General features: G+C 38.1%; 2 protein-coding genes and 1 long non-coding RNA gene across 5 annotated transcripts in view; 2 read left to right on the plus strand and 1 right to left on the minus strand.

The window, feature by feature from the left end:
* The first annotated feature begins 27,147 nt into the window (after positions 1 to 27,147).
* Positions 27,148 to 38,386, plus strand: LOC104096098 (uncharacterized). Of its 3 annotated transcripts, none has more exons than XR_011408336.1 (5): positions 27,148 to 27,468; positions 27,697 to 27,805; positions 27,888 to 31,695; positions 36,533 to 36,712; positions 38,142 to 38,386. It is a non-coding gene; the product is annotated as an uncharacterized lncRNA (long non-coding RNA). The 3 variants fall into 3 exon arrangements; XR_011408337.1 differs by lacking the exon at positions 38,142 to 38,386 and having other exon boundaries at positions 27,888 to 27,987; positions 31,333 to 31,695; positions 36,533 to 36,921; XR_011408335.1 differs by lacking the exon at positions 38,142 to 38,386 and having other exon boundaries at positions 36,533 to 36,921.
* Positions 38,387 to 39,468: 1,082 nt separating this feature from the next.
* On the minus strand, positions 39,469 to 42,177 carry LOC104115238 (putative late blight resistance protein homolog R1B-16). The gene has a single exon (XM_009625820.4). The coding sequence runs from the start codon at positions 42,175 to 42,177 to the stop codon at positions 39,469 to 39,471; it is 2,709 nt and encodes a 902-aa protein (XP_009624115.1).
* Positions 42,178 to 69,974: 27,797 nt separating this feature from the next.
* Positions 69,975 to 72,089, plus strand: part of LOC104103769 (sugar transport protein 14-like) — a 4,387-nt gene continuing 2,272 nt past the window's right edge. Inside the window, exons 1-3 of the mRNA XM_009611698.4 lie at positions 69,975 to 70,252; positions 70,548 to 70,870; positions 71,638 to 71,875. Of these exons, the coding sequence (XP_009609993.1) occupies positions 70,114 to 70,252; positions 70,548 to 70,870; positions 71,638 to 71,875 (700 nt within the window). The 5' untranslated portion in view covers positions 69,975 to 70,113. The remainder of the gene's footprint in view (positions 70,253 to 70,547; positions 70,871 to 71,637; positions 71,876 to 72,089) is intronic.

The raw sequence follows: 72,089 nt of genomic DNA on the forward strand, positions 1-72,089 counted from the left end.
CAACGAAACTCGTTTTCTTTAATTCGTGTACCCTTTATCCTTCATGGAACTTACTTATTGTTTGTTATAAATAGCATAAATACGTTAACCTCAAAATAATCTCATCCTCGCGTCTACGTCGATTAAATGAAGACGAAACTTTTATGTACGAAACGCTAGATGTGACATTTATGACCTCCACCCATTCCTCTTTCTGTTGACACTCCTCTTGGACCTTCTCTTTCATTTTTCCTTCTCTCACTGGTCCTTTAGGCAAGTCCTTATTTTGTTGCATTCTACATTCTATATCTGAATGACCTTGCATTTTGCAAAAGAAGCAAAAATTCAGTACTTATTCGAATTCCACCACTTTGAGTGAAAGTGTGTATCTCGCCCGAACTATCAATCAACACAGCCTCTACTTCGTTGAGCCTTGTACATGTCATATCAATTTCAATTCTTGCCTTAGCTGCTGTAGGTCTTATGCGAGCAACTGCAGCCTTGTCCAGTGCAATCAACGTGCCAATATGATCTAGTATCCTCTCTAGTGCTGGCCAATCATGGTAGTGCCATAGGAGGTCTGGTAACGTCACCTATACCTGCATCAATGTAGATTCTAAATCAGTCTTGAAGTCAAGAGTCCAATGACCTACTCACATCAGCATGCAGCAAATTGGCATTAATCCCCTTCATAAAGTCTCTTAAAGTCTTCCTCATCAGTGAAATCAATAAATACGTGTCTCTAGTCCTTGACACCAATTTCAAAAGATCTTTTTAGCGACACAAGCCACTTGAACTCATCTATGAGTTTATCAATTTGGGGGCGAGTTTGTGGAAATCTTCCAACTACCGTGAGATAGCATTTTTCTACAAGCAATCCGCTTTCTTCCTTGATAAACACCACCCTAGCCTTACCATCCACAAATTCATAAGGCATGGGTTCCAGTCGAATCAATTTTTTTGTTCCACCAACTGTGTGTCCTCAGATTGTCATGGCATAACTGGTTGTTGTTGGAATATGTTATGTAGGATTAATAAGAATAGCGAGGCAGCCCCCGGTATTGTCACCAACAGTCAATGGAGGGAAGGGGTGCGGCGGATTGGGATTTTGGGGGAACAAAGAGAGAGGAGGCATGATGGTTTGGGAAAAAGTTTAATCGATGGTTTATTGCACTTCTTAGTTCAATTTTGAAATTATTCCTTAAAATCTTATTTAACTCCCTATGTTAAAATTCAGATATTAATCAATCAAATTAAATTACTGATAATTTAATTTATTGATTACTTCCTTTAGACTTAGGTTTAACTTATTTCATGTGTCGGATACAAAATCCACCGATCGGGTTTACACATAAACACTTATAAGCTTTCATAAAGGATCATTAATCTCAAAACCGAGACATGGATTTTATCAACTAATTATTATTTTGTTAATATTGTCCAATTTACCAGGCTTATTGACTCACAAAAGAATCTTACCTTTTAATAAATCAAAACAATAAATGATACACGCAACTAATAATAATTATATCAAGATTAAGATTATTAGCACATAGAATGGACTAGAGAATTATTTAATTAAGTCATTATAAAATACTTATCTCTACTTGATCCGTTCAATACATACAAAATGTACTAGCACAAGAAGTCAGAATTAAATCATTTCCATAATCAAGATAAATGATATTTAATCTTGTGCTACAACCACTCCGATGGCTTGTCCAATTCTCGTTAGATTGGGAGCATAAACTTATGACTTATAAGAACCGATGATTTAATCGTATTTGTATAAGCTAAACTCTATACACTAAATCATCTACTACATAAGCAAAGGACACACAGACAAATACATTATTTATTTAAAATAAAATTTATTAAATTGAATAAAAAATAAATAATAATTAAATAAATAATACTTTAACAAAACACATGGTTTATAGTATATCCTAACACCTTCTCCATATGCTTTTCCGCAGAACCTCAAGAAACTGGCTTTTAACGGGAATTGTTTGCGGTGGAAGAATTTGAGCATTGTTGGTAAATTGCCCAAACTCGAGGCCCTTAAACTGGGAATTAGTGTCTGCATAGGCGTGGAGTGGAAGGTAGTTAAGGGAAGTTTTCCTAGTTTGAGGTTTTTGCTACTGGAATGTTTGAAGGTTCGGTACTGAAGAGCCAGTTGTGATCACTTTCCGTGCCTTGAAGTCTTGAACGGCTATTTCTTGAACATTGCTGGTATTTGGATTCAATCCCTCAAGATTTTTCAGAAATAACTGTATACGGGTAAAAACCGAGATCATGATACACTCCGGCCTCCAATAGGGTAAAACGAGCTCGAGATATGATTGTGAAGGATCGGAATCGATGCAAGGGTCTCATCAAGTCAAGGTTCGGGGGGCGATTGTCTACCCTCAAGAATATCGGGATCATGATTTGAGATCGATCCAATTACTGAGAGACTTCGGAGAACATTACCGGGCAATCAAGCATGACCAACAGAAGACTGTAATATTCGCTACAGGTCGGATATCATGGCGTGGATCTCAGCACGTATCAATGTAGAACCAACAATCAGTTAAACAGAAGATTGTTTACCTTTTATAGAGTTGTACTTAGAGTAGGACTCCTCCACTGTATAAAGGGGGTCTGATAATTTATTAAATACATTGTAACATGCATTCCAAGGCAAGATACTATTATTTTCACTGTTATTCTAAGCTTTTTCTTTTATTCATCAATATTGCCCACCGTGATCCCGGATCAAGGGTGAATATTTCAATAAAGTTGGAATCCTCCTCCTCGCATGGTTTGAATTTGCTATATTCCTATTTGTTCATTCTAACCCAATTTATCGTTTTGTATCAAATTAATCTGTGTATTCTTAAAATCACTTATAAATTTAATTGTTATTCGATTTTGAGAGTAAGTTTGGCACCCACCGTGGGGCTAAGGATAATAGTGGCAATTTGATATAAATTTCCATAATACACCCTACTTCACACTTGTTCTTTGAAGTGTCTTTGATTTTAGGTCAACGTTTAAAATGTCGAACTCCCAATCTGTCCCTCTAAATACGGATGTTGAGTTTGGACACCATGGCGAGAACAACAACACAATGCCCGGTAACGAGGTGCCCTTGCCGATCCCAACAGAATTCCGGCCGCTAGATCGATGCCAACTCATATATGGCCATCAACACAAACTTGCCTACCGATCCCGAGAACAATGTTCGTGGGGGAATCCGATTGGTAACCCAAAAATACTCGTGACGGTGAAGGAGATGGGATCAACTTACGAGTGATCTTCAAAATGCTCCAGGCTCAGCAAATAGAGATAGCCCAATAGTAGAACCAAAGTCGTGCTCCCAGTAGGGTTGAGCCCGAATCATCCCGGGAAAATACTCGCATAAATGAACCAGCCGCAGATAGACCAAATGAAGCTGGACCCGGGACCAACCCCGAGATAATAAAAATGCTCAAGGAATTGAAAAAACGGGTAAAAACGGGAGAAAAGAAAATCGAAGCCAACGACAAGAAGGTGGAGACCTACAACTCCAGGGTCGACCAAATCCCCGGAGCACCACCGATATTGAAGGGCCTAGACTCCAAAAAGTTTGTTCAGAAACATTTTCCTCCAAGCACAGCCCCGAAGCCAATCCCAAAAAAGCTCTGCATGCCTGAAATTCCTAAGTACAACGGAACAACTGACCCAAATGAACATGTGACCTCATACACGTGTGCCATCAAGGGGAACAACTTAGAAGATGATGAGATTGAATCTGTCCTGCTGAAAAAGTTTGGAGAGTCCTTGTCAAAAGGAGCTATGGTTGGTATCACAACTTACCCCCAATTCCATTGACCCATTTGCTATGCTTGCATACTTTTGTAAAAGCACACACCGGAGCCATCAAGGTCGAGACCAGAAAGTTGAATCTTTTCAAGGTAAAGCAAAGATATAACGAGATACTCAGGGAGTTCGTGTCAAGGTTTCAAATAGAACGGATGGACTTGCCACCAGTAGTAGACGATTGGGTCATTCAGGCCTTCACCTAAGGACTCAATACTCGAAGCTCGTTGGCTTTGCAGCAGTTGAAGCAAAATCTGGTAGATTATCTGACTGTAACTTGGGCCGAAGTGCATAACCGATATCAGTCAAAAATTAGGGCCGAAGATAATTAGCTTGGGGCCCCTTCTGGATCTGTTTATCCCGTCCGAGCTAGTGACAGATCCAAAAAAGACATTGATCGAGAACCAAGGTTAAGTAGGGATCGGTATCAACCGTACAACGGTGATCGTAGGGGTAACGGGTCTAGACGAAACCCTGTGAGAAATGAAAGAAGAAGCAACCGGAGTCAAAATAACCAGGGACTCATGAGCAAAAACGGTTTCAACAGGCCCATCGGGCCTAAGGAAGCGTTGAGGTTATCGAAGTACAACTTCAACGTCGATGCTGCTACTATCGTATCCGTCATCGAACACATCAAAGACACCAAGTGGCCTCGACCTCTACAGTCCAATCCATCCCAAAGGGATCCCAACTTAATATGTAAATATCATGGCACACACAGCAACAGAATTGAGGATTGCCGACAGTTGAGAGAGAAAATGGCCTGATTATTCAACAACGGACATCTCCGAGAGTTCCTGAGCGATCGAGCCAAAAATCATTTCAGGAATAGAGATTCTAGAAAGTAGATCAAGCAGGAGGAACCTCTGCACATCATTAACATTATTATCGGTGGGTTCGACTTTCCCCAGGGGCCGATGTTAAAACGTACCAAAGTATCCATCACGAGGTAAAAACGAACTTGAGATTACATACCAAAAGGAACCTTGTCCTTCAATGACGAGGATGCTAAAGGCATCATGAAACTCCATAATGATGCACTGTTAATATTTGTACTCATAAATAAATCTCGACTAAAGCGTGTGTTAATTGATCCAGGTAGCTCAGCCAATATCATTAGATCGAGGGTCGTGGAACAACTAGGTCTACAAGACAAAATCGTGCATATAGTCAGGGTTCTTAACGGATTCAACATGACATGTGAGACCACTAAAGGAGAGATACCAGTGAACACCGCCGGAACAATTCAGGAAATAAAGTTCTGCGTGATCGAATGAGACATAAGGTACAATGCTCTGTTCGGGAAACCATGGATTCACAACATGAGGACAATACCCTCAACGTTGCACCAGGTGCTGTAATTCTCAACGCCAGGAGGAATTAATATAGTTTACGGAGAACAACCAGCCATAAAGGAGATGTTCGCAGTCGACGAGGTTATCCCGCTATCCACACTTTCGATATCGAAGGGTCCGAGTCCGGTGGCCAAAGACGAAACAAAATAGCAATTACCTATACCAGCTTCGATGGAACCGGAGAAGCAGGGGATGGATGAGGATGACGACTACAGAGTTTCCATGTATTTCATAGACCCCGATGATTCTGACGCCACCAAATCAATAGTCGAATAACTGGAGCAAGTCATATTGATTGAACACCTGCCCGATTGTAAGGTACACCTAGGCACGGGGCTAAGTCCCGAGCTTAGGAAAAAACTCATTCAATTCCTTATATATAACATAAATTATTTCTCTTGGTCCCATGTTAATATGACAGGGATTCTGCCAGAGATAACTACTCACAAGCTAAGAATGGATCCGAAGTTCCATCCGGTCAAGCAGAAAAGGAGACCTCAGTCTGAAGTCAAGCATGCATTCATCAAGGACGAGGTATCTAAACTCCTAAAAATAGGGTCCATCCGTGAGATTAAGTACCCGAATTGGTTAGCAAACATAGTAGTAGTCCCTAAAAAGGGAATAAATTAAGAATGTGTGTAGACTATAAAGAGTTAAACAAGGCATGCTGATAAGTAGAGATTTTGACCGCTTATTTGCTCTCTTTTACTTACGTTTTAGCTCAAAAATGCTTAAAGGTATTCCCAAGGACTAATGAAATGTTCTTTCTTTCAGGAATATTGGGAAACGAGCCAAAGAACTAAAAATCAACTCAAAAAGGAGTAAAATTAGACAAGAACCAAAATTAGGCAAAAAGGGCTACAGTGCGGATCGCACAATACTGTGTGCAGCCGCAAACTCTGAAGATGCACTAGTAGAATTTCTCCACAGAGTGCGAACCGCACAATTATTGTGCGGCCGCAGAAGACTAGATTCAGAGACTTATAGTTTGGGAACTTGAAGATGTGCGGCCGCAGGATACCAAAATGCGGCCGCACTCATAAATGTGCGGTCCGCAGAATGAAGCCCAGATCCAGTCCAAGAGCAAGAGTGCAGCCACACTCAGAAATGTGCGGTCCGCACAATTAGAGGAAGTGCGGCCGCATCTCACTTTTATGCGACCGCAGAAAAGCCAACCTGACCAGTCAATCTCAAAGTGAGGACCGCACATATAATTGTGCGGCCGCACAACCTTCGTAGGGGCAATTTTGTCAGATATTTTCAACTGGGTATAAATAGATCTTTTTGTCATTTTTAGGTTAAGTTGAGTGCACCTGAACACTTAGAGCCATTTTTATTTACTGTATTGGGTAACTTTGTACTAGCTTAGCATTTAAACACTAGACTTTCTTTCCTTAATCAATTATTATGCATTTTATATTAGTTTCTTCTTTAATTTCTTCACTTTCCATGAGTAGCTAAACCCTTAGGTAGGGTTGTGACCCAACCCTAGTATGGGTACATAATGGTTGATTGATTTAGGGCTTATTTGTGATTGGGTATATGAATTTTAGCCTAGTTCTTGCTTGAATTTTAGAATTGATGGTTGCAAACATTGATTCATGCCTAATTGACTTAGTCTATACTTGAGAAAGTGAGACTAACTCTAGGAAAACTTGGCTAACAAGAAATTGGGGTAAACTCAAGAAATACATAGCCCCAATTAAAAGGTCGAATCTAGAGATAGTAAGACCCGACTTGAGCATTTATCACATGTTTAGTGAGATACCCATTTGGACTTGAGAAAGCCGAATTGGGCAAAATCACTCAAACTACCGAGAGGTATAGAGTGAGTAATTACGTATGATTGCTATATTGTATTCCGATCAACCAAACATGCCCTAAAGCTATAAATCCGTTAGGTAACCAACTAGGCAGAAGTCGCAACCCTAGATCTTTTATAACTTGAAAAACAACCAAAACCAAAATCATTGTCTCTTAGCTTTAGAATTACAAGCATTAGCCTAAAAGTAGAAGTAGAAACAACAATTGAAAATGTGGAAATATAATTTTAGGCATGTCATACATTCACACTAGGTATATACCTAATCCCACATCAAGCTCCCTATGGAATTAACCCCGACTCGCATTGGGTTTTTATTATTGCATTGACCGCCTCGCAACCTAAATTAGTGTTGTGAGTTTGGGCGATATCAATTTTTGGCGCCGTTGTCGGGGAGCTAAAAATGGATTTAGCTATATATTTGGTTTTGTGTGTGACTTGTCTTCTTTTTCTTCTAGGTTACTAACCTTTTTTGTGAATCGATTGTAGGTTCAAAAAAGATGGATCTCAACAATGATCCTCTCGAAAACATGCCTTTGGGGGATGTGGACGTGGAAGATGACCCAGTTGAAGAGGTTCCTCTTGAACCTCAAGCAAATAGACGAGGCAGACCGCCTCAAGATAACATTCTCGTTCCTCCCCCAAATCCACCAAGAGTGGATCCACACCGGGTGTTGCCGAATGAAAGGTACACAAGTGCTATAGTTTCGCACCGTATTAGGGTGGGCAAATTTCAAATCACAAATGTTATGCTTACATTGCTTGAGCAACGGGGATTCTTCACCGGGGCTCCGAATCAAAATGTGTACAAGCACTTGAAAGGATTTGTGGACACTTGCTGGGAGAGTAAACAGACCAACGTTTCTGAGGATGTTTTAAGGTTGAAACTATTTCCCTTTTCTCTACGGGGGAAAGCCTTGGACTGGTTAGAAAGATTTCCAAACCATTCTATCCATACATGGGATGAATTGGCGGAAAAATTCATTGCCAAGTTATTTTCTCCCGGGCATATGACTACTCTTAGAGACGAGATTCTAGCATTCAAACAAGAATCCAATGAGCCTTTGCACGAGATATGGGAGAGGTACCGCACTATGGTGAAAGACTGCCCGAATAATGACATGACCAAGTCTATGATTCAACAAACCTTCTACAGAGGGATCAATACTACCAATCAATGCGTGGTCAACCAACTTGCCGGTGAAAATTTCATGACAACACCATATGCCGAAACTTGTGCAATCTTAGATGAAATGGCATATACTTCATCGGCATGGCAAAGTAGAGCAAATGTTCCTTAAGGTGATCCAAATATGATTCACCTACACAAAGAATTGCACGATCATGGGCAAGCAATTGTTGAGTTGACCACTACAATGAATCAATTGTCCAAAGCTCAACTTCAACAGGTTCAAGGTCCTAAGAAAGTAAATGGAATGGAATGTGTCAATATGATGGTGAACAAGCAAAGGCAAAAGGGTCAATAAGTGCAAAATCATGTATAACAATTTGTGCAAGATGATAGTGGGTTCGACCAAGACAAATCATATAATGAGCAAGAGGAAGAAATGCAATATGTGAATAACTACCGAGGGCAAAGTACAACTCTCAACGCCCGAATCAACAACAATGGAGATCTCAAGGAAATCAAGGAAATTGGAACAATCAAAACCACCAAGGCAATTGGAGTGGTGGTACCAATAATCAAGGTAATTGGAACAATAACAATAATCAAGGCAATTGGAACAGACAAGGAAACCAAGGCAATTGGGGTGGCAACAATCAACAACCAAGGGGGTTGGAATGGTAACCAAGGGAATCAGGGGTCGGGCTCTCAAAGGCCCCCGATGTATCAACAACTAAACAACCCGCCTCCTTATCCGTCTCAAGGTTCTAGTTCTTCAAACAATGGGATGGGACGAATCGAAAATATGTTCAAACAAATGATGGAGAAAAATGCCGACTCCGATGCTCAATTAGCCTCTCACAACACTTCAATCCACAATTTGGAAGTTCAATTGGGGCAAATCTCTCAAGCTTTAAATAATCGTCCTAAGGGGGCACTACCTAGTGATACGGTAGTGAACCCGAAGGGTGGGAACAACATGGTACATGCCATGGCCGTATAAATAATGAGTGGAAGAGGTGAAGATGCAACCACCTCAAATCAAAGAAGAATTGTGGATGATGATTTAGTGGTTCAAGAAGATGAGATTCCAAGCAATGTGGTTCAAGCTAATGAAGAAGTGAGACTTGATATTGATGAGAATGTGGAGGAGACCCAAGAAGAAGTGAACCCTTCTAGGGAACACGTGATTGACACACCGGAACCGGTAGTGCCAAAGGCCAATGCACCAATGCCAAAGCCTCCTCCTCCATACCCTCAAAGACTTGCCAAGCAAAATAGTGAGAACCAATTCAAGAAGTTTATTGACATGATGAATAGCTTATCCATTAATGTGTCATTGGTTGAGGCATTGGAACAAATGCCTGGTTATGCAAAGTTCATGAAAGATTTGGTGACAAAGAAAAGATCAATGAATTGTAAGACTATCAAGATGACACATCAAGTGAGTGCTATTGTGCAATCAATGGCTCCGAAATTGGAAGATCCCGGTGCTTTCACAATCCCTTGCACTATTGGAAGCGCCGACTTTGCCAAAGCTCTATGTGATCTAGGGGCGAGTATCAACTTGATGTCCTACTCGATGTTCAAAACTTTGGGAATTGGGCAACCAAGACCCACATCTATGAGGCTACAAATGGCGAATCGCACTATGAAGAGACCATTGGGAATTATTGATGATGTGTTGGTTCGTGTTGATAAGTCCATCCTTCCGATGGACTTTGTGATTCTTGATTGGGAAGTGGACTATGAGATGCCTATTATCTTGGGTAGACCTTTCCTTGCTATGGGGAAGGCTCTTGTTCATGTGGAAGCCGGTGAGATCACCTTTCGGGTAGGCGATAAAAATATGGTTTTCCATGTGTGCAAATCTATGAGGCAACCGAATAGCAACAAAGTTTGTTCGTTTGTGGACTTAGTGACCGAGGTAATTGTTGATGATGCTAGTGCAATGATTAATGTTGATGATACTTTGGAGGCTGTATTGATTAATCATGATGATGATGAGAAGGATGACTATGTGGAATGTGTAAATGCATTACAAGGAATGGGGTCATGTACTTAAAATTGTCCTTAGATCTTGAGAACCGGAAGACTCCAACAAAGACCTCAATCGAGGAGCCTCCCCCTTTGGAGTTAAAGCCATTGCCTTCACATCTCAGGTATGAGTTCCTTGGCCCATGTTCCACCTTACCTGTTATTCTTTCCTCTTGATTAACTAACGTACAGGTAGATTCTACTTTGGCGGTGCTCCAAAAGAGGAAGAAAGCTATAGGATGGACATTGGAGGATATTCGGGTTATAAGCCCCGCCTTTTGCATGCACAAGATTATTTTGGAGGAGGACGCCAAACCATCCGTTAAACATCAAAGAAGATTAAATGAAGCAATGCAAGAGGTAGTGAAGAAGGAGATCATTAAGTGGTTGGATGCCAGGGTTGTCTACCCCATTTCCGATAGCTCGTGGACCTCTCTGGTGCAATGTGTCCCAAAGAAAGGGGTCATGATTGTGGTAACAAAAGACAATAACGATTTGATCCCCACAAGGATGGTCACCGGGTGGAGAGTTTGCATGGACTATAGGAAGCTAAACAAAGTCACTCGGAAAGATCATTTTCCACTTCCATTTCTTGATCAAATTCTTGATCGGTTGGCCGGACGTGCTTTTTATTTTTTCCTTGATGGATACTTCGGCTACAATCAAATTCTTATTGCTCTTGAGGATCAAGAGAAGACTACTTTCATTTTTCCCTATGGTACTTTCGCATCTCGCGGATGCCATTTAGGTTATGCAATGCGCCAGCAACTTTTCAACGGTGTATGATGGTCATCTTCACCGATATGGTAGAGGATTTTATTGAGGTCTTCATGGATGACTTTTCCGTGGTGGGGAATTCTTTTGATGAGTGCTTGGACAACTTGGACAAGGTATTGGCAAGATGTGAGGAAACAAATTTGGTTTTGAATTAGGAGAAATGTCACTTCATGGTCGAGGAAGGCATAGTCCTCGGCCATAAAATTTCAAAGCATGGTATTTAGGTCGATAAAGACAAAATTGAGGTGATCTCAACCATCTCCAAACTCTCCCCCTACATCTGTGAAGGAAGTGAGGAGCTTTTTGGGTTATGCGAGGTTCTATCGCCAATTCATCAAGGACTTTTCTAAGGTAGTAAACCCCTTGTGCAAACTTTTGAAGAAGGATGCCAAGTTCCATTTCAACGAAGATTGTATGAAGGCATTCAAATTGCTCAAGTTTAAGTTGACTACTACTCCTATTATCATCGCACCAGATTGGAGCTTACCTTTTGAGCTCATGTGTGATGCAAGTGATGTGGCGGTTGGAGCGGTGTTAGGGCAACGTATCAACAAAATCTTCCATCCGGTCTACTATGCTAGTAAGACCATGAATGATGCCCAAGTCAAATACACAGTGACCGAAACAAAGCTCCTTGCTATTGTTTTTGCTATGGAGAAGTTATGCCCGTACTTAATGGCTACAAAGGTGATTGTTCACACCGACCATGCGGTGCTTCGATATTTGATGAGCAAGAAAGATTCTAAAGCAAGACTAATGCCGTGGGTGCTTCTTTTGCAAGAGTTTGATCTAGAGATTCAAGACCGCAAAGGTAGTGAAAACCAAGAGGCGGACCACTTGTCTCGTTTGGAGGAGGAGGGGAGGCCACATCATGGATTTGAGATAAATGATTCATTTCCCGACGAGCAACTCCTAGCCATTTCTATGACCAGGATGCCATGGTTTGCCGACTTTTCCAATTATCTTGTGAGTGGCATTATACCAAATGAGTTCTCTTCAAACTAAAGGAAGAAGCTCAAATGGTATTGCCTTGACTATTATTGGGATGGGCCTTATCTCTTCCGGATTTGTACCGATTGTGTGATTCGACGATGTGTACCAGAGGAGGAACAAATGAAAATTCTTGAGGCTTGACACTCTTTTCCATATGGTGGTCACCATGGTGGAGCTAGAACGATAACAAAGGTGTTGAGTTGTGGATTCTATTGGCCTACTCTTTACAAGGATGCTAGCGATCTCGTCAAGCATTGTGATGAATGTCAAAGGGCTGGTGGGATTTCTAAGAAAAATGAGATTCCCCTCACCACCATCTTGGAGATTGAAATTTTTGATGTGTGGAGCATTGATTTCATGGGTCCGTTCGTGAGATCTTGTGGGAATACTTACATATTGGTAGTTGTGGATTATGTGTCAAAGTGGGTTGAAGTCGTGGCTTTGCCCAACAATGAAGCTCGGAGTGTGGTGGCATTTGTAAAAAAGAACATCTTCATAAGGTTTGGTACTCCAAAGGCCATTATTAGTGATGGGGGATCACACTTTTGCAACAAAGCTTTTGATACCTTACTTACAAAGTATGGTGTTACTCACAAAGTGTCGACCCCCTATCATCCTCAACCAAGCGGGCTAGTTGAAGTTTCCAACCGGGAGATTATGAGTATTTAGTAAAAGACTGTGAATGCCAACCGTACGGATTGGTCAAAGAAACTTGATGATGCTCTTTGGGCTTATAGGATGACTTACAAAACACCGATTGGTATCTCTCCATATCGGTTAGTGTTCGAGAAAGCTTGACACCTACTGGTGGAACTTGAGCACAAGGCTATGTGGGCATTGAAGAAGCTTAATCTTGAATGGGATGTCGTCGCCAACTTAAGGGTGTCACAATGGAATGAGCTTGATGAATTTCGGTTCCATTCATATTCAAGTTCGTCCTTGTACAAGGACAAGATGAAGTACCTCCATGACAAGTACATCCGGAACAAGGAGTTCAAAGAAGGCAATCTTGTGCTATTGTTCAATTCTTGGTTGCGGATGTTTCCGGGAAAGTTGAAATCCAAGTGGAGTGGTCCATTTGAGGTTGTGCATGTGACACCCTTTGGTGCATTAGACTTGAAGAATAAGAATGATGGAGTGTTTAGAGTCAATGGTCACCAAGTGAAACATTATCTTGGCAAAATTGATGATGGCCATGTTGTGGCGTTAATTAATTTCAAGTGATTGATGGTAACCTGCATTTTGCCGCAACATTAAATCAGGCGCTTCTTGGGAGGCAGCCCATGTGTCGTTTTTTTTTTCTTTATCATTAGATAGGCTTTGTTTTGTGCTAACTACTTTTGAAGTGTATACAAGAATAGATGTGCATTGCAGGGACTGTGTCATAGAAAATATTGTGTCATAGAAAATTTGGGCTAAGTGTTGAAAGAGTGCGGACCACACATTAATTGTACGGACCTCACAATTCTAAAGGCAGCAGCAGAAATCACTCTGTGGCCGCACAATTCTGTGTTCGGTCGCACAACTAGAAGACCAAAATTTCAAGCTCCCTGAAGTTGGCCTGTCAAAATTCATAGACAATATGCGGCCGCACACAAAATTGTGCGGTCCGCAAAAATTCTGCGGCTGCACTCACTTTTCTGCAGACCGCAGAGTTGCTTCAAGGTCTAGGTAAAGAGTGCGGTCCGCACTCAAAATTGTGCGGCCGCACTCGCCTTAGGTTTGGGATGACTTGGTCAACCTATAAGTAAAACCTCAAGGCACTATTCACAACTTTACCACTCTGAGTTCTTAAACCCTAAGGAAACGCAGTGCATGATCAATTAGTTCCCAATCTTCCTTCATTTCATCAGTGTAGATTCTTACATGCATCCTTCATAACTATTATGTTCATTACATCTTTAGATTTTGCAATTTCTGTTAGTTTTTGTTCTTTTGTGGTAGAGTTATTGTTAGACCTAAAATGTCAATTGTTAGTCATGGGTGCTTAAAATCATGTGGGTAGTTTTATATATGTTCATTAGGGACTGGGTAGACCATTAATCATGTTAATTTGTGCATGCCATGTCTAAATTGTGAAAAATTGCATGAACCCTAACCTTACTGTCGTAAATGTTCAAATTATGCGGACGCACACAAATTTGTGTGGTTTGTAGGCCACTTGATTATGGCAAATATTGTGCTTGAAAAGTGCGGACCGTACTCAAAATTGTGCGGTCCGCAGTAAAATTGGGTGGCCGCATAAAACTGTGTGCGACCGCACTTTTGAACTTCAGAGAACTAGTATCTCAGGATTGGACTTGTGTGGACGCACTCAAAATTATGCGGTCCGCACTTCAGGATGTGCGGCCGCACTCATAATTATGCGGTCTGCACTTCAGGGGGTGCGACCGGACTTCAAAATTGTGCGGTCCGCACTAGACAATCTGCGGCCGCACTTAGAATTGTGCGGTCTGCACTGTCTCCTTTGATAACTATTGTGCTGCAATTGTTCGGCAAATGTTTGAATTGTTTTGAACTCAACTGACCTATGTACCTTGTATTGCAGACAATGGTTAGATCATGTGATGGAGGTGATACATCAAACTGGAGAGGTGTATCCTCCCGAGGCAGAGGAAAAGGCACTCGCCCTCTGCGAGTGCAATCAAAGCCTATTGCTAAAAAGCCAACCACCAAGAGAGGAAGGGCCACAAAGCCCTCAGAATCCACTTCCTATTCCCCATCCAGGGAAGCCTCCGAGGAAACTAAGGCCGAGTCCCAACCATCCCAATCCATCGGGCATTATTAATTATGTGACGAACCTACATCTAGTTCTTTTGGGGGTTCTAATACGGGAAGCCAAGGTTCCGAGCCCTCCTCTACACCTACTCCTCCGGCACCAGTAGATATTGATGTCGATGATGATAATGTCCCGGATGATGGTAGAGGGGGGATACTCAAGTGGGCTACCTTGAGAGGTCAAAGAAACATGAATTATGGGAGGATCGGTTCGTGAGCTTGACAGCCTTCAACACGTTCCAGGAATTGTGGCCCCAGAGGTCGCTCACACTTGAGCGATAGTTCTTAATGAAGGATTTGGATATTTATAATCCAAATGTCCTTAGACAGTTTCAAGAGCACAAGGGGTGGAAGTGGTTCACCCACAGTGTCATCGATGCAAATGAGCACTTGGTCAAGGAGTTCTACGCCAATGTGGCTCACATCAAGAAGGGGACAAAAGTGACAAAGGTGAGAAATTTGAAAGTCCTCTTCAACGCCTGCTCTTTGAACACTTATGTGGGATTAGAAGAAGTAAAGGCAGTCCAGTACCTAGAGAAGTTGGCTCTGGGTTATGCAGCTCGCCCTTGGCTAGCTGAAATTTTGGCAGCCCGAGGACCATCACCACCATGGATTACAGCAGAAGTTCCTATCCTCCGAGCCACCCTCAATTGTGAAGCTAAAGGGTGGAAAACCTTTGTGTGTAGCCGGATTGATCCGAGTTTGAATGAGAACAATCTCCCACTTCCCCGGGAAGTTCTGGTGGCTTCTATTATTGTGGGGTACCCGATCAATATGGGTGTCATCATGTCGACCAACATCACATTGGCGGTCCGAAAAAGTGAAAAGTCTACCCTTATCCAAACACCCTCACAGAGTATTTCAACGACGCCAAGGTGGAGCCAAGGCCATATGACACAAAAGTAAAGGCCAAGAAGCCTTTCTCATGGTACCACCTGTAGGGTGCTGACAACCCAAACTTCAAGGGTAAGGTCACTACCACCATCGGTTAGTCTGACGAGCCATCGGTGGTGGGTTCCAAGGTTGCTGCTGAGCCATCTACAGCTCCCATTCCTTCCACAGCAGTCGGGCCTTCCACCGGGACAACCACAATGCCACCATCTTCATCTTCTAGGCCATCAATTGCAGTACCAGTGTCAGCCTCATCCACTTATCCTCTCACTGCGCTGCGAGTCTCCCAGACTTTGGCGAGCCTCAACAACTGGAAGTAGACAACCACTTCTAAGTTGTCTGACATATTCAGTATTGTTGCAGCACAGTCCTCTACCCTTGCAGCACCACAGGTCCCTCCGTCAGTAGAGGAAATATTGAAGAAGATTCTAGACAACCAGAAGACTATTATGGATACACTGGTGGCTCACGGGGATGCTATTGAGGAGTTGACCAAGCAGGTGAAGAAGATGAGGAAATCCCAGGCTTCAAAGAAAGCAGTAGAGAGTTTGAGAAAGGAGGTGACGAAGATAGCATCAGCAAATGATTTTCCTTTTAACCCACTGATGAAGATAGATCCATCAGTACCAGCTGACCCAGCAGCACCATCAACAGAGGCACCAGCTGGCCAGTCTGACGAGCCAGATCTCATTGCCCCCACTGCTGCGGAGATGCTTCAGATGCTCACCAACCTTGTTGTCCCTCAGCCCGGTGATGATGAGATACAGTTGGAGGAGACTAAGGGTGGTGATGTTGCCAGTCACCCTGAGACCACATAGGGAGTTTTCTTTACTCTCTATCCTCTTTTGCTTTGATTTTTCTAAGAATTGAGGACAATGAAACAATAACAACAACAACCTAGTATAATCCCATTAGTGGGGTCTGGGGAGGATAGTGTATATGCATATATTACCCCTACCCTGGGTAGAGAGGTTATTTCCGATAGACCCTCGGCTCCCTCCCTCCAAGAACTCCCCACCTTGCTCTTGGGTGACTCGAACTCACAACCTCTTGGTTGGAAGTGGAGGGTGCTTACCACTAGAGCAACCCACTCTTGTCTAAGCATTGAGGACAATGCTTGTTCTTATTCTGGGGGGTGGTCTATTTTGGTTCATTTTGGCTGACTGTGATGACATTTGATTACTTTTGGGCCTGTAATAACTTTAATACTCTTTTTATTTTATTTTTATTTTCTCCCTCATTATGTATATATTCATCCCTCTTGTATATATTCTATTCCTCTCGGTTTGTATATTCATTTCCCTTACTTTCAATAGTTTATTTCATAGTTTCTTCATTTTGTTTTCTTAATAGTATAGCTTCTTAGTTACTTTATTAGCTTCTTTTTGATTTGTTAGCTTCTTTTTATGTTTTAGTGAACAATAAGCCCTTGGTTTTCTTAATGCTACGGTTCTTTCCAAAGGTGGGTCTTGTGTGAACCGGGTGACTCTTCCCAACGATGGATGGCGTGACAACCTTCTTAAGGGATCGAGTCAGATTTTGATGATTAGGTAGAAACAAGTAGTATTAATGAATAAATAAGGGTCAAGGCACAAAAAGAGAAAAGAAATGAAGAAGTGAAGGGCAAAGAAAAAGAAAGGAAGAACAAAAGAAAAATACAAAAAGAAAGTAAATAATGTGAAAGGGTTGAAAAGATGCAAAAGAAAGCAAAAGTTCAAAGTATGGAGATAACAAAGAAGGAAAGTATGAATAGCATGACAAAGAAAGAGTGATGTCAAGTCTCTCTAATCCCCCTAAGGAAAAAGAAAATGACTCAAAGAGTCTGCAAATTAAGAGCCAAAAAGAGAATATGAAGTGCTAAAGGAAAGATGAACCAATTCCATTCCGATATTTCCCTCCTTAGTCCAAAAGCCTTCATTACATGCTGAAAAAGCCCTACGTGATTTCAAGCCGAGCGAGCTTACAATAGTGGTGATCTACATAAGGGAAAAGCATATGGTACTTAGAGCCGGGCTTGTGATATTCTTTTGAGAGTGATGAGCGAATCTTTCTCGAGTAATTGAATTGAATTCTTCATTCGTGAGTGAGATGAGCTTCCAGAGAGTATAGGAGGAGGAGTTTGGGATTCAGTGACCTGCATGAAAGTGCAAGTTTCCTTGATGAACAAAGTCAACCCTTGATGCTCAAGTGTCATATTAAAGCCATTTATGATTTAACATTCAAATCATAATCTTGTTAATGATTCATGAGTGTATGGGTAATTGTTGGTCCCAATTGATTTGTGTTTGATTCAACTTAGGACAGCTGAAATAGCCCTTTTCTAGTGGGGGTGGGAAATTGCCTTAATTGCTTTAGGACAAGCAAAAGCTTAAGTTTGGGGGTGCTGATAAGTAGGGAATTTGACCGCTTATTTGCTCTCTTTTACTTACGTTTTAGTTCAAAAATGCTTAAAGGTATTTCCGAGAACCAATGAAATGTGCTTTCTTGCAGGAATATTGGAAAACGAGCCAAAGAAGTGAAAATCAACTCAAAAAGGAGTAAAATTGGACAAGAGCCAAAACAAGGCAAAAAGGACTACAGTGCGGACCACACAATACTGTGTGTATCCGCAAACACTGAAGATACACTGATATAAGTTGTTTGGGACTTGAAGATGTGCGGACCGCACTATTATTGTGCGGCCACAGGATGCCAAAATGCGACCGCACTCATAAATGTGCGGTCCGCAGAATGAAACCCAGATCCAGTCCAAGAGCAAAGTGCGGCAGTACTCAGAAATGTGCGGTCCGCACAATTAGAGGAAGTGCGGCCGCATCTCACTTTTATGCGACCGCGGAAAAGCCAACCTAACCAGTCAATCTCAAAGTGCGGACCGCACACATAATTGTGCGGCTGCATAACCTTCGCAGGGATAATTTTGTCAGGTATTTTCAACTGGGTATAAATAGATCTTTTTGTTATTTTTAGGTTAAGTTGGGTGCACCTGAACATTTAGAGTCGTTTTTATTTACTGTATTGGGTAAATTTGTACTAGTTTAGCATTTAAACAGTAGATTTTCTTTTCTTAATCAATTATTATGCATTTAATCTTAGTTTCTTCTTTAATTTCTTCACTTTCCATAAGTAGCTAAACCATTAGCTAGGGTTGTGACCCAACCCTAGTATGGGTACATAATGGGTAATTGATTTAGGACTTATTTGTGATTGGGTATATGAATTTTAGCTTAGTTATCGCTTGAATTTGAGAATTGATGGTTGCAAACATTGATTCATGCCTAAATGACTTAGTCTATACTTGAGAAAGTGAGACTAAGTCTAGGAAAACTTGGCTAACAAAAAATTGGGGTGAACTCAAGAAATTGATAGCCCCAATTAAAGGGTCGAATCTAGAGATAGTAAGACCCGACTTGGGCATTTATCACTTATTTCGTGAGATACCCATTTGGACTTAGAAAGTCGAATTTGGAAAAATCACTCAAACTATCGAGAGGTATAGAGTGAGTAAGTACGTGTGATTTCTATATTGTATCCCGGTCAACCAAATATGCCCTAAAGCTATAAATCCGTTAGGTAACTAACTAGGCGGAAGTCGTAACCCTAGATCTTTTATAACTTGAAAAACAACCAAAACCAAAATTATTGTCTCTTTGCTTTACAATTACAAGCATTAGCGTAAAAGTAGAAGTAGAAAAAATAATTAAAAATGTGGAAGTGTAATTTTAGGCACGTCATACATTCACATTAGGTATATACCTAATCCCACATCAAGCTTCCTGCGGAATCGACCCCGACTCGCGTTGGGTTTTTATTATTACATCGACCGCCTCGCAACCTAAATTAGTGGTGTGAGTTTGGGCGATATCACATGCCCCAAGGACTCTTTCCCTTTGTCAAACATCGATCGCATAATCGATGCAACGGCCGGCAACGAGATCCTCAGTTTTCTCGACGCCTACTCTGGGTACAATCAAATTTGGATAGACCCGGACGACCAGGAAAAAATGACATTCATCACCAAATATGATACCTACTGCTATAACGTAATGTCATTCGGACTAAAAAAATGCCGGTGCCACTTACCAACCCCTAGTAAATCATATGTTCAAAGAGCAAATAGGAATATCAATGGAGGTTTACATTGACGATATGTTAGTTAACTCCCTGCAAGTAGAGGACCATTTGAAACATTTGCAGGAAACCTTCAACATATTGAAGATATACAATATGAAGCTGAACCCGGAGAAATGCGCATTCGGAGTCGGGTTCGGGAAATTTCTTGGATTCAAAGTGTCCAACGGGGGAATCGAGATTAATTCCGATAAGATCAAGGCCATCGATGACATCACCATTGTGGATAATGTCAAGGTCGTTCAAAGGTTAACTGGGCGCATAGCCGCTTTGGGTCGATTCATCTCGAGGTCTTCTGACAAGAGACATCGGTTCTTTTCACTGTTGAAGAAGAAGAATAGCTTCTCATGGACCTCAGAGTGCCAACAAGCCCTGGAGGAAATCAAGCGGTATCTCTAAAGCCCATATTTTCTTCATACTCCGAAGGAAGATGAATAGTTGTACCTGTACTTAGCTGTATCCGAGGTAGCGGTAAGTGGAGTCCTAGTCCATGAAGAGAAAGGTGCACAATTTCCTATCTATTATGTTAGCAGAACTCTAGGCGAGGCCGAAACTAGGTATCCTCACCTAGAAAAATTGGCGCTCACTTTGCTAAGCGCCTCTAGGAAGTTAAGACCGTATTTCCAATGCCATCACATATGTGTTATGACTACTTACTCTTAAGAAACATAATGTATAAGCCCGAGATCTCGGGACGATTGGCCAAATGGGCCGTGGAGATCAGAGGGTACGACATCGAATATCGACCCCGAACCTCCATCAAATCTCAAATTTTAGCTGACTTCGTGGCCGACTTCGCGTCGACCCTAATTCCTGAGGTCGAAAAGGAGTTGTTGTTGAACTCGGGGACCTCTTCCGGAATCTGGACCCTCTTTACAGATGGTGCCTCGAATGCAATTGACATCGTGTTGAATCAACCGATGGGTAATGTAGTTAGGCAATGTATTAGAACTGTGAAATTGACTAACAATGAGGCCGACTATGAGGCCATAATTGCAGGTCTTGAACTGGCTAAAAGCCTGGGGGAGGAGGTGGTCGATGCTAAGTGTGATTCCCTCCTTGTGGTGAACCAAGTCAATCAAACATTCGAAGTCAAAGAGGAACGAACGCGAAGATACCTGGATAAGCTACAAGTAACATTACATCGGTTCAGGGAATGAACTTTACAACATGTACCTCGGGAGCAAAACAGCGAGGCCGATGCTCTTCCTAACTTGGGATCGTCGGTTGACGACGATGAATTCAACTTGGGAACGTTCGTACAACTCATGAAATAGGTAGTGGAGAAGGCCATGCCGAGATAAATTCGACAAGCTTAACCTGGGACTGGAGAAACAAATACATAGATTACCTGAAGACTGGAAAACTTCCCTCGGATCCTAAAGAATCGAGAGTTCTGTGTACGAAAATGGCCCGGTTCAGCTTGTCCGAAGACGGTACCCTATTCAGAAGAGCATTCGATGGCCCACTCGCCATATGTCTGGGACTGGGAGACATCGAGTATGCTTTAAGGGAAGTCCACGAGGGCATCTACGGGAACCATTCAGGCGTCGAGTCATTGGTTTGGAAGATAATTAGAGTCAGCTACTACTAGATCGACATGGAAAAAGACGCAAAGGAGTTCGTGCAAAAATGCGATGAATGTCAGAGGTATGCTCTGATGATCCATCGGCCCGGGGAACCACTGCATTCGGCCTTGTCACTCTAGCCATTCATGAAATGGGGAATAGACATCGTTTGTCCTCTGCCTTGGGCGCCCGGTAAGGCTCAATTTATCTTATTTATGACTGATTATTTTTTTAAGTAGGTAGAAGCCCAGGAATTTGAGAAAGTCAAGGAGAAGGAGGTTATTGATTTCATTTGGTACCACATAATATGCCGATTTGGAATGCCGGCCGAGATCGTGTGCGACAATGGGAAGCAGTTCATCGGTAGCAAGGTGAGCAAGTGTTTTGAGGACCATAAAATCAAAAGGATCCTATCAACGCCCTATCACCCTAGTGGAAATGGGCAGGTAGAGTCCACAAACAAAACCATACTCCAAAACCTCAAAAAGAGGTTGACCGACGCCAAAGGGAAATGGAAGGAAATCTTGCCGGAAATCCTATGGGCATATCGTACGACCTCAAAATCCAGTACCGGGGCCACCCCGTTCTCGTTGGTCTACGGTGCCGAAGCTCTTATACCGGTTGAAGTAGGAGAACAGAGTCTCAGGATCTGATATGAGACTGAAGAGTCAAACAACGAGGCCATGAATACGAACCTGGAACTGTTAGACGAAAGGCGCGAGGCTGCCCTTGTCTGGTTGGCCGCCCAAAAGCAACGGATTGAAAGATATTACAATCGGAGAGCCAAATTTAGATACTTCAATGTTGGGGACTTACTGTTAAGAAAGGTGACACTGAACACCCGAAACCCGAACTAAGGGAAGTTGGGACCGAAATGGGAAGGCCCATGTTGAATTATTGAGATCACCGACAAAGGATCGTACAAACTTGAAACGCCAAACGGTGAGCGGCTACCGAACAACTGGAACATAACCCACTTAAAATGATACTACTGCTAAGGTACGACCCCATTTATTACCTTTCTTTAAATATATAACGGATTGCACTAACACTTGCACGTGACGACCAAGGAATGATGCAACTATTAGGCCTGAAAGAAGGCGTTGCACTTTTTTTCCCTTGAAAGGATTTTGTCCCAAATGGGTTTTCCGGCAAGGTTTTTAATGAGGTAACAATGGATCATGCTAACTTAGAATTGAAGACCGACTATGAATCAGAGTCAAGGTTCACATCAACAGTATCCAAGCCCTCTCAAAGATTGGCCTTGAATACTAGGGGTCATCACCCTCGGATAATGATTTTAGCAAGGAAGGAAACTTCATGCTCAAACAAGTCTAGGCTTGGCGGATATGATTTGTTATAAGGGCCAAACGGTCAAATGAGTCGTGCCCACATAGACCACTTAAGCCACAACATGAAACGTTACACGTTCGCAATCTTGTATTTTGCATAGAAATAAAAGAAAGTTTCTACCTTGTAGATACATATTTTGTCTCTTAAAAACTACTATACCTTAAGGACATCGGGACCAAGGGCCACCTCTATCTGAATCCAAGAGATCACCTCCGCTCGGGGACTATCATCATGGGTAAGCCCGGACTACTCGGGCTACAAATACCGGGGGCAAAAAACCTATTAGGCATTGCCCAAACTTCAAAGGCTTTGGCCATCCCTATTTCAGGATTGTTGTTCTGGACAAGCCCGGGTGGCTCGGGGTAATAAGCCCATTGGGAAACACCCGAACTTAAAAGGCTACGTCCATCCTAGAATGGCTCCGAGACGTCCGAGATCCGTTTCCAAAACATAAGGCCTTCAAAATTTCTAAACCAGTTCGGAGGCTACCCTCGGCAAAATTATAAAAATTTCTAAGTAAACACTTCGGGGAAAGCTTTCGGTCATACCAAGCCCCCACGAGTCTTAAGCAAAATAATATCGAGAACGAACAATGTTCGAACCTCCGAACAAGACTTATTATTACGTGCTAAGGCATCCGAAATCTTTGCAATCATAAAGTAAAAAGCAAAAAGAAACAGGCTTGAAATTTGCCGAAGGGAAAAAGCCTTGTATATATAAATTTTTACAAAGGCCAAATGGCCTCAACAAATTGCGAAAGTACAAAAGCGAAGAAAAATCTACAAGGAACCTAAGAAGCCTAATCTTCGCCAGAGCCCGCATCGTCGCCCACCCCATCAGGGTGTTCCCCATCCTCGGACTCGCCCGAACCCTCGGAATCTTCCCCATCCTCAGGGTACGCCAACTTCTTTGCCTCGGCCTCGAGCCTCTTATAATTTTTGAGCTCGGCCGATAAATCGAACCCCGGAGAATGAACATCCTCGAGAGCCTCCCATCGGGACTACCACTTCACATATTTGACAATGGCATTTAGGCGTTCCTAAGTTGCCTCAATATCGGCTTTGTACTGGGCCACCATCTCGTCAGCGTCGGCCCTGGTTGTTTTCGCCGCTGACTCGGCTGCTTCAAGCTCCCTGGCAAGGGTATCCCGTGCGGCAACGCCCGAGCCCAGTTGAGACTGGAGGTCTTCAATTTTTCGATACCGGATCTCATCTTTCCCCTTCACCGATTGAAGTTGGGCCTCCGCCGAGGTCAGCTGCTCCCGGGCAGTCTCCTTTTCCGAAGCCAATCGGTCCATCTTGCCCTTCTACTTCTCGGACATGGCCTTGACTTCGTCCATCTCAGCCCGGATCTGGTCGACCCGATCAATCTTCTGCTGGACATGTGGATTCTGACCATTAGACACCGTGTCTAGCTCATCATTGCTAACTTCAAAGATTTTTACCTATTTCAATAGGTCGGCGTGTTCTTTCTAGGCTGCGTCCAACGCGACTCGGAGGCTCTTGACTTCTCCTTCACGTTGCTCGTTGAGAAGCTTATACATGCCTCTCTTCTCAACAAGCTATTTGACTTCGGCCTCGAGTTGGCTCAGCTCATCCCGGTACCGGAGGAAGGTTTCGTGGTGGAGCACCGAGGCCTGCAAATACGAGAAGAGATATTAGAATTATCAAGAATAAATTCAAATATTAGAAGAGATATTAGAATTATCGATAATTATCAAGAATTACATGGTTCAGCACATGTTGTGCTTCGTTGAACAGGCATGACGCATCTACCTCGTTCATTTTGGCATGTTCTTCTTCGGTTACCAAACACCGGAGGTAACTAGCTATCCCTACGGGAGTAGAAAGGATCTGTGCTCGGAGTGGGGAACCGATTGGTCAATATCGGTCTCAAGCTCGACCCGCCAGCCTTTGAGGGTGGACGTTTCCCCGGCACCTCTAAGTCACCAAAGCCAGTAAAATCCTCCGGGGTGGATGAGTCCACACCATCAAAAATGCCTTGGAGGGGATCATCCACTCCATGGACCCCTTCATGAGATCGCTCCTTCATCGTTCGGGATTCATCAAACATTGATTCTGTGAACAAAGGCGACCCCGAAATATCTATAATGTCGGGCGGGGTAGGGTCGGTGTCTCGCGAGTCTTCGGCCCTTACTTCGGCATCTGCCTCGCGAACTTGAGGTGGATTCACTTCTGTCGTGTCCCCCTCAACTGCCACCCATTCCTCGGGGATAGATGGCTCATGGGCCATGATGATTTCATCCTCCTCGGGCTCGTCTCTAAGCCGGAAAAGTCATTCTGAGTCAAGCACTCGGGAGCTGGAGGTTTCCTTTGGCTTACGAACCAGCCTCCTTCTCGTTTTCTTTTTCTCCGAGCTCGACAAACTTAGGGGCCTTTTTCTTTTCTTCTCCCCTGCTGCGGCTCCGGGATGTCCCGAAGCGAAAGAATCGATAGGTAAGTCCTCATCCCCAACCGAGGGCCTAATCTCGACGGTCTTAGGCAAACCTGCAAAAGAGAAGTAAAGAAAAAACAATAAGGATGTAATGCTATGAGAAAAAGACTAACTCAACCTACTCAGGAAAGAAATCTTACCATGGGAACGGGCCTCCCAATGGACCTTCGAGAGTTTACACCACGAGCGCTCGGTGTAGGGCATCTGTGAGACAATACCTTCGACCCACTCCTTGAGTCGAGGGACAACATTTAAAACCCGGGCTACAGCTGCACTACCATGAATACCAATGAGAAAAAGAGAGATGAACATGAAATCAACATTTGAGGGAAAGTTTTACTTACGTGATGCATTCCACTTCTCGAGAAATGGCCTGAATTCGGCCGGGATCAAGTCCGAGGTCCTCACCCGGACAAAACGACCCTGCCAGCCTCGGTCCCGGTCCTTATCGATACTCAAAAATGGGGCTTTGCTTGCTCGGCAAACAAGCTTTATCAGTACCCCTCCCCCCGAAAGATTCAGGGACTGTATAAACGGAGCATATGATCAATGGTGAAAGTGCACGAATCGATTTTATTCACAAAAATTCGGAGGAGGATCACGATCCTCCACAGTGAAGGGTGAATTTGGCCGAGACATACCTCGTACCTCTTGCAGAAGTTTATGATGACCGGATCCACGGGGCCCAAATGGATGAGTGTAGACACTTAGGTATCCTTCAACATGTGTAGTAATGGACTCCTCAAAGTCGGGGACCACTATGACTTTATCAGCCCAGTTATAGTCCTTTCGGACTAAGGGGAGATCGTCTTCGGTGATCGAGCAAATATATTTCGATGCCTCCTCACACTGACCCTATACTGAGGAGGGTTTCTCGACCTTGAAGTCATCAGCAACCGAACAACCCCCGGGAATGACTGACGAGACGTTTCGGGCTTTTTGTCGTTTATGTCACGGTGTATTGAAGAAGGAATCGGGATGCTCATTTGGTTTTCGCCAGCTTGCTTTTCGAGAAACGAGGGGACTATCTGTATACGGGTAAAAATTGAGCTCATGATACACTCCGGCCTCTAACAGGGTAAAGCGATCTCGATATATGATTGCGAAGGATCGGAATCGAAGCAAGGGTCTCATCGAGTCAGGGTTAGGGGGACGATTGTCTGTCGTTGAGAATATCGGGATCATGATTCAAGATCGTTCCAAATACTAAGAGACTTCGGAAAACATTGTCGGGCAATCAAACACGACCAACAGAAGGCTGTAATATCCGCGATCGGCCGTATATCATGACGTGGATCTCGGCACGTATCAATATAGAACCGACAATCAGTTAAATAGAAGAATTTTTTACCTTTTATAGAGTTGTACTTAGAGTAGGATTCTCCTACTATATAAAGAGGAGTCTGATAATTCATTAAACGCATTGTAACACGCATTCCAAGGCAAGATACTATTATTTTTACTGTTATTCTAAGCTTTTTCTTTCATTCATCAATAATTCTCACCGTGAGCCGAATCGAGGGTGAATATTTTAATAAAGTTGAAATCATCCTACTCGTGTGGTTTGAATTTACTATATTTTTATTTGTTCATTCTAACCCAATTTATCGTTTTGTATTAAATTAATCCGCATATCCTTAAAATCACTTACAAATTTAATTCTTATCCGATTTTGAAGGTAAACAATAACCACCCATGCTCTAATTGATATTAGGTGGTGTGCAGAATCTGTTGGGAATTCCGCCAAACAAATTCAAGAGGATATCGGGGTTCGGGGAGGGGCCGGACCACAAGGGTCTATTGTAAGCAGTCTTACCCTGCATTTCTGAAACAGCCTCTTGCAGAAATACAGGGTAAAACTGCGTACAATAGACCCTTGTGGTCCGGCCCTTCCACGGACCCCGCGCATAGAAGGAGCTTAGTACACTGGACCCCGCGCATAATTGAGGTCAATATCCGTCAGCCTTTGTAAGACATCTTCTTCCTTGATTTACTTCTTATAATTGTTGCTTGTAGTTGTAGTTCTGTGTCCAAACTATATGATAAGGCTAAGGCTTGTTTGCTACTTGATTATATCTATATTCAGTTTGGAAGGCAGAAGTGAATGCATGTCGTTTTTTGCTTTAGTCTGAGTCTTATCTCAGTTTTCTTGGGACTTCAATTCTTATGTATTTTTCTCTTGCTTGCGACACACAATGTTTTTCACTTTATTTGGATCAGGTCTCCGATTGTCCAACGGACTATTGCGCTTCTGCTGGTCAGATATTTATTGCTTAGCATGATGAAAGATCTGTGTTTTGGATACTGAGTGAAGGTTTTGTTTAGGGGTTCACCCCTTTCGTGTCGGAAAATTACATTGCGCGTGTAAGGCAAAATCCTATTTGTACCTCTATATATTATACTTTGAATCGCATTGACATAACCCAAAGGCATAGCTTAGTGTTCAAGGGGTTCAAAATATTTGTAATGTCACTGGTTCAATTCTTATTGGCCACAATCACTTTTAACTTTTTCTTTTTTTTTAACCCCTTAGTGGAAAATCAGATAAATTGACTGATTTGGTCCCTCTGCTCACATCATTTTATATTCCAGTAGATATATCGCGATGTTGGAGATGTGGCAGATTGTTGGAGATAGAAATCAACTGATGACACTATTACTTTTACTGGCGGAAAAAGTGATGAATATTATCCTTGTCCAGGTATGATTATATTGTTAATACATTTTTCTTTCTTTCATGGTTGTGCAAATTCTGCTTGCTTAACTTCAATTAGGCATTGCAGTTCCTTCGAATGTGGCACCAAACCATATTCAAAAGACAACTTGAATTTGCTTAATGGAAAGTTAATCTCAGCTTTAGAGAGGCTTGAACTGCTAAGCGAGGTATGCTCCTCTCCACTTCCCTGAAACCACAACCTACTCCGATAGAAGAAAACAGCATAAATAAACAAAAACCAACTTCTTTCTGTACTTATTACTTTCGTATGGTAGAGAGGTTGTTTCCGATAGACCCTCGGCTCAAGACAAGCATGCATAATCATACAGTATTTAGAAAGAAAATGCAGTAGTATGAAAGTCAGGGAAGCAATAACAACAACAAGATAGTAGAAAAACCAAAACACAAGCAACGTCGGATAGTAATAGCTCTTGTTCAGAGACATGTAAACTTTTTATACCTGTATGGCAATGCTTGTTATAATTTTCTACCGTTCCTTAATTTTGGGGCCGTTCCTTAATTTTGGGGAAATGATTTCATTTTTTATCCTTTATTTGTGTGCTGTATAAAACGGGTCATGACCTTAAGGTGTTTCAAAGATTAGCTAGTTTTCCGAAGGTGTTTGAGTGGCCATCTCCTTCCTTTATTTTTTCCTTTCTAAACTTTTAGCATGGGGGTAGGATGAATTTGGATGGCCTGTAATTCAATTGTATATCAGGAGTATCTTTTATATAGTGTCTGTCCTATATAATTTTTTATCTTCCAATCCGTTGTACAAATTGTAAAACACACAACATGCTCTAGTGTGCTATAGATTTGAGTGATCAAAATCTATAACAAAATTTTAATATATATAATCATTAAGATGCTATCATTCACTTTTATTACTAACCATTGCCGCCATCTATCATTATCAACTACCATCACCACCCACAATCACATACCATCCTCAATCACAAGCACTACCACCAAATCACTGCAATCAACAATCACCATCACTAGCCACATGTTACAATTCATCATCACCAACCACCATTATCATACAGCCACAGTCACAATGGCAATCACCACATCACCCATCATTATATATCGCAAATTATAGCTATCAGTCACCATCACCATTAGCAATTACTATCATCCATCACAATTATTAGCTGCCACCACCAACGACCACCATCAACTACCAATACTAACAGTTATTGTTAGCCACCGTCACTACTAACTACTAGCTACTATCCACAACCAACATCTCCTCAGTTGGCACCATCAACCATATTATTTTTAAAAGTATTTTATTGATATAGTATTAGATTGTTAGTATTTTAGGTTAGTTTTATTTTTAATGTAAATAAAGACAATTTTTATATATTCACATGCTTAATTATTGAGTATTCAGATTTTAATATACATTTTAGTATTACCTTTTAGTTTTAATAAAAACAAATGAGGTCTAGTCATGATCACTCTACTTAATTGAATCTTCAGACAATTTAATTACCGCACAAAATTTGTTAGATTTTCGTATTCAAGCAAGTATAGAAAGTAAAATAAAGTAAATTGCAGTAAATGAGACATGCTATTTTAATACTGATTCAATAAGTCTATATATTTGTCCGCTTGAGTTATAAGGTGGTTATACTCTTGGTGGTAACATCACGTGCCACGTCAACGCTTTATTACTACCATAATTCCACGTAAAAAAAAAGATAATACAAGAATTACTACATATATCCACCTCAAGCTTTTGTGCTGATTTCTTGGCCAGCGCAGGAGCTGAGCAGAAAATAGGATAGTAAGTATTGTAACTTTTGGCAGAATGGGAGTTTACGTCCCCCCTCTTCCCCCCTTCCCCTCCTCCAATTTTACTCCAATAATATCTACAGGTACATAAATCAACTTCTCACTTTAAGCCGCGGAGTTAGAATTTGAAATTTATGGTTTCGAATTAAAGTTGTTGGTTTTTAAATTAATAACAATTTATACATATTCAATAAATTTCATCAAATAAATATAAAGTTTGAACCAAAACTAGTGAGTTGGACCGAATCCGTAATACGCTCGCTAGCTCCGCCCCTGACTTTGAGAAGCAGTCAAAGAAGATCGATGGCTTTAATTTTGTGTGTTGACAGACTTCAATTTATTACTTCTAACAACCTTCTTTGATGCTTTTCGTTTGCCATGTTGGCAACTTGTCTCAAGAAGATATGGAACTCTCACCGCCACTCGTTTAGAAGTTGAATGTTATACTTTGCATATATTTGCTTTATATGTCAAAGGAAAATACTCCCTCCTTCCTCATTTAAGTGAAGTTGTTCGAATTTCAAGAGTTCAATAAGTTGTTCTTTAATACATTAAAATGAATTGTTTAATTATTACTTTTTCTTGTGTCGAGAGTTTACCGGAAATAACTTCTCTATTCCTCCGAAGTAGGGGTAAGGTCTGCGTGCACACTACCCTCCCCAGACCCCATTTGTGGGATCTCACTGGATTGTTGTTGTTGTTGAATTGTTTAATTATTACAGTCTACGGTACTTTTTACGTAGTTTTCAAATATACATAAATTTTGTTTTAAAAAACTTAAAAATTTTATATTTATATGTACGGTCAAAATTAATAAGTTTGAATTTCAAAAAGCAAAAAATATCACATAAATTAATATATATGAAGTGCCACTTAGCAAAAATAAAGCCAAGACCACTTGTAATGTGAATAAAGGACTTCCTTTGCTAAATTCTTTACCTCTTTTCTTTGAAGTTCTTTGGTATTTCAAACGAATATAAATCAAACTTCACTACTTAATGCTCTCATAGACACTATCTCTTCTTACTGAAGTTAGGAAAAAAGGGACCTTTATTCCTAAAAAAGGAGAATTTTGGGTTCGAGCCGTGAAACCAGCTACTGATACTTGCATCAAGGTAGGCTATCTACATCACACTCCCTTTTCCGGACCCTGTATAAACATGAAGTGCTTCAGTGAAACAATGCAATTTAAAATATTAATTAAAGTTTACTTTGTATGACACTTGAGAAGTGAAAAGTGACAAACATCTTGGAACAAAAAGAGAGTATTAACACTTGTAGATTTTCTTAAATATATTTTTCGAATATTCAGATAATCAGATTAGTAAGTAGTAAAACGACTTAGTAAAACTAGAGCTGGATTTTCCAGCTAGTTGATAGTGAGTAGAGCGGACTGTTGACCAAGCTGGAAATGTGATGGAAGCTAACTTGTCTCAAGAATAAAAGAAAAACCTTTGCACTTTCTGTTTTTAAATAAGTTGTGGAAATAAAAGAGAGATTCTGCCTTTCTCTTTATGCACAAACTCCAAATTGCATCACACATATACTCATGCAGAAGATAAGGTTGACTCGCAATCAATAAAAGTTCTTTGTTCAAAAACACCAACTTTACGAAACAACGCTTTCTGGAAACTTTGTTGTTGCTTGGAACAAGCGGTAGAACGCATTGATTCCATCATGAATAAGTGAATTTGAAGTTTTCTCCATTATAGGGATGGGTGGCATCGGCAAGACAACTTTAGCTAACAAAATTTGATGTGATCCATTCATTATGTCTCGCTTTGACATTCGTGCAAAAGTTACTATCTCACAAGAGTATTGAGTGAGAAATGTACTACTAGGCCTTCTTTCTACTATAAGTGGAATGACTAATGAATATTTTGAGCAAGATGATAGCCAACTAGCAGACCAACTACAAAAGCTTCTAAAAGGCAGGAGATACTTGATCATCATTGATGACATATGGACTACAGAAGCTTGGGATGATATAAAACTATGTTTTCCGGACTATACCAATGGAAGCTGAATACTCTTGACCACTCGGAATGTGGAAGTGGCTGAATATGCTAGCTCAGGTAACCTACCTTGTCAAATGCGCCTTTTAGATTTTAATGAAAGTTGGGATTTATTGCACAGAAAGGTCTTTGAGAACGATGGGTTCTCTCCTGAATTTGAAAAAGTTGGGAAACAAATTGCATTAAAATGCGGAGGATTACCTCTAGCAATTACTGTGATTGCTGGACTTCTCTCCAAAATTGGTAAAGCATTGGATGAGTGGCAAAGTGTTGATGAGAAAGTAAGTTCAATGAGATTGGCCTGGATTGCTCGTATATCGACTCAGTTTACTTATAGCACAAGCTATATCTGGTCGTGTACAATTCATGATATACATTAAGCATCCCAACACACGAGCATAATCCAATTGTGATATGCTTTGGCCTTTATTCTTTGCTAATGCAAGATTCACGTCAATTGGAGTCTTTGCAACTTTAAAATCCAAGTGCTTGAATTTTTCAAATACTGTCTTAATATAATGAGATTGTGACAATGCCAGACCTTGAGGAGTCTTATGGATCTTAATTCCCAGAATTAAATCAGCAACTCCAAAGTCTTTCATATCAAACTTGCTATTGAGCATACGCTTAGTAGCATTTATGTTGGCAATGTCATTACTCATTATCAGCATATCATCCACATATAGGCAAACAATGACTATGTGATTTGGAATATTTTTAATGTACACACATTTATCACATTCATTTATCTTAAAATCATTTGACAACATTATTTGGTCAAATTTCACATGCCATTGTTTGGGTGCTTGTTTTAGTCCGTAAAGAGACTTAACAAGTCTACATACCTTCTTTTCTTTACCTGGAACCACAAACCCTTCAGGTTGTTCCATGTAAATTTCTTCCTCCAACTCTCCATTTAAGAAGGCCGTCTTAACATCCATTTGATGAATTTCAAGACCATACACTGCAGCTAATGCTACTAACATCCGTATGGACGTAATTCTTGTAACTGGAGAGTATGTATCAAAGTAGTCTAGACCTTCTCGTTGTCTATACCCTTTGACTACGAGTCTTGCCTTGAATTTATCAATAGTGCCATCATCTTTGATTTTTCTCTTAAAAATCCATTTAGAACCCAAAGGTTTATTTCCAGGAGGAAGATCAACCAATTCCCATGTATGGTTGTTTAATATGGATTCTATTTCACTGTTGACTGCCTCTTTCCAAAACAATGATTCCGAAGAAGTCATAGCTTCTTTAAATGTTTGAGGCTCATTCTCCAATAAGAAAGTCACAAAATCTAGTCCAAATGAAGAAGACGTTCTTTGATGTTTACTACGTCTTGGATCCTCCTGATTACATGTACTTTCTTTTGTTTCTTCCCGAGGTCGTTTAGATCCTTCACCAAATGACTCACATTCCTTTTTATACGAATATATATTTTCAAAAAACTTAGCATTATCTGATTCTATAACCGTATTATTATGAATGTCGGGATTTTCTGATTTATGAACCAGAAATCGATATGCTTTACTATTTGTCGCATATCCTATGAAAACACAATCAACGGTTTTCGGTCCTATCTTTACCCTTTTGGGTTTAGGAACTTGCACTTTTGCCAAACACCCCCACACTTTAAAATAATTCAAGTTGGGCTTCCTTCCTTTCCATTTTTCATATGGAATGGATTGTGTTTTGCTATGGGGCACTCGATTTAATATTCGATTAGCCGTAAGAATGGCTTCCCCCCACAAGTTCTGTGGCAAACCAGAACTTATCAACAACGCATTCATCATCTCCTTTAATGTGCGATTCTTTCTTTCCGCAATCCCATTAGATTGGGGCGTGTAAGGGGCTGTTGTTTGATGAATAATTCCATATTCTAAACATATTTCTTCAAAAGGAGATTCATATTCACCACCCCTATCACTTCTTATCATTTTTACTTTCTTGTTAAGTTGCGTTTCAACTTCATTTTTGTATTGCCTGAATGCGTCTATTGCTTCATCTTTACTATTCAGTAAGTAAACATAGCAATATCGAGTACCATCGTCAATAAAAGTTATGAAATACTTCTTTCCACCGCGAGATGGTATTGACTTCATGTCACAAATATCTGTGTGAATTAAGTCTAAAGGATTTGAATTCCTTTCAACTGACTTATAAGGATGTTTAACATACTTAGATTCCACACATGTTTGACATTTTGATTTTTCGCATTCAAACTTAGGCAGTACTTCCAAGTTAATCATTTTCCGCAAGGTTTTATAATTGACATGACCCAAACGTACATGCCATAAATCATTTGACTCAAGTAAGTAAGAAGAAGCTGAAATATTATTATTGTTTTCCACAACCATTACATTCAGATTGAAAAGGCCCTCGGTGAGGTAACCTTTTCCTACAAATATTTCATTCTTACTAATGACAACCTTGTTGGACACAAAAACGCACTTAAAACCGTGCTTAATAAGAAGTCCAGTAGAGATTAAATTCTTTCTCATTTCAGGAACATGAAGGACATTGTTCAAAGTCATGACCTTGCCAGAAGTCATTTTCAGAAATATCTTCCCATATCCTTCAACTTTTGCTATTGAAGCATTTCCCATATAAACTGTCTCTCCGGGTCCAGCAGGAGCATAAGTAGCAAAAGCTTCTCTAACTGCACAAACATGGCGAGTGGCTCCTGAATCAAACCACCACAGTTTAGGATTTCCCACTAAGTTACATTCAGAAAGCATGGCACATAAGTTATCAACATCATCATGCTTTTCTACCATGTTTGCTTGACCCCTTTTCTTGTCTTTTTTTGAAGCACGACACTCCGTAGATTTGTGTCCGGTTTTCCCACAGTTGTAGCAGTTTTCACTGAATCGCTTCTTGCTTAGGTTGTATTTCGGACCAGAAGCCTTCTTCCTCTTTTTGTTAGCTTCAACAATATTTGCTCCCATTATTGTTGAATTTCCACGGCCTCTCCTTTCAGCAGCTTTATTGTCCTTTTCGATTCTCAACCGAACAATGAGATCTTCAAGGGACATTTTCTTTCGTTTGTGTTTCAAATAATTTTTGAAGTCCTTTCACAACGGAGGCAACTTCTCAATCATTGCTGCTACTTGGAATGCTTCGTTGATGACAAGATCTTCAGCAAGTAGATCATGAATAATCACTTGCAATTCTTGGACTTGGGTAATAGCAGACTTGCTATCTACCATTTTGTAGTCCAAAAATTTTGCGGCAACGAATTTCTTCATCCCGGCATCTTCAGTTTTATATTTCTTTTCAAGCGCATTTCACAATTCTTTTGACGTTTCCATGCCACTGTATACATTATACAGATTATCATCCAGTCTGTTAAGAATATAATTCTTGCATAAAAAATCAGAATGCTTCCACGCTTCAATCACGAGAAAGCATTCATTCTCTGGAGTTTTATCTGGCAGATCAGGAACATCTTCCTTGATGAACTTCTGTAGACATAACGTAGTTAAGTAGAAGAATATCTTCTACTGCCAGTGCTTGAAATCAATCCCGAAAAATTTTCCGGGTTTTTCTGCCGGTGCCAACGCCGGTGTTCGGCTTGTCGATGCGTTGGCAGTCACTATCGGAACAGCTTGGTTTTCGCTTTCAGTCGTCATTTTTTCTGTAAAAGAATGACACAAACAAACGTTTAATAAACGTTTTCAAACTGGAGTAAAAATCACGTAGATTTTAATCTTCCAACAAAATGCCACAAAGGCTTTACTCTCCAAAACGGGAGTACACAAAATCACAAAGATTTTAGTTTGCAGAATAATAAGAATAACACAAATACAGAAATAAATATTAAATTCTTTAAGATTGTTAGTCCCGCCAATATTGCTGTATTTGTAAATAATAATTCTGTAAAATATAAGTTAACGTAATGAAACAGTAATTAATTCGAGCCCACTGAATTCACAATATTTTCTTAAGAAATTTAATCCCCTCCTAATACCCAAGGTAATGGATTATTTCCTCTCGGGATAGAACGAATCACACACTGGTGTAGCGGTACTTCAAACCCCAGTGTTTCAGCGAACACAAAGTTCGGTAGCAAATCACACTTACAGTTGCTTTGTTTGAAGTTAAAACAATGTAGAACGAAGGAGTAGAAACTCAGAAAATCGTATGGAAATGCTGAGAGGAAGGAGTGCAATGTATAGCCAAATCTGTTGAGCGATTTTAGTCTTGTGTATTGTGTGTTGTGTGTCTTTCTTCAACAGCTGCTGCACATATATATAGCAGCCAGTGTTGAAGAAGAACAATCGTCCATCCTCCATGGTGGAGCAAACATTAGCTTGTTTGTGGAGCAAGCACAATCATGGTGGGAAGAGCATTAGGCGGCTGCCTTGTGGTCAATACACGGATTGGAAAATATCCGTTATAAATGCGGATAATCTTACGTTAATATTTACTATTAACAAATAAATTTGGTCCAAAAAATTAATCAATCAATCGATCATTTGACCAAATCCAAATCCAAATCCGAAGCCGAAACAAATTGCATTAAAATGCGGAGGATTACCTCTAGCAATTACTGTGATTGCTGGACTTCTCTCCAAAATTGGTAAAGCATTGGATGAGTGGCAAAGTGTTGATGAGAAAGTAAGTTCAATGATAAGCACTACTGATGTTGACGTCCAATGCATGAGAGTGCTTGCTTTGAGGTACCATCACTTACCACATCACCTAAGAGCATGTTTTCTATATTTTGCAATCTTCCCAGAGGTTGCAGAGATTTATGTCGATAAACTCTTGGTATTATGGGCAGCGGAGGGATTTTTGAAGGTAGAAGAGATGAAAAGCATAGAAGAAGTGGCAGAAAAATGTCTAAAAGATCTAATAGATAGAAGTTTAATTTCCATCCAATATTTGACAGGTGATGGACGTATCAAGTTGTGTAGAATGCATGATGTGATCCGGGAACTCTGCTTGAAGAAAGCTCGAAACATGAATATTGTGAATTTTATTGGAGAAAAGAATGATCAAAATCCATGTGCACAGTCCATGCATTTTTCCTCAAATAATCGAGGTCGGACCAGTAACCAATTGAACTACCGTATTATTGTGAAAAAATTGGCTAGATATCCAAATAACGAGGCTCGTTCTATTTTCTTTTTCAATAGTAAGTCAGGGTTCATGTCAGAGTTGTTGCCTTTCAAGCTAGTAAGAGTACTAGATCTTGCTTTAATGAACTTTATTGTTTTTCCCTGAGATACCTAGCTTTGCGACTTTCTCCTACAGTACATTACTATCTAGGAAAACAGACTCCGCTATCAATAGACATTCCTCCTTCCATATCTAGACTATGTTATTTGGAAACATTTATTCTTGGTCAGCCACATTACGAGGCCCCACGACATCCTCTGATATTACCCTCGGAAATTTTGACTATGTCACAACTGAGGCACCTCCGTTTGGGCTGGAATTACTTGCATTATCATGAGTTTACAGAGAACAGTTGGGTTCTGAAAAATTTGCAATGTCTCTCATGTTGGAATCCTTGGTATTGTACTGGATCTTTCTTCAGACTATTTCCCAATTTAAAGAAGTTGGAAATATGGGGTGTTGAAGAAGACTTTCGTAGTCGCAAGGACTTCTATGATTTTAGCTGCTTAGATCAACTCGAGGAATTGGAGTTTCTTATGTCTCATCTACATTATCATGCTAGTAATTCGACATTGTTGTTATTTGGATTCAATCCCTCGAGATTTTGCAGATATAACCACTCTTGATCTTATTGATATAAGTGGCTGTGCAGAATCTGTTGGGAATTCTGCCAAGCAAATTCAACAGGACATGCTGGACAACTATGGTTGTTCCTCCCTTGTGGTCCATATAGTAAGACACCTTCTTCCTTCAATTTAATTCTTATATCATTCATTTACTTTAATTCTTTTTTTCCTATTTTATCCTTAATTTAATTGTTCTTGAAGAGTATAAATACGTCAATTATGAGTAAACATTAAATGAAGAGATGTTATATTTTAAGACATAAATAAGATTAAAATAGACAAAAACCTCTCCTATTTAATATTTTCTTAAGGGGAGAAAAATAATAATTTGAGACGGAGGGAGTACATATTAGGGAAAACTACTCTTAATAATTGTTTTTGTTGGATCCCCTTATTCATTCATTAACTGAATTTTCTGTAACCATTTCAATCAGAAGTCGTGTTAAATGATGTGAGTTGTAATGAAATTAAATTTTATTTATTAAGTCACAGTGTAACAGGGTTTGATGTAAATTTTATTAAGTATTTTATATTTTAATTTCGAAAATGATCTTTTAATTTGTTCTGACCAAGTTATTGTACATAACTGTACTTGATTCTATCGTCCCCGGCATTTGCTTCTTTTTTTTCCTTCAAAAAAGAAAAAACATCAGATAGGTAGAAAAACATCCTTCATGATTTTATTTATTTTTTGCTACTTAAATCAGCTCGAGATATTGAAATTTTGGATTAAAAAGTTCTCTTATATAACAGGGGTCCGCGCTCAAACATAAAGAGGAAGAGGAAGAGGAAGAGGAAGAGAAAGACGACGAAGATGTTATTGCTACAGTTGCTCTGATATTTATTTGAGCCGCTAAGTTTAATTATACATTTTCCCTACTATATAATCATTTTATGTATAAATAGAAATAGTTTTTGTAATCCAAACTACACATTTCCAAAGTAAGTGTTAAGTTTTTTTAAAAGATAACATACAATTGAATTACAAGCCATCGAAATTCATCCAACCCCCATGCTAAAAATTTAGAAAGGAAAGAGATGGCCACTCAAACATGTGACTTTTGAATCGATATTTCTTTTAGAGAATAGCTAACTTTCGAAACACCTTGAGGTCATGACCGTTTTATTCTGCAGACAAATAAAAACCAAATCATGTCCCCAAAATTAAATAACAATAGAAAATTATAACAAGCACTGCCATACATGTATACAAAGTTTACATATCTATGAACAAGAGCTATTACTATCTTATGTTGCTTGTGTTTTGATTTTTCTAATATCTTCTTGTTGTTACTGTTTCCCTGACTTTCATACTACTGTAGTGATTATGCATGCTTGTCTTGAGCCGAGAGACTATCGGAAACAGTCTCGCTACCTGCATAAGGTTGGGGTAAGGTTGCGTACTAACTATTCTCCCCAGACCCCACTTGTGGGAGTTCACTAGGTATGTTGTTGTTGTTTTTGTTGTATATCTGAACAAGAGAAAATTATAGCAAACATTGACATGCATATATGAAAAGTTTACATATTGCTCACTACTGGGACAACATACTAAGAGCCATAGACATTTAAGACTTAAGAGTATTGTTAATGTTAGAAGCTAACCTAAGACACAAGAGAATGCAAAACAGTAAAAACTTAAGAAACACACAAGAAAGCAGCAAAGAAATGGTGTCTGGCTCCTATATTTCAACTACTATAAACATCAAAAGCATATGAAATTTAGTGGAATGTTCTGTTGAGATGGTATATGTCTTTCCACTTTCTACCACAAAGGAAGTTTTCACACCAACTGCACATAATTGTCCTTATAAATAAATAAAGCAGTATGCTAATCACAAGTGAACCATATGAAAGTATAGAAAGGAGTTGGTTTTTGTTTATTTATGTTATTTTCTTCTATATATCGATATTCCATACAACAGCTAGTCCTTTAATCAAACTGAACATAGATTAAACAAAGTAAAATATTCTTGGCCAACCAAGGCTTAGCCTTAACATATACTCTATAATTTAGACACACAAATAGTACTTGTACAAGCAACAATTAAATCAAGGAAGATCATTTCTTACAATTAGCCTAATGGATATGGACCTCAATAGAAATTGCATAGTTATCTTGCATGTCCTGTTGAATCTGCTTGGCTGAATTCTCAACAGATTTTGCACACCTCCTTATATCAATTAGAGCAAGTGTGGTTATATCTGCAAAATTTTGAGGGATTGAATCCAAATACCAACAACCTTTGAGAAATAGTCGTTCAAGGAAAGGAAAATTATCGCAACTGGCTCTCCAGTGCCTAATCTCCAAATCTTCGAGGAGCAAGAACTTCAAGCGAGGAAATACTTCATCAAATACTTCCCACTCCTTGTCTAGGAAAGCATCATATCCAAGTTTAAGGGACTCGAGTTTAGGCAATTTACCAAAAATGCTCAAATCCTTCCAACGAAAAAAAGTGCCACTAAAAGCTAAATTCTTTAGGTTTTGTGGAAAATCATTTGGATGAGGTAGCCGAAAAGGTGCAAAAGCATCTTCTGTATTAAATAAAGGGGGAGTATGAAGCCTCAAACGGCCTTCTTGATGTGTAGTTCTATCCAGAAAGCAACCAAAACGCGGATAAGTAACACAAAATTCCAATTCCTCGAGCTGATCTAAGTTGCAAAAATCAAAGAGTGCATAGTGATTAATAAAGTCTTTTGGGATTCCACGTATTTGCAACTTCTTTAAGTTGGGAAATAGTCTAAAGACAGAGCCAGTACAATACCAAGGATTCCATCCAGACAGACACTGCAAATTTTTCAGAACCAAACTTTTCTTTGTAGGCTTGTAAGACTGCAAGTAATTCCAATCTAAAAAGAGGTGCCTCAATTGTGGTATCGCCAAAATTTCCGATGGTAATATGAAAGGAAAGACCAGGTCTTTGGAAAAAGGTAGGTAAAGTTTAAAAGTTTGCAGATAACATAGGCTAGATATCAGTGGAGGAATGACTGTTGTTGAGGGAATCTCTTTTCCCGACTCCAAGTGAGGATAAAGAGTCAAAGCAAGGTATCTCAAATGAATTAAATCAAGTATCCCACTCGGAAAAGTACTACATCTCACTAAAGCAAGATCTAGTACTCTTACTAGCTTGAAACGCAACGACTTTTGCACGAACCAATGCCCTCTAAAACAGATAATAGAACGGGCATCTTTTTCAGGATATATAGCCAATTTTGCCTCAATAGAATCGTCTGGATTGTTCAATTGGATACTGATCCGACTTCGACTCCTCGAAAAATGCATCAATTGCGCACAAGGATTTCGATCATTCTCTTCTCCAATAACATTCACAAAATTCATGTTGTGAGCTTCCCTCAAGCATAGTTCACGGATCAAATCATGCATTCCACAACTCTCGATTTTTCCATCAAAACTCAAATTTTGGATTGAAATTAAACTTCTATCTATAAGTTCTTTTAGAAATTCTCCCCCCACCTTTTCTATGTTTTTCATATCTTCTACCTTGAAAAATCCCTCTACCGCCCATAACTCCACAAGTTTATCGACAAAAATCTGTTCATCCTCTGGGAAGATTGCAAAATACAGAAAGCACGATTTTAGGCGATGAGGCAAGTGATGGTAACTCAATGCCAGCACCCTCATGCATTGGACATCAACATCTGTGCTTACTAATGAACTTACATTCTCAACAACCATTTGCCACTCATCCAATGCTTTACCGATTTTGGAGAGAAGTCCAGCAATAACAATAATTAATAGAGGTAATCCTCTGCAGTTTAATGCAATTTGTTTCCCAAGTTGTTCAAATTCAGGGGGGAAACATTCATTCAGAAAGACCCTTTTGTGCAGTAAATCCCAACTTTCATTGCAATTCAAAAGGCGCATTTGATAAGGAGGCTTACCTGAGCTAGCATATTCAGCCACTTTCACATTTCGAGTGGTCAAGAGTATTCGACTCCTATTGTTACAGTCTGGGAAGCATAGTTTTATATCATCCCAAGCTGCTTCATTCCATATGTCATCAATGACTATCAAATATCTCCTACCTTTTAGAAGCTTTTGAAGTCGGTCCTTTAGTTGCCCATCATCTTGTTGCTCATAAGGTTTATCGGTCTTTCCGGTGATAGAAGACAGAAGGCCTAGGAGTCCATTTCTCGCACAATACTCTTGTGAAATAGTAACTTTTGCACGAATGTCAAAGTGATACATAATGAGTGGATCACTGAAGATTTTGTTAGCTAGAGTTGTTTTGCCAATTCCCCCCATACCTACAATTGAGACAACTTCTAGTTCACTAGCTCCTCTAGCGAGTTGGACCTGCATCATCTCGAATTCATTTTCATGGCCGACCATCATATTCTCGGGCTCCAAAGCACGTTCAGATGTAGAGGCAAGAATCGTATTTTGTGCTTTCAGATCTAGGCTGGTCTGTGTTCCTATCCACTTCTTCGTGGTGGAATCAATGTCTCGTATTGCTTGGTTCAAGAGGGAACGAAGTTTCCCAAAGGTTACTGTTCGTGAAATTATGTTTATAACATTTCTTGATTTCAGGTCAACCATAACATTTCTTGATTCCGAGTCAACCATATCTTCTGTGCTGCATGCTAGCTCTATCACTTCAGCTTCCAATCTTGTCAATGCACCAAGATTGCCTATCATATTGCATGGTTTCTCCGTAATAGCTATCAAAGATTCAAGCTTTTCATAGAACGATTGCAGGTTAAGTCCAGTAACTTGCATTGATTGTTGTATGGTGCTCATAAGGGAAGTAATAGCAGTATAAGCCATGTCTCAGTTTCTCTCTTTCTCTCGTTTGTGTGTGATAACAATAGGGAGAGTAGAATCTAATTGTGTGACAGTTCCTAATTTCTCAATTTAGAACAGAAAGTGGAAAGGTCTTTCTTTTGTTTATTGAGATCACAAGTTAGCTTCCATCACATTTCCAGCTTGGTCCACTCTCTTGTCTCTATCAACCAACTGGAAGCCCAGCTCTAGTTTTAGTTTTATATACTTACTAATCTGAATAGTCCCAAAAAATATACTTTTCCAGTTTCAATTTAGATTTAGATGATATAGTTTGATTTAGCAGTGCCGTCATTTTGTTAAGTGGTAATTCTTATGTCTCAATTTATGTGACACTTTTCTCTTTTCGAGATCCCAACTTGTTAATTTTGACCGTATATTTAAACAATATCTTTAAACTTTTTGAATAAAATTTACATAATCGAAAATTATGTAAAAAGTATTATAGTCGTAATAATTAATAAAAAGAAATATTTAAATTATAGTCAAAGAACAACTCATTTAACTCTCAAAATCTAAATATTTTCACGTAAATTGAGACGAAGAGAATATTTTCTTTTGACATATAAATTAAATATATGCAAAATACCAATATTCAACTTCTAAATGAGTGGTGGTGGTTCCATTTTTTTTTCCTTGAGACAAGTTACCGACACGGCAAACAGAAAATGTTTAAAAAGGTTGTTGGAAGTCAACTGAGGTGTCTGTTTCAACAAACAAAATTAAAGCCATCTTCTTTGACTGCTTCTCAAGTAAGCAGTTGATTTCTGTACCTGTAGACATTTCTGTACTATCCTATTTTCTGCTCAGCTCCTGCGCTGGCCAAGAAATATATGTGGTAATTCCTGTATTATCCTTATCTTTTTACGTGGAATTATGTTTGTATAAAGCGTTGACATGGTGCGTGATGTTGTCGCCAAGAGTATATCTATTAGCGATTTCAATGGTTCGGTTCGGTCGGTTATTTTATAAAATTTATATCATATCAATTTTTTGGTTATTATATTATGTGTATAATCAAAATTAGACTTTTAGAGACGGTACCAATCATGTCGATTTCTCTTCGACATCATGCGATTCGGTTAATTTTTGATATATTTTTAAATGTCATTTCAAAGTCACTAGTAGAAGTAGAATGCAATAACATACCTACTTTTATAGGATTTAGCAAAACTCTCTAGACAATTTTACTATTTAAAGGGCGATGAATTAAGAAAACATAAAAGATAGCTAGAGTATAGATCCATCAACTATTCTACAACAGCGTAAAAGAAACTAATCAAAGACAAAAAAATATACAAATCACACGAGTGGAAAGATATTAAGCAAGTTGGGACTCAAGAATAAAGTCTGTAGAAGATTAAATATTCGAAAATATAAATTTAAATCATATGAAAGAAAATATATTCAATACATTGCAGTTTGCTACTCATAATCACTAGAATACCTTGTATCTTGCTAGTGAATATGCTGGAAATAATTTAGTTTCAATAGAAGTAGTATAATAGGTTTGGGAATTAGGAATTTGAGTTTAGTTATTTGTTGGCTTGTAACCGTTTTCATAATTCCAAGGCCCAAGGAAAATTTAATGCTTTATTATTTTTAAACTTAATATATAAATATATTTTTCCCATATAAATTTATTCAGTACGGTTAGGTATTTTTTCGGTTTATTTTTATAAAATAAAAAACCTACTCTTATAAATTTATATAAAAACCTACGATTTTATTAAAAGAAACCTAAAAATCAGTTCGGTGCGGTATGGTTCGGTCGATTTAGTCGGTTATTAAATATCCATTGACACCCCTAATAACTACCTTGTCCTCAATTAAGTCAGAGTGATCTCACTAGGCCTCATTTGTTTTTATTATAATTAAAATATTTAAATCGATATACACATATAAATATTAAGATGTATATTAAAATCTAAATACTAAATAATTACTCGTCTATATGAAACTTGTCTTTATTTAAAAAATTAAATATAAAATTCACCTAAAATACTATTTAATCTAATATTATATCAATAAAATATTTTTAACAAATAATATGATAGTTGGTAGTGGTTGTGGGTGTCGCATGTGGTGTCGGTTGTGGATAGTCGCTAGTAGTGGTAGTGGCTAACAATAACGATTAATAATGGTGGTTGATGGTGGTCATTGGTGGTGGCAACTAATAATTGCGGTGGATGACAATAATAGCTAAAGGTGGTGGTGGCTGATAGCGATGATTGGCAATATATAATGATGACTAATGTGGTAAATGTCATTGTGGCTTTGGCTATGTGATAACGGTGGTTGGTGATGATGAATTGTGACATGTGGCTAGTGGTGATGATTGTTGATTGCGGTAATTTGATAATGGTGGTTATGATTGAGGATGGTACATGATTATGGATGGTGGGTAACTTTGAAATTACAGGCCACTAAAAAGCACAGGACAGTCACAAGTTTTTACTTATCTCATAGATAGTATACATGAATACACAACAACAATGAGCTGAAAAGTTGCTTTACAGGTCTAACTGATATGGATCTCAACAGATCTTAGCATAGTTGTCTCCAATATACTGTTGAATCTGCTCGGCGGAAATTTATGTACCAACAACCATCGATTAATTGGGCACATGAATTCCACCCTCCTCTCCTGCAGATTTCTCAGAACCAAACTACTCCCCTCCCCCCTCCCTGTACCACACAATAATCATATCATATCATACTAAACTTTAAATAAAGTTCATTTACAAAAATATCCTTTAAAATTTGAGTGACATTTTTACCCTTAATAACTAATTATTCTTTCCAATTCTTCTAAAGTTTGCTTTTTTATTTTAGGACTTACATTGGCATTTAGTGAATTTATTAGTACATTATATGCACCTAAATCAACACGTTTTCTAGAGTAAATATTTTAGAATTTCAATGGACTTTCATGTCTTCAATAGCTAACTTTTGCAATTCCCTACAGTTTATCTTTTATTGTTGCTCTCTCAATGATAACTTTTTAAATTCTAACTCAATAGAGGCTGTTTTATTTCTTTGGGAATGGAAAACTTTTTGAGAGTTGATCAAAATACTTTTCACTTAGATATTGTATAAACAACAAAGACGTCCACCCACAACAATCCAAATGATTTTTGGCAAAAGGAATTCTGTCTAATTTGCTTCTTAGTTTGTTACCAATATTTCATACCCAAGTTATCTCTACTTATGTTATGGTCTTTTCTTCACCACATCATCAAAGTTTCTATCTTCTTATCAAGTAAATCAACCGATCTCTTTTTTCAAAACAAAAAAAAAAATTAATTGCACAAAACGTTCTGAGTTTCTTTATTTTTAAAAATTATTCATTGTGAGTATATTTTTTATGTATTTTTCTGTTACGCCTGATTAGAAGGTATCTTTTTATTGACCTTATTCAAGTATAATTTGTTTTATTTTTTCTTAAATCTTAAAGAAAATTGATCAAAAAGGAAAACTTAATGAATGATAAACGGTAGAGGTAAAGGCTCATGCGAGTGCACCCAAAGTATGTTATCTAGGAAAAGATCAATTTTGTAGTCAATTACAATAGTTATATTAATTTTGTGACCTTTTTCACATGATAATTTTAAAAAAATAACACATGATATCAATAAATAAAAATAGGAGATTTTTGTTACGAATCAAAGTCGTCCTATCAAAACCATGGTCATTAATCTTTATTAAAATGCATATATTTTTGTTGTCAGGTGAAGCTTATTAAGAAGGCACGTATTAAGTAATAAATGTTATAAAATAAAAGCAATTTAGTAAAATATGAATAAGAAATATTGTTATGAAATAAAAGCAATTTAGTAAAACATGAACAAGAAATGGAGATAGAGAGAATGAAGAGATTTTCTTCTTCAATTGTATGTATTTTTCTATCTATTACAAGGCCTTTATATAGGCATGAAAAGTGAAGAAAAATATGTCATTGAATATGTCATTAAGCATAGAAATATGTCATTGAATATGTCATTAAGCATTTGAGAAGATCATGGAGGAAGAGTAGACATCCACCATAATTTAATTTTTCTTATAACACTCACCCTTGGATGTCTATAGATAATGTGCCTCGTTAAAACCTTATTAGGAAAAAACTCTATGGGAAAAAAAATCCTAGTGAAGGAAAAAGAGTACACATGTTTAGAAATACGCCTTTTGTTTGTCTCGTTAAAAAAACCTTGTAAGAAAAATCCAGTGGGACAAAACCTTGTAAAGGAAAAAGAGTACAATGTGTATTAACTCCCCCTAATGAGAGCATCAATTCACATCCTTAAGCTTTCACATCCCAATCTTGTATACTAGTTTCTTGAAGGTTGACGTCGGTAGAGATTTAGTGAACAAATCAGCCATATTATTACTTGAACGGATCTGTTGCACATTGATATCACCATTCTTTTGAAGATCATGTGTAAAAAATAACTTTGGTGAAATGTGCTTTGTCCTATCCCCTTTTATGAATTCTCCCTTCAACTGGGCTATGCATGTTGCATTGTCTTCATACAAAATTATGGGTAATTTTTCACACTTCAAACCACATTTGTCTCGAATAAGGTGTATTATAGACCTCAACCATACACATTCTCGACTTGCTTCATGAATAGCAATTATCTCAGCATGATTAGATGAAATAGCCACGATTGATTGCTTAGTCGATCACCAAGATATGACAGTGCTTCCATATGTAAATACATAGGCTGTTTGAGATCGAACCTTTTGTGGGTCATATAAATACCCAGCATCAGCATAACCAACAAGATCAGGACTACAATCATTGCCATAAAATAATTCCATATCGGTAGTCCCTTTTAGATACCGCAATATGTGTTTGATTCCATTCTAATGTCTCTTTGTAGGAGCAGAGCTATATCTTGTTAAGACATTAACTGAAAAAGTTATGTCAGACTTTGTAATGTTAGAAAGATACATTAGTGCACCAATTCCACTAAGATATGGTACGTCGGGACCAAGAAACTCTTCATTATTTTCATGAGGTCGGAATGGATGTGCTTTATCCATATAAAATCGCTTTAAAATTATTTTAGTGTATGCTGATTGATGGACAAAAATTCCATCTTTCACATACTCAATTTGTAGATCAAGACAAAATTTTATCTTTCCAAGATCTTTCATTTCAAATTTTTTCTTTAAATAGTCTACTACTTTAGGAAGCTCTACTGCTTTAGGAAGCTCCCTAGGAGTTCCAATGATATTTAAATCATCAACATACATAGTGATTATAACAAATTTAGATCGAGATCTTTTTTTTAAAGACACAAGGACAAATTAAATCATTCTGATACTTTCTTTCAACAGGTACTCACTCAGGCGATTATACCACATGCGCCCTGATTGTTTCAATCCGTATAAGGATTTTTGATGCTTTATTTAATAAATTTCTTGGAAACCTTAATATGATTCAGAACAATTTAAATCCTTCAATGATTTTCATTAGACGCATATCACGTTTTTCTTGTATTGCCAGATTAAAATCTGAAATAGCGATATCCACCACAGGAGAACATGTCTCTATATAATCAATGTCAGGATATTTACAAGTCTTCTTGTGACACAAGTCGTCTTTATGTCTATCGACTTGACCTTTTTTTCTGCACAAGAATACATTTATACCTCCACTAGCTTTATACTTTCAGGTGTTGGGACTATCCGTCCAACTTTATATTTTTTATGTGAAATCAATTTTTATTGCGTATTTTTCATTTGGCCAATCAATTTATCTGTCCAAATTTCATGATAGATTTGAGCTCAAGATTCTCGTTAATATTAATAATATTGAGCGCTACATTATATTAACAATATTGTCGACGATCATTTTATATCGGTTCTACTATTACCCAATAAAGACATAACGTATTGAGATCTCTTTATCTTATTATTTTCAGGTACCTGAGCCTCTCCCATGAGGTCTTATGAAGTGTTATGTCGTGGTGCTATTCTAGAGTACTTGCCTCCTTATTATGACCATCTTGAACATTTGCTCATCTCCTTCTCCAAGGAGTTTTATCTTTGGAACCGATTAGTCTATTATGCTTCATGCATGCCATAGACTCTATTCATTATGAACTTTATTTTATTTGGAGCATTAGCAGCTGAATATGACATTTAGCTTTGGGTCAGCAAATATGCCTGGCAATATTTTGCAAATGAATTATCACTTGAACTTCAAGTTCATATTTTTTCGTACGAGGATCTAGATGTACTCATAATAATTCATTACTTGCATTACTTTTTCATCTGCTCATTTTTCCCCCCTATTGTTGGGATCACCAACATATATCCCTAGCCTTATTTGGGGATCCATCTTTGTACATTATGGTAGAATAATTAAATCATATAGCACATTCATATTTTTAGATGAAAATTATTTGGTTCCTAACCCTGAACCGATTATGATAGGGAGAACTTATCATAAATTGGCTAGATGCATACAAGTGTTGTTGTATATTAAATAATACATCACATACTAAATTTTATTTTGGTAGTTTTGTTCTCATAACCAATGGTTTAGATATAATTTGAGGCATACAATTTCTGCTAAACCAACTTGGATTTAAACTAATATTATCAAGATAAATCATCATAATTTATATTCTGAAACTGTGCTCTAATAATTTGAGCAATCAATCTTGCAAAGGCCAAACTGCAAGTTGATAACAAATGAACATGTGACCATAGAATAGATGCATCTATTAAAATCATATAATAGTAAACGGTCCACATGGAAGGTGACTAGGCCCATATATTTATCACCTTTTATTCATTCCAGAAATCAAGGGATTCAATCCCAACTTTAACTGGTATATCATGAGAATAAGCAGCACAAGAGAATTCTTGAAGAATCTTATATTTCTTCAATATATGCCAATGTAATTCTCAGTTAATTTTTTCGCATCACAACTGAACCGAGATGGTCAACCGGTCATGCCAACTAATATTTATTTTAGTAAACCTCTAGTTTACTTGTGGCTTGTGATTGCATCATCATGCTTATACTTGTGTAGTACAAATAGAAGAAAAGTTAGGTAACCTTTCATATTTACCCGGTATGATTATAGTAATATATAGATATTCAATCTTCTTTTTATTTATAGTCGCAATATGCCAACCACTTTGGCTAATATATTTGTAAATCAGAATGTTTCTTTTGAGACTTACTACAATATTAATGTCATGAACAATTTCATTTATCCGGGTAGTAACAAATTAGTTCTCTCAGAGCTCTTAACTGCTTTTGTACTACAAGATCTTTTGTCACACCATCAATATTATGAATGTCTCCTTCACAAAGAGAATCATATCATAATAATTGTCATGTTCAAAATCATCATAAGCAAAATAATTTCTTACTTTAATTTTGCTTTTAATAACTCTCATAAGGCATGACAAAATATTTTTGGCGCATCAGATGCATGCGACCAATGATATATTCATGTAACTACACAATAATATTCATTATCTTTCTTTGTCTCAAACCTCCCTTAGAGGTGAGTTGTAGTATTTATCCAACTATGTACAAATATATTATTATGTATAATCTTTATCATATATATATATATATATTTTCACATTCACTTTCAGGAATGAGTATGCAATCTCAATGTTTATCACAAGTCATATTCTCTTCAAAGAATTTCTCCCTTTTTATAATTACCATAGTGATAACTATTATTATTTTGGCCTTTCACACGCCCACATTTATTGGTCAACCACTTATTTTTATTTAGACTTATCACGCACTGCTATCACATTCACTTAAAAAATGGAGCAAATCAAGTGGGACAAGCTTCATACTTTTTCATGAAAATTACATTATTTTTTCTTTAGTTATTATTATTATTAATATAGTGCATTAGGACTCAAACCCAATGTCTTACCCATATAAAGGCATGCTAGGCTATAATGCGTTGGAACTTGAATCCAACGTCTTTTCATCAACATAGTGCGTTGGGACTTGAACCCATCGTCTTACCCTCAATCTTTGGCATAATAGCCCAAAATTCACTAGGACTCGTACTCGAGCCTTTAAAATATTATTACTTCATAATTATAGGCATAAGTAAATTAACTTTCAAGAAGACATATATAACTATTTCAATCTTGAAACAGTTCATCTGCAACAAAAAGGCTAGTTAGGATATATGCCAATTTTGCTTTCAATGAAATACATCATGTTATGGTAAAAATATTATTACTAAATTACCTTAATAATTATCTATCATAGTATGTAAAAGATCTGAACATATATATACGTTGGAATATTATCTTTGTCATATAAGAGATGTAGCAAATAAAGACATGCCTTTCCAGTTCTTTATTTCACTAGATACAGTTGAAAAATATTTTTTTACTAAACACTGCACATAAAGTTAATGCAAAGATATGAAAGTATGAATGGGTTGCGTACATGTGATATGCTCAAATATTTCGCATACTAAAAGAAACCTATAAAATTAGTTGGTGAAAGAATAAATACAACCTCATATTACAAGTGTGAAGCACATGTATTTAATTACCATATGAACAATTCTGCGAGATGACATTAGCTCAAATAGAAACCAAATTACATGTGTTGCATTTTGATCGTTGTGTTTAATAAGTTTGGTGAAATAAAGTAATCCAATACTTTCTGCAGAGAAACCACCCAAACAATGAAAGCTATAGTTCTTATGTTAAATAGGTGCCTAACTTAACAAAACTTTTTAGAGAGGATCAATTTATCTAAACTATATAAAATTATAGAAAATATATTTAAATTATTACGAGGATATCATCATGTAAGCGACAACCTAACACACTTTCATGAATTAGTTTTAAAACACAAGCATGATTTTGTAGTAAATATAGCTAGTCAATCAACTGATATTGTCCAATTGGAAAGTATTAATTCTAGAAAAATTACTTGGTATGTTGATCTTTCCACCATCATGTATCACCAAGTAACTAAAACGGGAGTCAAAGGTAAGAACAATACAAAAGGAGCATACTAATTATAAACTATAATTATAATTTATACTAGGTATACATACCTCATCTGACTTATTTATTAGAAATGTGCATACCTTGTTTGTATGCTTAGAATGATCAGTAGAGAGCAATTCTTACTGTTTGATGGCCATATAAGTGTGGTATAAGAAAAGTCCCAAAACATGGAAACTATTGAAGGATGAACTCTATATAACACACTAACAAAAGTCAAGACCTCAACGAAGCTAAGTCTACAATTCTGTTATCTCTTGTAGGAAGTGTAGATAAAATAGTAAATCGTGCTGATAACGTGTTATAAAATAAAAGCAATTTAGTAAAACATGAATAAGAAATGTTGTTATGAAATAAAAGCAATTTAGTAAAACATGAACAAGAAATGGAGATAGAGAGAATGAAGAGATTTTCTTCTTCAATTATGTGTATTATCCTATCTATTACAAGGCCTTTATATAGGCATGAAAAGTGAAGAAAAATATGTCATTAAGCATAGAAATATATCATTGAATATGTCATTAAGCATTTGAGAAGATCATGGAGGAAGAGTAGACATCCACCATAATTTGATTTTTCTTATAACAATAAAAACTTTTTATAAACATTAGATATAAAAAAAAATTGGTAAGTATAACTTGTATTATCAAATTTAAAGTCTTATAAAGTATGCTATTGGTTTGTGAGCTCTCATAAAGAAACTTGACTATTAAATTTCACTGTCAAATTTATTCTTTTACAGAGAATTTATTTTACCAAGTGGAATTAAAATGTAAAGTTTATTATATATTTCTTTTTAATATTCATGTGTTTGAAGCGAATAGAGAATCATATAACTTATGACTGAAGCAGTGGGTTGATCATGATGGTATCGAAAGTATATTTAATTTGGTTTCTATTTTTCATGCATAATTGTTAATTTAAAAGGTAGATGTTTTAATTATATGCATATTTTGTAAATGTACGAGTATATATATTTGTCTTTAAATTTAGGTACTACGTCAGTAAAGTAGAATTAACATTTATAAAATTTTCTACCTTCAAATAACTAGCTGTTACTACGTATGCTTTGATTTTTATTTTATAGCTCAACGAAAGTTCTAAAATATGTATACAGTTAACATTTTAGCATTTTACGATTCAAATCTCATGTATAATATTTTGGGATAACGTTATTCTTATACTATATTATAAGCGTGAAAACTTTTAGGTAAAATTATTTTATTAAAATATCCTTTAAAAATTAAATGACCAAATTACCCCTTAATTAAATACTACCCTATAATATTCTTATACTAAAAATTAAAAATACCTTCCAAGAAATAATAAATTTGTATTATGACCATGATAAATGAGAAGAGAGGCATGTAAATCCATGCAATAACTTAGTGAAGCCTATTCAAATTCTTGATGTTGTTTTCTCCTTCCCATGCATTACTGCAAATAAACTCTCTCAGCCTTTTGCATGCCTATTCAATATTTGTTTATTCAGCTTCCAATAATTGTTACAAATTCATTCCTTTTTAACTTTATAAAGTGGACAACTAAATCAGTTAAACGTTTCTTCTCCTATCAAACCATTGTCAAATGGAAAAATTCTTTTTTGTTTCATAAAAGATACTTTTTTATTGGGCAAATCTGCTTACCATTTGCAACAACAACCCATTTATAAGTCAAATCAGGTAATTCTTTTCCTTTTCCTATTAGTTTTTATGAGTGTTATGCTAATTCTATAGTTTTTATATGTATTTTTTCATTGTTATTGTCATAAAATGAGTATCTTTGTTTATGAAAATTATTTGGATATACAGTACAGTCCAAGCTAATTTTCATTAGGAATAGTGCTTATTTCATGGGCGGAGCTAGAGTGCTCCGTACGGGTTCGGCCGAACCCGGTAGCTTTGGTTAGAACCATTTATTTGTCTTAAAAAATTATTGAATATATATAAATTATTAATTTAGAACCCGGTAACTTAAAACAATTAGAATTTTCGAACTCATAAACTTGAAATCTTGACTCCGCCTCTATTTAGTTGTTACTTATTTCCTTTTTAACGTACCAAAAAAAAAATTAATTTCAGAATTATCCTAATTGTCGTCCTTTAGCGGGCTTGAATTCTTTACGTCATCTTGTTTATTCAGTTCCACAGTAAATATCTTGGGATGGGACAATATCATAATTGTTTCCTCCTATTTTTTGTCCTTCATTTGTGTTCTTTACGGAAGCAGGATGTTATTCAGCAAACATTATATTTATTTATACCATTTTTCTATTTATGTTTTTTGAGATCAACCGTGTTCTCTTTAATATAGTAAGATAAATTTCTAAAAAGTTGTAATATAATTTATTAATATTAATATTATTTTATGAAGTCTTAACCCGGAATACACGTGCAACACGGAAACTTATAATAGTAATAAAAGTAAATCAAATAAAAAGACAGGCTTAAACTGAAAGGACTAATTGATACGGACCTCAACAGAACTTCCATACAGATTTTGCACTGTCGCTAATATCAATTAGCTGAAGTGTGGTTATTTCTGCAAAATCAAGGGGGGTCGAATACATGCTCCAAAAACGGTTAACCACTAGTCGTTCAAGGCATGAAAAGAGTGATCGCTACTAGTCTTGGACACCACATATCTGCAACTTCTTTACGTTGGAGACTTAAGTACTAAAGTTTGCAAATACAGAAGTGTACGAGTATGTAAATATCTCGATCATTAGTGTACGAGTAAACACTCAAAGCTAGGTATCGCAAGTGAAATAGTTCAACTATACAACTGGGAAAAGCATGCAACGTCCGGCAAGCAAGATCTACTACTCTTACTACCTCGAAATGCTTCAACTCTTGCATCATTATTGAGCTTGAGGGATCTTCAATAAAAAGGAAAACGGAACATGACTCATTATTACGAACCATAGACAGCTGATTAGCAACAAATTTGGATTGAATTCGAATCGCTAACATTTTTCGGGCCGATCAGAAACAGCCTAATGAACAATACTCATCGTTTTTCTACGACCGTTTCTCATTTTTTGGCATTTTAGAGCCATAAAATCGGAATTCAGCATGATTTTTTATTTTTCGTGTGCTATAGTCCACGCCATCTGCATGAACTCGGGCGAACGGCTCCGAATCGCCTAAAAAATTTTCGGGCCCATCAGAATCGATCTAATGAACAAAAGCATCGCTTCGCCATGACCGTTTCTCATTTTTGACGTTTCAGGGCCATAAAACAGAAATTCTGGTCGATTTTCAATTTTTCATGTGCTAATGTCCATGTTGTCTTTATGAATTCAGGCGAAGGGCTCTGAATTGTCTAAAATTTTGTAGGCCGGTCAGAAAAAACCTAATGAATAATAATCAATATTTTGCCGTGACCGTTCCTTATTTTTTGACGTTTTAGGGTCATAAAAAGGAAATTCAGGATGATTTACGAATTTTTGTGTGCTATAGTCTACGCCATCTGCATGAACTCGGGCGACCAGCTCTGAATCACCTAGAATTTTCGTGCCCATCAGAAACGGCCTAATAAAAATAGTCATCGCTTCCCATGATCGTTCCTCATTTTTTAACTTTTTGGGCTGTAGAACAAAAGTTTAGTATGATTTTTGACTTTTTGTGTGCTATAGTCCACGCCATCTACATGAACTCGGGCGACCGGTTTCGAATCGCCTAAAATTATGCAGGCCCATCAGAGAAGACCTAATGAACAATAATCATCACTTCGCCATGACCGTTCCTCGATTTTTGATATTTTAGGGATATAAAACAGGAATTCATAACAATTTCAGATTTTTCGTGTGCATAGTCTACGATATCTGTATGAACTCGGGCGACCGACTCCATATCATCTAAAAGTTTTCGGGCCCATCAAAAATGACCTAATGTACAATACTAATCGCTTCGCCACGACCGTTCCTTATTTTTGGTCTTTTAGGGTCATAAAATAAGAATTCTGGACGATTTTCGATTTTTCGTGTGCTATAGTCCACGCCATCTACATAAACTCCGGCGACGAGCTTCGAATCACCTAAAAATTTTCAGCCCATCTGGAATGACCTAATGAAAAATAGGCATCGCTTCGCTATGACCGTTCCTCATTTTTTGGCGCTTTAGGGCCATAAAATAGGAATTCAGCACGATTTTCGATTTTTCGTGTGCTATAGTCCACGTCATCCGCATGAATTCGGGCGACCGGCTCCTAATCGCCTATAGTTTTACGCGCCCATTAGAAACAATCTAATTAAGAATATTTATCGCTTCTCCATGACCGTTCCTCATTTTTTGGCATATTAGAGCTATAAAACAGGAATTCAGCACGATTTTTGAATTTTCGTGTGTTATAGTCTATGCAATCTGCATGAACTCGGGCGACCGACTCCGAATCACCTAGAATTTTGCGGGCCTATTAGAAATGGCCTATGGACAATACTCATCAATTTTCCATGACAGTTCCTCATTTTTTGTGTTTTAGGGCAAAAAATAGGAATTCAACACGATTTTTGAATTTTCATATGTTATATTCCACGCCATCTACATGAATTCGGGCGACCGGCTCCGAATTGCCTAAAATTTAGCGGGTCCATTAGAAATGACCTAATGAATAATAGTCAACGCTTCGCCATGACCGTGCCTCATTTTTTGGTATTTTAGGGCCATAAAATAGGAATTCAGCATGAATTTTTATTTTTCGTGCGCTATAGTCCACGCCATCTACATGAATTCAGGCGACCGACTTTAAATTGGCTAAAATTTTACGGGCCCATCATAAACGACCTATTGATTAGTAGCCATCGCTTCGACATGACTATTCCTCTTTTTTGGCGTTTATGGGCCATAAAAAAAGGAATTCAGCACGATTTTTGATTTTCTATGTGCTATAGTCCACGCCATCAGCATGAACTCAAGCGACCGACACCTAATCGCCTAAAATATTGCAGGACTATCAGAAACGACCTAATGAACAATAGTCATCACTTCGCCATGACCGTTCTTCGTCTTTTGGCGTTTTACGGGCATAAAATATAAATTCAGCATGATTGGCGATTTTTCGTATGCTATAGCCTACGTCATCTACATGAACTCAGGCGACCGGCTCCGAATCACTTAAAATTTTGCGTGCCCATCAAAAATAAGCTGATGAACAATAGCATCGCTTCGCCATGATCGTTTCTCTTTTTTGGCGTTTTAGGGCCATAAATCAGGAATTCGGATCGATTTCTAATTTTTCGTGTATTAATGTTCACGTCATCTTCATGAATTCAGGCGAAGGGCTCCGAATTGTTTAAAATTTTATGGGTCTATCATAAACAACCTAATGAATAATAATCATTATTTTTCCGTGACCGTTCCTCATTTTTTAGTATTTTAGGGGCATAAAACAGGAATTCATGATGATTATCAATTTTTCGTGTGCTAATGTCAACTCCATCTTCATGAATTCGGGCGACAGACTCCGAATTGTCTAAACTTTTGTGGTCTCATCATAAATGATCTAATGAACAATAGTCATTGTTTCACCGTGTTCGTTCCTCATTTTTTGGCGTTTTAGGGCCACAAAAAAGAGTTGAAATCCGAGCAAGTCTACGGTACGCCGCTGGGACTAACTCCAAAATCTACACAAGAAGTGCAGAGTGTAGTATCAGTACAACCGACCCCATATACTGGTAAGTACTGAGCCTAACCTCGACGAAGTAGTGAGGAGGCTAAGGCGGGTCACTTACATTACCTGTACGCAATATTAGTAACAGCAACAATAATAGAAATAAATCAGGTAACTCATTTATAATAATTGAAGCCAACTCAGCAGTCATAACCAATTATAATTTCCATCAATTCTGTTGCAGCGTGCAACCCGCTCTCACAATATATTCACATTCAGTTTTGTTGCGGCGTACAACCCGCTCCTTCAATATATTCATTTTAATCAAGTCTGCCATATATTTATTTCAATCAAGTATATATATACTTTTTAATAAGTCTGTTGTAGCGTGCAATCCGATCCCCCAATATTGACTTTTAATAAGTCTGTTGTGGCGTGCAACCCGATCCTCCAATATGAACTTTTTAATAAGCATGCTGCGGCGTGCAACCCGATCCTCCAATATGGACTTTTTTAATAAGTCTGTTGCGGCGTGCAACCCGATCCTCCAATATATCCATTTCAATCAATTTTGTTATAGAAGAAATTTCTCCAATAAATGCAACAATTGATATAAAATTATAAGACAACAAGCAAACAATAATTATGATTTAATTATGAAACAAACAATGACAAATAGAAAATTATTATAGAAATCAGGGAGAAAATAGGCAGTTTAATATGCTAAATGTCAAATAACAATTAAAATACATAATTCAAATAACATGTAACAATTAATGCAGGAATTCAAGAATTAATATTTGACAAAGAATAGGAGAGAAATAATTATTATAATAATTAATTTATAATTTAAAATAATTTATGATTTTTCAAGTAAGCAGGCAAACAATTAATTTAACGATGTATAGACACTCGTCACCTCGCCTATATGCCATTCACATGCATTTCACATAACAAATAATTTAAGGGTTTTAGTCCATCAAGTCAAGGTTAACCACGACACTTACCTCGCTTTGTAAATTTCAATCAATTACTCAACCACAACTTTTCCTTTTAAATTTGTCTCCAAAAGCTTCAAATCTATTCACAAACAATTCGATATATTCAATACAAATAATAAAAATTAATTCCATATGAATTTATAAATTTTTCGGATAAAAATTCGAAATTCATTAAAATATTCGGCAGTGAGACCCACGTCTCAAATCCCGAAAAAACTCGCGAAATCCGAACACCCGTTTCGATGCGAGTTCAACCATACAAAAATTGCTCAATTCCGATATCAATTGGACAATCAAATCTTAACTTTTCGTTTTTGAAAGATTTTATAAAAATCTGATTTTCTTCCATCTAAATCCGAAATAAATGATGACTATAGACATGGATTTGTGAAATATAATCACTTTTGGTTAAAGAACACTTACCCAGTTCGAAATCGTGAAAAATGCCTTTAAAATCGCCCCTAAGCCGAGTTATAATTGAGGGTTTGTGAAAAAATGGGAAAAATCACGTTTTGGTTCCATTTTAAGTCACAGGGGTCAGGCCTTCTTCGCGTTCACGAAGGGCCTGTCGCGTTCGCGATGAGTAGCAGCCCGTGGCTTTCGCGTTCGCGAGTCCTCCTTCACGTTCGCGAAGGTTCCCCCCCCCCCTCTCCCCCCGGCCTTCGCGTTCGCGTGCCAGTGCTCGCGTTCGCGTATAAGATCAATTGACCCCTCCCCCAGGCCTCTAAAGCTTTGCGTTCGCGTTGAGCTGGTCGCGTTCGTAAAGGATAAAGTCCCCATAGCTTCGCGTTCGCGGTCCAATCTTCGCGTTCGCGAAGAAGGAAAATTCAGCCAGCTCAGTTTGCTCTTCGCGTTCGCGAGAGTACATTCGCGAACCGGTGAAGGAAATACCAGAAGCCCAAAGTCTGCAGAAAACCAGATTTTCTAAGTCCGAAATCATCCCGTAGCCTATCCGAAACTCATCTGAGCCCTCGGGGCTCTAAACCAAACATGCACACAAGTTCTAAAATATCATATGAACTTGCTCGCGTGATCAAATCGCAAAAATAATACTTAGAACTACGAATCGGACACCAAATCAAAGGAAGTTTTCAAGAAAACTTTAAAACTTATATTTTTACAACCGAACGTCCGAATCACGTCTAATCAACTCCGATTCTCACCAAATTCGGCAGACAAGTCATCAATATTATAGTGAACCTATACCGGGCTCCGGAACTAAAATACGGACTCGAGGTAAATAAATCCAATATCAGTAATTTCTTAAAAATTATTAAGCTTTCAAACTTTTAATTTTTCATCAAAATTCCATATCTCGGGCTCGGGACCTCGGAATTCGATTTCGGGCATACGCCCAAGTCCCAAATCACGATACGGACCTACTAGAATCCAGGTTCATTTGCTCAAAATATTAACCAAAGTCAACTTAATTGAGTTTTAAAGCTCTATTTCATATTTTAATCTATTTTTCACATAAAAACTTTCCGAAAAATTGTACGGACTGCGCACGCAAGTCGAGGAATTATAAATGGTGCTTTTTGAGGTCTTAGAACACAGAATTATTTATTAAATTTAAAGATGACATTTTTGGGTCATCACATTCTCCACCTCTAAAACAAGCGTTCGTCCTCGAACAGAGTTAGGAAAAAAAAAGTACCTGAGCTAGTGAATAAGTGTGGATATTTAATCCGCTTGTCCGACTCGGACTCCCAGGTAGATGCCTCTACCGGTTGACCTCTCCATTGCACCCGAACTGAAGAATAACTCTTAGACCTCAACTGTTGGACCTGTCGGGCTAGAATAGCCACCGGCTCCTCCTCGTAAGTCAAATCTTTGTCCAATTGGACCGAGTTGAAATCTAACACATGGGACGGATCACCATGGTATTTTTGGAGCATAGACACATGGAACACCGGATGAACCGTTAATAAATTAGGTGGTAATGCAAGCCTGTAGGCTACTTCACCCACCCTTTCAAGAATTTCAATGGGTCCGATATACCTAGGGCTCAACTTGCCCTTCTTTCCGAACCTCATTACACCTTTCATAGGTGAAACCTGGAGCAATATTCTTTCTCTAACCATGAATGCAATATCACGAACTTTACGGTCGGCATAACTCTTTTGCCTAGACTGAGCTGTGCGAAGTCTATCCTGAATAATCTTGACCTTATCCAAGGCATCCTGTACCAAATCGGTACCCAACAACCGAGCCTCTCCCGGTTCAATCCAACCAACTGGCGATCGGCATCGCCTTCCGTATAATGCCTCATATGGAGCCATCTGAATGCTTGACTGGTCGCTATTATTATAAGCAAACTCCACAAGTGGCAAGAAATGATCCCAAGAACCTCCAAAGTCTATAACACAAGTGCGGAGCATATCTTCCAATATCTGAATAGTGTGCTCTGACTGTCCGTCTGTCTGTGGATGAAATATTGTACTCAACTCCAATCGAGTGCCTAACTCACGTTGTACAGCCCTCCAGAAATATGAGATAAATTGCGTACCTCGATCTGAAATAATAGACACGGGCACACCGTGAAGGCGGACAATCTCACGAATGTAAATTTCAGCTAACCTCTCTGAAGAATAGGTAACTGCCACTGGAATGAAATGCGCTGACTTGGTCAACCTGTCCACAATGACCCAAAGTGCGTCAAATTTTCTCTGAGTCCGTGGGAGCCCAACAACAAAATCCATAGTGATACGCTCCCACTTCCACTCAGAAATTTCTAACTTCTGAAGCAAACCACCAGGTCTCTGATGCTCGTACTTAACTTGCTGACAATTCAGACACCGAGCTACATATGCAACTATATCCTTTCTCATTCTCCTCCACCAATAATGTTGCCGCAAATCTTGATACATTTTGGCGGTACCTGGATGAATAGAATACCTGGAACTGTGTGCTTCTTCAAGAATTAATTCACAAAGTCCATCCACATTAAGCACACAAATACGACCCTACATTCGTAGAACCCCATCTTCCCCCTCAGCAACCTGTTTGGTATCACCGTGCCGCACCGTGTCCTTAAGGACAAGTAAATAAGGATCATCATACTGACTCTCTCTGATGCGCTTATATAAAGAAGACCGAGCGACTGTGCAAGCTAGAACCCGACTGGGTTCTGAAACATCTAACCTCACGAACTGATTAGCCAAAGTCTGAACATCTGCAGCTAATGGCCTCTCACCAACCGGAATATATGCAAGACTGCCCATACTCACATCCTTTATACTCAAAGCATCAGCCACCATATTGGCCTTTCCGAGGTGATACAAAATGGTGATATCTTAGTCTTTTAACAACTCCAACCATCTTCTCTGCCTCAAATTAAGATCCTTTTGTTTGAACAGATACTGAAGGCTACAATGATCAGTAAATACCTCACATGAGACACCGTAGAGGTAATGCCTCTAAATCTTCAGTGCATGAACAATGGATGCCAATTCTAAGTCATGAACTGAATAATTCTTCTCGTGAACTTTCAACTGCCATGACGCATATGCAATTACCTTGCCATCTTGCATTAATACTGCACCAAGCCCAATGTGAGATGCATCACAATATACCATATACGATCCTGAACCTGTGGGTAATACCAACACTGGCATCGTAGTCAAAGCGGTCTAGAGCTTCTGAAAGCTCAACTCACACTCGTCTGACCATTTGAATGGGACACCTTTCTGGGTCAATCTAGTCAATGGGCTTGCTATAGATGAAAACCCTTCCACGAACCGATGATAATAACTTGCTAAACCCAGGAAACTACGGATTTCTATAACTGAAGTAGGTCTAGGCCAATTCTGAACAGCCTATACCTTCTTAGGATCCACCTTTATGCCTTCTGCCAACACAACATGCCCCAGAAAGGCAACTGAGTCTAACCAAAACTCATATTTTGAAAACTTGGCATATAACTGATTATTCTTCAAAGTCTGAAGCATACTCCGTAGATGTTACTCATGCTCTTCTCGACTGCTGGAATAAATCAAGATATCATCAATGAATACAACCACAAAAGAATCCAAATAAGGCTTGAACACCCGATTCATCAAATCCATTAATGCTGCTGGGGCATTTGTCAACCCAAATGACATCACTAGGAATTCGTAATGCCCATACCAAGTTCAAAAAGCTGTTTTAGGGACATCAGATGCCCTAATCTTCAACTGATGGTAACCAGACCTCAAATCGATCTTCGAAAATACCTTGGCACCCTGAAACTGATCAAATAAGTCATCAATTCTTGGCAACGGATATTTTTTTTTGATAGTGGCCTTATTCAACTGCCGATAGTCTATACACATTCGCATAGAGCCATCTTTCTTCTTTACAAATAATACTGGCACACCCCAGGGCGAGACACTGGTCTAATGAATCCCTAATCAAGCAAGTCTTATAACTGCTCTTTCAATTCTTTCAACTCTGGCGAGGCCATACGGTATGGTGGAATAGAAATGGGCTGGGTGCCCGAAGCCAAATTAATACAGAAGTCAATATCTCTGTCGGGTGGCATCCCCGACAGATCTGCAGGAAATACTTCTGGAAATTTATGAACAACTGGTACTGAGTCCATAGAAGGGACATCCACACTTGGATCGCGAATATAAGCCAAATAGGCTAGACACCATTTCTCTACCATACACTGAGCTTTCATATAAGAAATAACCCTGCTAGCAGAATGACCAGGAGTTCCTTTCTACTCTAACCGAGGTAACCCCGGCATAGCTAGGGTCACTGTCTTGGCATGACAATCCAATATAGCATGATAAGGGGACATCCAATCCATACCCAAGATGACATCAAAATCTACCATATCAAGAAGTAGAAGATCCACACTAGTCTCAAGATTACCAATAGTAACCACACACGAACGATAGACATGATCTACTACAACAGAGTCTCCCACCGGTGTAGATACACACACAAAACCACTCAGAGAATCACAAGGCACACCCAAATATGAAGCAAAATAGGAGAACACATAGGAATAAGTAGATCCTGGATCAAATAGAACTGAAGCATCTCTATTGCAAACTGGAATAATACTTGTGATCACAACATCAGATGACTCGGCCTCAGGCCTAGCTGGAAAAGCATAAAATTGGGGCTGGGCCCCACCACTTTGGACCACGTCCCTAGGATGGCCTCTGCTGGCTGGCCTCCACCTCTAACGGTATGACCTCCACCTCTAATGGCTTGACCTCCACCTCTAATATCCTGACCTCCACCTCTAGCTGCCTGACCCCTACCTCTAGCTGGCTGAGCAGGCGGTAAAGTAACCGGTGTCGGTATGATGGCACGAGAATCTTGCCGAGATCTATTACTCGCTAATCTAGGGCAATACCTCCTAATGTGACCAATGTTCCCACACTCATAGCACTCATCCTGATGCCGTGGTTGCTGAAGCTGAAGCTGACCCAAATGGGCCGGATAACCGATGTAGTAACTCTGGAGTGGTGGTGCACTAATAGGAGCTGAATCTGCACTGAATGTTGGCTGTCCAGAGTAATGCATAATAGGACCGTGACTCCCTGAAGCACCGGGAGATGCATGAAGTGCTGAATGAAACGGTCTGGGAGGATGACCCCTACCAAAATTACCCCTGCCTCCAGACGAGGCACCACTGAAACCACCGAACTAACGAGGCCTCTTATCAGACCTCTACCCTCTCTCCTGTGTAAGAACCATCTCGATCCTTCTTGCGATATTAGCAGCCGCCTGAAAAGAAATCTCACTTCCGGTCTCCTTGGCCATCTGAAGTCTGATAGGGTGAGTGAGTCCCTCAATAAACTTCCTCACTCTCTCTTCCTCCGTAGGTAGTAAAAGGAGAGCATGACGGGCCAAATTCACAAAACGGGACTCATACTGAGTAACAGTCATACTGCCCTGCTGTAGACACTCAAAATTCTTGCGGAATTCCTCTCTCAGTATGATAGGGAGGAACTTCTCTAGAAATAGCTGAAAAAATTGCTCCCAAGTAAGTGCAGGCGATCCAACTGGTCTGGTCAATGTATAATCTCTCCACCATCTCTTGGAGGAACCCGTCATCTGAAATACAGCAAAATCAACCCCATTGGTCTCAACTATACCCATGTTCCGCAGCACCTCGTGGCAGCGTTCAAGATAATCCCGTGGGTCCTCAGAAAGTGTACTATTAAAGTGAACTGGAAAGAGCTTGGTAAACTTATCCAATCTTATTAAGGCCTCAAAAGACATGGCGGGTCTATCACCGGTCTGTACCGCAACAATTGGCTGAACTACCCCAACTGGCGGGGCTGCTGGAGCCTGATTCTGGGGAGCCATCTGCTCCAGAGCGGGAGTAGTGGGAGTTTGTGCTCCTCCCCCAACCTGTTAGACGGCTGGTACCACTGGAAATGTACCATTCTGGGCCACGCCCTCCATAAGACTTACCAAACGGACTAGAGCGTCCTGAGGTACTGGAGTGGCTGTGAATCCTTCCGGGTCCTGAACTGGTCCAACTGGAACATTTTGAACTGGAACCTCCTCCTGAAGGTCCACCTGAGGTTCTATAATAGGTGCAGCTGCTCGAGCTCCGGACTGAGCTCTACCTCGGCCTCTAGCACGACCTCGACCTCGACCTCTACCCCTGGCCATAGTTTCCACCGGGGGTTCTGGTCCCTGTCCATCGGTAGAGGTATTACGTGTTCTTACCATCTGCGAGATAATAAGAGTAGAATGGTTCAATCATCGATGATAGAATAAAATCGCACGACAAAATAAGAAAGAAGTGATATTGTTCCTAAACTTCATAGCCTCTGAGAAATAAGTACAGACGTCTCCATACCGATCCTTCAGACTCTACTAAGCTTGCTCGTAACTCGTGAGACCTATGTAACCTAGTGCTCTGATACTAACTGTCACGACCCGAAATTCCCACCTTCGAACCATGATAGTGCCTAACATTTCACTTGCTAGGCAAGCCAACGTTAGAATAATATTAACCAATTTTTAAACAATCTTTACATTATTAGTAATCAAGGAAACAAAAGTGGAAGCAAAGTTTGAAATATAGTGAAATAATCCATAAAAGCAACGATGTCTAAATACCATCCCAGAATTGGTGTCACAAGTGCACGAGCTTCTAGAATAAATACAAATAAAGGTCTGAATAAAATAAAATTATTTCAAAATAAACACACAGCTAAAGTAAAATAGACGAAGACTTTCGAACTGCGGACGCCATGTAGTTATACCTCAAGTCTCCTATGGTAGCTGAAATCCGAGCAAGTCTACGGTACGCCGCTGGGACCAACTCTAAAATCTGCACAAGAAGTGCAGAGTGTAGTATCAGTACAACCGACCCCATATACTGGTAAGTGTTGAGCCTAACCTCGACGAAGTAGTGACGAGGCTAAGGCGGGTCACTTACATTACCTGTACGCAATATTAGTAACAGCAACAATAATAGAAATAAATCAGGTAACTCATTTATAATAATTGAAGCCAATTCAGCAGTCATAACCAATTATCAATTCCATCAATTCTGTTGCAGCGTGCAACCTGCTCTCACAATATATTCACATTCAATTTTGTTGCAGCGTGCAACCCGCTCGCACAATATATTCACATTCAGTTCTGTTGCGGCGTGCAACCCGCTCCTCCAATATATTCATTTTAATCAAGTCTGTCATATATTTATTTCAATCAAGTATATATAGATTTTTTAATAAGTCTGTTGCGGCGTACAATCCGATCCCACAATATTGACTTTTAATAAGTCTGTTGCGGCGTGCAACCTGATCCTCCAATATAGACTTTTTAATAAGCCTGTTGTGGCGTGCAACCCGATCCTCCAATATGGACTTTTTAATAAGTCTGTTGCGGCATGCAACCCGATCCTAAGTCTGTTGCGGCATGCAACTCGATCCTACAATATGGACTTTTTTAATAAGTCTGTTGCGGCGTGCAACCCGATCCTCCAATATATCCATTTCAATCAATTTTGTTATAGAAGAAATTTCCCCAATAAATACAACAATTGATATAAAATTATAAGACAACAAGCAAACAATAATTATGATTTAATTATGAAATAAACAATGACAAATAGCAAATTATTATGGAAATCAGGGAGAAAATAGGCAGTTTAATATTTAATATGCTAAATGTCAAATAACAATTAAAACATATAATTCAAATAGCATGTAACAATTAATGCAGGAATTCAAGAATTAATATTTGACAAAGAATAGGAGAGAAACAATTATTATAATAATTAATTTATGATTTAAAATAATTTATGATTTTTCAAGTAAGCAAGCAAACAATTAATTTAACGACGTATAGACACTCCTCACCTCGCCTATATATCATTCACATGCATTTCACGCAACAAATAATTTAAGGGTTCTATTCCCTCAAGTCAAGGTTAACCACGACACTTACCTCACTTTGCAAATTTCAATCAATTACTCAACCACAGCGTTTTAATTTGTCTCTAAAAGCTTCAAATCTATTCACAAACAATTCGATATATTCAATACGAATAATTAGAATTAATTCCATGTGAATTTATAAATATTCCGGATAAAAATCCGAAATTCATTAAAATATTCGGCAGTGGGACCCACGTCTCAAATCCTGGAAAAACTCACGAAATCCGAATACCCGTTCCGATACGAGTTCAACCATATAAAAATTATTCAATTCCGATATCAAATGGACCTTTAAATCTTAACTTTTCGTTTTTGAAAGATTTTATAAAAATCTGATTTTCTTCCATCTAAATCCGAAATAAATGATGAATATAGACATGGATTTGTGAATTATAATCACTTTTGGTTAAAGAACACTTACTCTGTTCGAAATCGTGAAAAACTCTTTTAAAATCGCCCCTAAGCCTAGTTATAATTGAGGGTTTGTGAAAAAATAGAAAAAATCCCGTTTTGATTCTGTTTTAAGTCACAGGGGTCAGGCCTTCTTCGCGTTCGCGAAGGGCCTGTCGCGTTCGCGATGAGTAGCAGCCCGTGGCTTTCGCGTTCGCGAAGGCTTTTTTCCCCCTAGCATTCGCGTGCCAGTGCTTGCGTTCGCGTATAAGGACAACTGACCCCTCCCACAGGCCTCTAAAGCTTCGCGTTCGCGTTGAGCTGGTCGCGTTCGCGAAGGGTAAAATCCCCATAGCTTCACGTTCACGGTCCAATCTTCGCGTTCGCGAAGAAGGAAAATTCAGCTAGCTTATTTTGCTCTTCGCGTTCATGAGAGTACATTCGCGAACGCGATGAAGGAAATACCAGAAACCCAAAGTCTACAGAAAATCAGATTTCCTAAGTCCGAAATCATCCCGTAGCCTATCCGAAACTCACCTGAGCCCTCGGGACTCCAAACCAAACATGCATACAAGTTCTAAAACATCATACGCACTTGCTCGCGTGATCAAATCGCAAAAATAACACTTAGAACTACGAATCGGAAACCAAATCAAAGGAAGTTTTCAAGAAAACTTTAAAACTTATATTTTTACAACCGGACGTCCGAATCACGTCTAATCAACTCCGATTTTCACCAAATTCGGCAGACAAGTCATAAATATTATAGTGGACCTATACCGGGCTCCGAAACTAAAATACGGACCCGAGGTCAATAAATCCAACATCAGTAATTTCTTACAAATCATTAAGCTTTCAATCTTTTAATTTTTCATCAAAATTCCATATCTCGGGCTAGGGACCTTGGAATTCGATTCCGGGCATACGCCCAAGTCCCAAATCACGATACGGACCTACTGAAATTGTCAAAACACTGATCCGAATCCGTTTGCTCAAAATATTTACCAAAGTCAACTTAGTTGAGTTTTAAAGCTCTATTTCACATTTTAATCCATTTTTCACATAAAAACTTTTCAAAAAATTGTACGGACTGCGCACGCAAGTCGAGAAATGATAAATGGTGCTTTTCGAGGTTTTAGAACACAGAATTACTTATTAAATTTAAAGATAATATTTTGGGTCATCGCAAAAACAGTGATAATCAGCAAGATAAGGTGATACGGAAACCGACGCAAAAGAAACAATAGATAGTAAAAATATCTAAGGATTAGAAAATACAATAATAATACTAATACTATAAAAATAAAAAATAAAGATACACTCGACTACACTAACTTTCTATCCTAATTCTCAATTGAAGGTTTTAGTCACGAGGATAATATGGGAATAACTGTTGATCTCTTTAAGTGAAATTGAGGTAAATAATAAAAATATTCTATATTTGTATTTCCAGCAGTGCATAATTGATCAAATGTGATGATTCATTTCATAGGAGTTGCAAGCAATATTTTTCTATTGGCTGGGCTGTAATTATTGGTCGGCAGAATTTAAATAAAGGCAATTAGGAATTCCTTCTTTAACCATACAAGGGGGGAAAACGAGTTCCATTAAAAGATAAATTTTGAAAAAGTTGAAATCAAGAGGATAAGATTGTATAATTTAAGCTAATATTAATCCAGACAGATCATGAGATATATATCCTTCTTCTTAAGCCACTAGCCCTTCATTAAATTATGAGTTGCTAATTAACCGAGTATAAAAATTGAAATCTTTGCTAGTATAAGATAAACATCCAATAAATATTCCTTTGCCGTATAGATTATGGTAATCTCTTCCCTATTATGTTGAATCTCAATGTCGATAAATACTTACTTGTACTCGTTATTATATTAAACTAAATAAATTATTTAATTTTAACTGTTAAAAATTTTGAGTAAGAATACGTATCAGTAATTAGTAATTATTAGTGCGTATATAAAAGGCATATATCTCTAATTTATAAATTTAATATAAATATTAGGTGCGATAAATTTTTACCATTCAATGTATTACTATCCTTATCCGTTTATCCCATATGTTAAGTGGTTTAAAATTAATGTTTATTCTGTATATATCCAGTCCAATTAACCATATTTTCAAACTCCAACTACTTCATTATCCACTTTATCTCTCACATGTATCAACGTAGCTCTTCCAAATTTACTTCAGCAACTTTTTAGAACTTTATGGACCAGTAGGCTTATCACACATTACATGTATAATAATAATAATAATAATAATAATAATAATGATGATGATGATGATGATGATGATAATTGTCGTCTTATTGATTCCAAAAATCTTATAGTAGCAAGCAAATTCTTTTTTTGAATTTTGATGGTGGCTTTTTCTATGTTGAATAACCAAAGATTAAATCTGAGATATTTTTTAAGTAATAATATAAAATAAATTATTGTAAAATTATTATGTCACTTATAAATTAATTAATATACGTAAGATATTATTGGGCTTGCGTGCTTCCTGCTTGCAAAGTGATGCTTCCCAAAATGGAAGAAAATAAGCAACCGACCCTTTTTTCCTGCTAATTAATATTCCTCTCATCCTAATATATATGTCGTTTTTTTATAAAACATTATTATAAAACTTTTCCATTAAATTAGTTTTCAACTAATTGTAACGAGTATACCAAGCATTAAATGCTGTCACGTAATGAGATATATGGAGTAGTAAATAGTTAATACTCCCTTAAAGTCCCAAATATTAAAATAAAATTTGGCTGAATTTGTTTCAAAATTAAGGACCACGTTTTCAGAAAGCAAAAAGCATTTATTATTTTTTCCCTCTCAAATTCACCATCACTGTTTTAATTAGTAAAGTTTTAATTAAGTAAAATATTTAACAGAAACAAATAATAAATTTAGACAAATAGTTTTATTATTAAATTTTTTTTTTTTAAATCTATTAATTTTAATAATTTACACCTTAAAAGATAAAATATTTAAGGTACTATTTATTTGCAATGGTATATAATAATAAGAAGGAACACCCAAAAAATAAAGAGTGAAACGAAGAACATGCGCTTATTTGATAGTTTAAGTTTTATACACCGAATGTAAAAGATATATATACAGCTGGATCATTTTTAAGTTAGTTACAATTTACAAGTAAATTTTTATGATAAACACTAATTGCTAGCCTAATAAAAATAGTAAATTATACTGAAAGGGTAAAAACAATCTACGAGATTCTCATTTAATGAAAAAATAAGACTCCTAGTACTAACTCACTTTAAATTGACTAACGTTTCTTTAAAAGTTAAGTATTTTTTTCCTTTTTTCAGATGAGCATTATCCTTTTTGGCAAATTTGAATCACCTTAAACATGCATAAATAACAACTTTTCTTTCTACTTTCTACACGCCATTTTCAAATTTCCTTTTCAGTTTCTAAGTGAGAGAAAAGAAGAAGAGAAGAAATTGGGAAATAAAAACAATGGCAGGTGGTGGATTTGATGATAGAAGAGGAGCAAGAGCACATCTTTATGAGTATAAGATTACTTGGTATTTCATTTTTTCTTGTATTATTGCAGCTACTGGAGGTTCTCTTTTTGGTTATGATCTTGGTGTTTCTGGTTAGTATATTTTCTTCGTGATTAACACTATTCTAATATGATAATAATTTAGCTAAATCTGACAATCTTTTGAAATAGTAAAACTTGTTAATTTTTATTATCGGCACCACTCGTAAATTTTCGAGATTTCTTTTAACCTACTTTTTTTCCCTCATCAGAGATGAAGTCAGGATTTTGAGTGTATGGTTTCGGAATTCTAATTATTTATTTAATAGATTTTTAAGACAAATATATTTAATAGATAGTGTGTACGCAAATTTTATTATCTGAAGTCTGAACTTTTGGCTTGTTTCAGGTGGGGTGACTTCTATGGATGATTTCTTGAAAGTATTTTTCCCCAAAGTGTACAGAAGGAAGCAAGAACATCTCAAAGAAACAGATTATTGCAAATATGACAATCAAATCCTCACACTTTTCACTTCCTCTTTGTATTTTGCTGCACTTATATCTACATTTGGTGCTTCACATGTCACAAGGAACAAAGGCCGTAAAGCCAGTATCCTATGTGGTGCAGTTAGTTTTTTTCTTGGTGCAGTACTTAATGCTTCTGCTAAAAATATTGCTATGCTCATTATTGGTCGATGTCTTCTTGGTGTTGGCATTGGATTTAGCAACCAGGTAATTCTGAGAACTTACTCATATTTTATTAATGGTGTACAAGATTTAATATATATACGTGTAAAGACTAATATTTGATCTATATATATGGTATAAATTTTTCGGCAAAAAAATATTCAACTAACCATTATTCAGCCACTGTAGCTCCGCCTTGGCTTAAACAACGCACCGTGCTGTTATTGGATGTGGCAAATAGATGTGTCAGGTCAAAATCAAAATATATCAAATTAGTAAAACAGTCATAACTCATTTTCTTAAATTATAAATTGTAAAAGAACATGATATACAAATAGTACATATTTTTCCTTCATTGAACTGTAGCTCCACTCATGCTTACATGCACCCTAATATTATTAGAGGTGCAAATAGGCACGCGAAGATAAGTCATGGCTCAACCCGTCTAAAGTTTGATTGGATCAAGATGAATTGGGTCCACCAAATTTGCTTAACGTCACTCAACCTCCCCTAATTTCTTTCTTTGCTTTTTGAAAAAAGAAAAATGCATTCTTCCAAATTACCTACTATTCTCAATCTTCAAATTTGATATTGTATGTTGCAATCTGACCGTTGAATTACACTATTTGTCTCGAATTGACCCAATAGTTTGTTGGGTCATCTTGAGCTCAAATTATTGGTCAATTCAACAAACATGTCATAACCCAACCTGTTTAAACTAGAACGAGTTACTAAAAAACGAGTTGATTTTATAATATGAGTCCATGTAACATAGCTGAAGTTTATGTTCTTGTTTGTTTTCAAAATTACAGGCAGTCCCATTATATCTTTCAGAAATGGCACCTGCAAAAGTCCGAGGAGCAGTTAACCAATTGTTTCAACTCACAACTTGCTTGGGAGTATTAATAGCCAATTTGGTCAATTATGCAACTGCTAGAATCCATCCATGGGGATGGAGATTATCTCTTGGCATAGCAGCAATTCCTGCTGTACTCATGTTTGTTGGTGGGCTTTTCCTTCCCGAGACACCAAATAGTCTCGTAGAACAAGGTAAATTAGTATGGTTTGGTGTAAATATGCAATATGCAAATAAATTTTTGCCTTATTATCATTACAGTTTAAATTCTATGCACAGAAAAGGTAATAAAAAATACTTACAGAATCTGCTGAACACCTAAAAAGTAATTGAAGGTAAACTAGTATAGTAACTACTAACATGTCATGATAGGTTAAATTATACTGATTATTTTGTCCGTTTATACAA

Source organism: Nicotiana tomentosiformis, chromosome 6 (genome assembly GCF_000390325.3).
Source record: "Nicotiana tomentosiformis chromosome 6, ASM39032v3, whole genome shotgun sequence".
Taxonomy (NCBI): Eukaryota; Viridiplantae; Streptophyta; class Magnoliopsida; order Solanales; family Solanaceae; genus Nicotiana; species Nicotiana tomentosiformis.

What these genes read in the sequence shown, in the direction of transcription:
- LOC104115238 (XM_009625820.4), bottom strand. Translation starts at nt 42,177, where the DNA reads ATGGCTTATACTGCTATTACTTCCCTTATGAGCACCATACAACAATCA.